General features: G+C 42.9%; 1 protein-coding gene across 1 annotated transcript; it reads right to left on the reverse strand.

Moving 5' to 3' along the window:
• Nucleotides 1-21544: 21544 nt before the first annotated feature.
• On the reverse strand, nucleotides 21545-39349 carry LOC134568842 (uncharacterized). Its single transcript, XM_063427529.1, has 5 exons — nucleotides 38402-39349; nucleotides 35709-35926; nucleotides 27611-27978; nucleotides 23649-23905; nucleotides 21545-21756 (listed from the first exon to the last, which is right to left on the reverse strand). Exons 1-5 carry the CDS (start codon nucleotides 39315-39317, stop codon nucleotides 21578-21580), a joined length of 1938 nt encoding a protein of 645 aa, XP_063283599.1. The 5' UTR covers nucleotides 39318-39349; the 3' UTR covers nucleotides 21545-21577.
• Nucleotides 39350-72089: the final 32740 nt, after the last annotated feature.

Genomic DNA, 72089 nt, shown 5'->3' on the forward strand with positions numbered 1-72089 from the left:
TACCATTACATGCCAAAGTATGTGGTAAAAAATAATTTTGTGCATTTTTTACATATGGATTGCATTTTTGCTGGGCATTTTGTATATTTCATATGTGCCACTAAGTTCAAACCCCCCAAATTATGCTCAGCTAAGTCTTCTGAGTAAAAAGACACCCCCATTGTATGTCTATGGCACTATTTCGTGAAGCTACAATGCCATACAGGAGACCTGTCCTTTTCAGTATTTACAGTAGAATTTTGAGAGACGGATTTAATGAGCCTATGCTTCCAATTGGGGTATTATAATAGTTTGACTGTTCAAAAAAAACCCCACAAAGGCCTACCATTGTAAAAGTAGACACTCCAGGGTATATCATAAGGTGCATATTGTGCCTTAGCATGCCCCCATTTTTTCACCAATATATGCCAAAGTATGTGGTAAAAAATAATTTTGTGCATTTTTTGACATACGGATTGCATTTTTGCTGGGCATTTTGTATATTTCATATGTGCCACTAAGTTCAAACCCCCCAAATTATGCTCAGCTAAGTCTTCTGAGTAAAAAGACACCCCCATTGTATGTCTATGGCACTATTTCGTGAAGCTACAGTGCCATACAGGAGACCTGTCCTTTTCAGTATTTACAGTAGAATTTAGAGTGACGGATTTAATGAGCCTATGCTTCCATTTGGGGTATTATAACAGTTTGACTGTTCAAAAAAAAACCACAAAGGCCTACCATTTGTAAAAGTAGACACTCCAGGGTATATCATAAGGTGCATATTGTGCCTTAGCATGCCCCCATTTTTTCACCAATATATGCCAAAGTATGTGGTAAAAAATAAATTTGTGCATTTTTTGACATACGGATTGCATTTTTGCTGGGCATTTTGTATATTTCATATGTGCCACTAAGTTCAAAACCTCCAAATTATGCTCAGCTAAGTCTTCTGAGTAAAAAGACATCCCCAATGAATGTCGTTGGCACTATTTTGTGAAGCTACAGTGGCATATTGGAGACCAAGCCATATCAGTTTTTACAGAACTTTGAATTTTGACGCTGGGCCTATGTGCAATTTCCAAGCATCTTCGCAGGTTTTAAATTCAAACTACCCCACAAAGGCCTACCATTTCTTAAAGTAGACACCCCATGGTATTTCAAAAGGCATATTTTGAACCTTAGCGTGGGATCATTTTTCCGCTTGTACCAGGTGTAGTGGTCATAAGCGTTTTTTCTGCCTTTTTGACACACAAAGTGAGTTTGCACAGTATATTTTGCAAACCTTATGTGTGCTACGACTGTATAATACTTCATATGTTGCTCAGCTATGTCAGCTGAGTACAAAAATACCCCTGTATGTACCTTTGCCAGGTATATGTGGACATCAGAGGGGCACATTTGGGACATAGTCATTCCATTTTTTTTCAAACTTTAAATTTTTACGCTGTGCCCATGTCCCATTTTAGAGTATTTTACCAGGCTATATAATTCAAACTACCCCACAAAGGCATACCATTTCTTAAAGAAGACATCCCAGGGTATTTCAAAAGGCATATTTTGAACCTTAGTGTGGGATCATTTTTCCGCTAGCTTGTGCCAGGTGTAGTGGTAATAAGCGTTTTTTCTGCCTTTTTGACACACAAAGTGAGTTTGCACAGTATATTTTGCAAACCTTATGTGTACCACCACTCTATAATACTTTATAACTTTATATGTTGCTCAGCTATGTCGGCTGAGTACAAAAATACCCCCGTATGTACCTTTGCCAGGTATATGTGGACATCGGAGGGGCACATTTGGGACACAGCCATTCCATTTTTTTTTCAAACTTTAAATTTTTACGCTGTGCCCATGTCCCATTTTAGAGTATTTTACGAGGCTATATAATCCAAATACCCCATAAAGCCATACAATTTCTTAAAGAAGACATCCCAGGGTATTTCAAAAGGCATATTTTGAACCTTAGCGTGGGATCATTTTTCCGCTAGCTTGTACCAGGTGTAGTGGTAATGAGCGTTATTAAATTACTTTTTTAACTTTTTAAAACTTTTTTTACTTTTTAAAACTATTTTTTAAACTTTTGTTTTGCTTATTAATTTTTTTAAAGTTTCCTAAACTTTCGTAAAACTTTTTTTTACAGATTTAACATTTTTCTAAGCTTTTTCTTTTACCGTTAACCCCTAACTAGCAGTAAGCAGCACTAACAGTAAACTCCCCATTTTCCCATAACTCCCACCCACCCCAGCTAGCAAATTATTTAATTATACAATATTTAAATTAGTTAATTAAATAAATTTAACCCCTGAGGGTTAACAAATAAATAAAAGTTAATCGTCAGGGGTTAAAAAAAAATTAGATCACAGTATAATACTGTGATCTGTATTTTGATCACTGTAGGCAGTGATAGACTGGCAGGGAAGGGGTTAATTTTTATTTGGACTGGGTAAAGGGTTTATTTTTTTTAATTTTTTACTTAAACGTTATTAAAACTTTTTTTAACTTAATTTTTTAACTTTTTAAAGCTTATTTTAAAACTTTTTTTAACGTTAACCCCTAGTTAGCCTAACACTAATTCCCCCAATTCCCCACTAACTTCCACCCTCCCCAGCTAGCTAAATTTATAATTTTAAAATATTTAAATTAATTAATAAAATAAATTTAACCCCTGAGGGTTAAAAAAAATAAGAATTAACCCTCAGGGGTTAAAAAAAAAATCAGATCATATTAAAATGTAATCCCTGCCAATTGATCACTGTAGTCAGTGATCAATTGGCAGGGAAGGGGTTAATTTTTTATTAATATGGGTAAAGGGGGGTGGGATTTTAATTTAACTTTTTTTTTTTACACACCAGGGGGCAGGATCACTGAAGATCCGTCTCCCTGCACTTCACACTGAACCCGGAAGTGCAGGGAGGCGGAGGTGAGTATACAGAGCACATGTGCCCGCTCTGACATGCTGTCAGAGCGGGCACATGTGCTGGGACAGCCCGATCCGGTGCTCCCGGTCTGCCTCTAATACAGAGGCAGACCGGAGCACCATTAACCCCACGATCGCCGCTATTGCGGCGATCTGGGGTTAATTTTACCGCGTGACGGACGAGGTCCGTCATCCGTCGTTAAGGGTATCCCCTGGATGACGGACCTCGTCCGTCACCCGTCCTGAAGGGGTTAAAGCAGCACCTGGAGCTTCACCTAGCGCTGGATTAAGGTAAGTAAAACTTCTAGGAAACCTGTTTGAGTAGAGATCGGGAAAAGGAATACTTAAAGAATAACGCCCAATAAGGCATTATTAATTGTTTTAAAAGAAAATCATTCATAAGGGTTGGAGTGACTGTTTAAGATGACAAAGCAATGTGTCTAGAAGCATTGCATGTTTGGCAGTGTACTCAAGTGGATTAAATGAATACTCAAGTAGATTAAATGAATTACACTAATTAATTTAATTTAGGTGGAAAGGTCATGGCATAGATTGATGGATGGATTGGCTACGAAAACTAGTAGATAAAACCAGTGTTAAAATTATTTAACGTAACCTTAAAAGAGCAAATATAAAAGCTGACAAAGGATCATGGGGATTGTAGTTCCACAATAGCTGGAAGGCTAATAATTGGTCACCCTGACCTAGACAATTGCCCAACTATAGAATGGAGGATAATGCTTCTTCTATATAGGGAATGTGTCAAACGTTTTGAAAGAAAACACACTGCTTTGTTAAAGGGTTATACATTTTCCAGGTCAATCTTTCTTTAAATTCCATCTCTCTCAGGGGATTTGTCTACACAGGACGAGTAAAAACCTAATCGAATCGCACTAATTATGATATTAGTAAGCAGACATGAGTACACATTCCAATCATGCCCTTCCTTGGATGTATGTTTCAATACAATAAAATGTACAAATATTATGACGCCAATTCCCATGTAGAAACACAAAAGCCTTTCAACCAGTGTAAGATCTGGAACAATAGTGCTGTGTTTCGGGAATTACCAACTACAGCAAAACCTGCAGCTATTCTGTTTAACCTTCCAATGCCCAGGCAACGCATATCGGTTCAGACCCACATGTTAAAGAGGCGAGTTCGGCCATGAATTGGCATGCAAGTCAAATGTGTATGTATGGAAGGTTGACTGCCAATCATGCTGGACGGAGCCATGATGAGTTCCATAACAGTGCCCTTTGCATGCTCTTTGTGCCCCTAGCGTAGTGTGAGTGCTTCTAATGATGCTACTATTTCTAGGGCCAGTTATCTAGAGTCCCAAAAAGCATGGATGGTGGGGGAGGAACTCAAAACTGTGACTATAGCCAAGTTGGAGAATTTTTCCAAATCGGCTACATAGCTATAAGTCGGATTTCTCAAAATAAAGATCTAATTCGAGGGAAAGTAAATAGGAATTCTGTTACTGTTGTAATTTCCGTCTGCTGTGCTTGTCCCAGTCAGTGCTCTCCTGGAGCTCAGTCTGAAAGTGCATTGGCAAAACTAATGAAGAAAGGGCCCTAGTGCAAGTAATGTATTCGGCCTCCTAAACAGCAAGGGAGGCCACAGGCTAGCTGGCATGTATTCACATATACAAATACACTGCCACATAGACAAGTGCACAGTGTCACACAGACAGATATGTATACACTGCCACACACAGGCACAGGTACGCACACCATGTTATACACACAGATATGCACACATTTCTATGAACACACAGATACGAACACAGAGATACGCACACACAGACACCAAGAGATGCAAACATATACATACAAACTGTCACACACAAATACACACACACACAGACACATAACGCAACTGGAAAGAGAATGTGGTATTCTGGCATGCATGCGCACAGTATTACAAGCAGTTTAACAAAATTACTACTCAAGGCTGTGCATGTATAGATTGCTGCAAAAGTTATCTCACATCGGCAAACGAGCTCTGGGACCTTGCTCCTCCCAAACTCTTTTAATGATGTTTAAAAATGCTTTGCCAACATTATGGCTTCATGAGTATTATCAGAGATTGTAACGGAGCTCCCTGTACCCCTGGCTGGGTACCTCAGCCAAGGACCGCTTCCTAGTTGGAACAGGGGACAAACCGCAACACTTCTGCCACCACCATGGCTTGACTGGGTTCCTGGAACCACTCCCTCCTGGAGACTAATTGTGAATTCACTCTAGACACCCCCAGGCACTGGACAACACTAAGTCCTGGAAGTTCAAATCTTTACAAGGACTTTCCCCATTGAATCCTCCACACTGGAACAGTGAGTAAATAGTAGCCCTTTCCCCTCCCAGCAACCAGACGACACATAGTTTTGGGAGTACAAGCTGGAATACGTTTATTGGCAGCCACTACTGGCCTTATACGTAGGTCCCCATGCAAGGGGCACTCCCCCCTAGACCTGAGAGTTGACTACAGTAAAAACATACACACAACTACAGGTCCAGGACACTCCCATACAAAACAAGATCATCTCTCCCCTGTGCCTGGGAGATAATTGAGTCAGGAACTGTACAAAACTCAATTTTATAACAAGACACGGAGGCTCATATTGCATATCCCTTTCTTTACTGTTCACAAATAGCAGCAAAGGAAACAAACAGAATGAAAAAAGAATGAACATGTGATAACATAGGCCCCTCCCCACTCAGGTCCCAGTATAACAGGCAGCACTTCCCTTCCATTTCCCTCTTTCTTTGCTGCTCTGACACAAAGATAAGTACATGCCATATTTTCTCCTCATATTCTCTTAATATACTGATTTGTTCATTGATATTTTTCTCTTATTTACTTGTATTTATTTATCCACTTATTTATTCGGTTATTTATTTAGTCTTTTATTTCTAAAGTTAGTATTTGTCTCTTTGTACACTAGCCTCAGGGCCCAGACCTCCCCTGCTTATGTAGTCTTGTCTCCTGTCTGTTTCTTCTGCTCGGGCGCCTTTCTGCGCACTCTCTCCTTCTTGTTTGGTAGTTTTACCGCGTATCTCGCGGGTGCCGCGAATCCCGCGAGATTCCCGGCGGCCATTTTCTGACATCCTGTCCCTACCTCTTAGTGTGTCACTGGTCTGGGCCCTGGTGAGAGCGTTTTTTCCTTGCTACTTGCTTAGCTGTTTGGGTGACTAACCCATACATCCTTTAATTTTCCTATTACTCCTGCTAGTTTCCCATCATGCCTAAACCCAGACTATCTGCTGGGTCCGCTCACTCTGGGGAGTCGGATACCCCACTAATCAGAACTGAGGCCCCTGTCACCTCAGATATCTCGCCTTCTATGGCGGATGGAAATACCCACCCCGGTGGGCCACAGTTTCTAGCGCTACAGCGCTCAGTAACAGACGCCATTATGGCAGCTATGGGGTCTATGTCCTCCACCCTCTCCCACACCATTTCACAGGCCCTCTTGCCCCGTCCTTCAGACGAGCAACTCTCGGGCCCCTTGACACCCCAGGGAGAGGTGTCTAAAGAGGGTTTCAAAAAGGCTGCCCGTAAGTCCAAACATTCCTCTGCCTCCAGAAACACCATGACTGGCGTACCTTCGGTCGCCCCAGAAAGCGTGTCCCATCCACGCAAAAGAGCCTTTCCGCGCCAGGCAGAACGGGCGCGGCTATGGAAATGTGCCAGAGCACAGATTGAGAGCGTCACCGACTCAGAAATCGGGTCAAATGAGGAGGCTATGAACGAGTCGGATACCGACTCTGATGCGGATTCCGCCGATGGCGCTCTTGACCTCCTTTCCTCTGCTCAGGCAGAGATGCCCGGAGGCGAGACAGGGACCAGGAACCAGTTCCTCACTAAAATGGGCTGGAATCCCTGTAAAGGACTGGAGTCCGCTTTGAAGTCCTGCCAGGACAAGCACCTGGACATATTCGGACCTTTGGCCAAATTATTTGACTTGGCGGAAGACGCCAGAGCGGAGAACCGCATGGTCGACCCTGAAGACCTTAGAGGTTGGGTCCAGAGAGCAATTTGTATTGCTGGGAGCGTAAATACCTCCCTATCTATAGAAAGGCGTAAAGCCATATTATTCAAAATTGAGCCCAAACTGGCCAACCTCGCCCTTACGGAAGCGGGCAAAGACGCCCAAGGACTCCTCTTCGGAGATTCCTTCATTAAAGATTTAGGGCGCTTTGTGGGAGCATTCACGGCTCTAGACAAGGCCCAAGCCTCCATGAGGCGAGTATTCCAGGGGCGGGTCTCTACCAGGGCCGGCAGACTCAGGAGCCGTCTGTCCGGCCGCAGCTACCCCCAATCCCGTGGCACGGGAAGAGGCTCCTTTCAACACCATAACCAATACCAAGAGACCTCCCGCCCCATGTTTTTTCCATCCCGCGGACGTCAATGGCGATCCAGAGGCCTTCGGGGTAACCCAAGCTCAAGACGACCATACGGTGAGTTGCCTCATACCACACATTTCTTCTCCGGGTTACATAGGGGGCAGACTCCAACATTTTTTCCCAGCCTGGTCACAAATCACTTCAGATCCCTGGGTACTGACCTCTATTCGGGGTTTCAATATAGAACTCACCTGCCACCCCATACACATTCCCCCTCCTCGACCAATCCGCTTTTTCCTCCAGGATCGCGGTCGGATTGACGAAGAACTTTCAACCCTCCGGTTCAAAGGGGCTATCGAACTAGCACCCCCCAACCCTGCGGGCGTAATAAGCAATATCTTCCTAGTGGAAAAGAAAGGCGGCCAATTGAGGCCAGTCATAAATTTGCGCCCCCTCAATGCCGTAGTCAGGTACCGCCATTTCAAGATGGAGGGTATTCACCTGCTAAGGGATCTCCTCCTCCACGGAGACTGGCTAGCAAAACTAGACCTAAAAGACGCGTACCTGACAGTGCCAACAGCGGAGGCCTCTCGGGACCTCCTACGCTTTTACTGGCGGCACGAAACATGGCGGTTCACCTGCCTGCCCTTTGGCCTATCCTCAGCCCCGTGGTGTTTCACAAAGCTTCTACGGCCTGTTATGGCCTGGCTACGCAGTCGAGGAGTTCGGCTAATCGTCTACCTAGACGATATCCTCCTCATGGCTCAGGAGCGTTCCACCCTCCTCACACATCTACGGCTAGCCATAAACCTCCTGTCACGTTTAGGTTTCATAATCAACTGGGAGAAGTCATGCCTGACCCCCGCCACCCGCTTGGAATTCCTAGGATTCCAAGTGGATTCGGGGGAAGCAACGCTGAGCCTCCCGGTATCCAAAATTCGATCCATCCGCAAAGAGTTACGCAGGGCCCTTATCCGGCCCCAGCTCACCTTACGCCAACTGGCACGCCTCATAGGCCTGCTGGCCTCCTCAATCCAGGCCGTCTTCCCAGGCCCACTCCATTACCGAGCGCTACAGCGCCTAAAGATCGCTCACCTAAGAGCCGGGGCATCCTACGCGGATCTGGTATCTCTGGACAACGAGACGAAAGACGAGTTGCGATGGTGGATTCTCAACCTGTCTGCATGGAATGGCAAAGCCATCTTCGGCTCAATGCCAGAATTCACGATCGACTCGGATGCGAGTCTACACGGTTGGGGAGCCCACTGCGAGGGAATCTCAACTGGGGGCCGGTGGTCGGAGTCCGAATCCCGACTACACATCAATGCCCTGGAACTTCTGGCAAGCTCCTTCGCCATCCGCAGCTTCGCCAAGGACCGTGCCCTATCATGTATTCGGCTCCGCATGGACAATGTTTCGGCGGTGAGATATGTCAACCACCTGGGTGGTACACAGTCGGCGGTCCTGGCCAGATTGGCGAAAGACTTTTGGGAATTCTGCCTGGAACGGAACCTGATGGTCTACGCGGAGTACCTACCTGGTCTGCACAACGTCCAGGCGGACTGGGGTTCACGTTATCTCTCAGACACCAGCGACTGGAGATTAGCCAGGAAGGTGTTCTCCAATATATCATATCTCTGGGGACCATTTACCATAGACCTTTTCGCCTCCCGGCTCAATGCCCAACTCCCACGCTTCTTCAGCTGGAGGCCGGACCCAATGGCGGAGGCAGTGGATGCCTTCCTACAAGATTGGAAGGGAGGCCTCCTCTATGCCTTCCCCCCGTTTTCCATGATCCCTCGCTCACTCCTGCAGGCCCGCAAACACCGGGCGGAACTAGTCATGGTCACCCCATTCTGGGAAACGCAGTCTTGGTTTCCCCAAATGCTCGAGATGGCGTTGGACTACCCTCGACTCCTGCCGGGACACCACGACCTGCTGCGAGACCCGACGGGACGCTATCATCCCCTCCGGATAGAGGGCTCTCTCCCACTTCTGGCATGGCGAATCTCCGGGGACCCTGGGAAATCCAAGGAGTTTCGGACGCAACTAGACACTTATTGGCAGCAGCATGGGCTCCCGGCACTAGACGGGCATATGGGTCAGCTTGGCGAGCTTGGGCTGGCTGGTGCATGGCTCGGAACGAGGATCCCGTTTCGGCCCCTGTAACAACGATCCTGCAGTTCCTGACTTCTCTCTTCGAAGCCGGTAAGGCTTACAGGACTATTAACCTTTACCGTTCCGCTATCTCAGCGATTCACCAAGGTTTCGAGGGCCGCCCCGCGGGACAACACCCACTAGTGTGCCGACTCGTCAAGGGTTCTAGATTTTCAAGGCCACCCAGGCCCCGCTACTCCACGACCTGGGATGTTTCCGTTGTATTGGCTTTCCTCTCATCCTGGCCCGCTAACGCAGGACTCTCCCTCAAACAGCTGTCCGCCAAATTGGTTTGCCTGCTCTGTCTCATCTCATGCAAGAGAGTCTCGGATGTCAGTGCACTGGACGTCGATGCCAAGTCATACACCCCGGACGGGGTAACTTTTAACATCAGCAGGCGCACTAAGACTTCCATCAAAGCGGTATCATACCCTAGTTTCCCTGCCTCTCCTTCACTATGCCCAGTGACCTGCCTTCGCGAATATGAATCTCACACCGAACCTCACTGCTCTACTGTCTCTCCTCAGTTGTTCTTATCTTTCCATCCTCCTTTTCATCCAGTTTCCAGCACTACCTTGTCACGCTGGGTGAAAGGGCTGCTGGCCCAAGCGGGCATTGATACTACAGTATTTGGCGCCCATTCAGTACGGGGGGCATCAGCCTCTTCTATGATGTCGGCGGGCGCCCGCCTAGAAGACATTATGAGAACAGCTGATTGGTCTAGGGAGTCTACCTTCCGAGAATTCTACTTTCGGCCGGCCCCACACACATTCGCTGTGGTAATGGATCAGCTTTCAACTTGCAATATGAGCCTCCGTGTCTTGTTATAAAATTGCATGATTTTGCTATTACATGACGAAAAGTCATGATTTTATTAAAGACACGGAGGCGAGTATTGTCCCACCCTTTTTTGTTGTTCTTACACGCTGGTAAGTATATATCTCCCCACCCAAATTACTCATACCACGACACGCCGCATAGTATGGTTTGATACGGTAAGTGGGGCCGTCCTTAGACTTTGTTGTTTTCAATAATACTGGATATATTAATATTAATTGTTTTGTGGGACTGTACATACGGGGGTCTTTGTTCTCACTGGTGTAACCTTGTAACTAGTTGCAAGTATCGACTTTAACCTGTTGGCTCCTGTCCTTTATATCTTCACAGCTTAATCCGGCAAGACATCTAGCAATGGTCCGGTTTATTGGTCTCCTCCCGCTGTTCTCCATCGGTCCTATGGATTCTACGGTCACACTTCCCAGTTTTTGATGTTCTACCTTCTTCGGTTTTATGCTATTACCTTGGGACTTTATTCTCACACTACTCTAGTTATGGACATTGTTCTTTGGTCGCATCTGCAGAAAGAGGGAAATGGAAGGGAAGTGCTGCCTGTTATACTGGGACCTGAGTGGGGAGGGGCCTATGTTATCACATGTTCATTCTTTTTTCATTCTGTTTGTTTCCTTTGCTGCTATTTGTGAACAGTAAAGAAAGGGATATGCAATACTCGCCTCCGTGTCTTTAATAAAATCATGACTTTTCGTCATGTAATAGCAAAATCATGCAATTATCTCCAGGCACAAAAAACACACATTTCCCAAACACCCCAAAAGTACCTTAAAAAGACTTAAAAGTCCCCCCTAAAGTTACATTGCCCCAATCTGGCTTGACCAACATATCAAAAAATCATCCAGATCAGTTCAGGGGGGTTCAGGATTTTCCTGAAAGTCTTAATTTGACCTGCCCAAAACAGTTCCATAGAATCAGGGCTAGCGGTCAGTCTAGTTTGGAAGTTTAAAAACGAACAAACTACCAAACATAGTCAATATTCTTACCCTGGAGTTTGTTCCCCTTGTTCGTGGGAACATTTCCACCGAACAGTGTCATTCTAAGTGTTGTAGAACCGAACGCAGGTGATGCTGGAAGACCTGCGGTGTTCGGTAGTTTCTTTTTCCGTTTTCAGTTCCATGAACTCGACGACCAAATATCGCTGCCTGCGTTCATGCGAACAATATGGGCGCCACCTCGTGGTCGTCCATAGGACGAACACTTAGAACACTTTGGTGGAAATTGCTACAAAGTAGCAATTATGCTTAACAAGCTCCAGGGTGGTTTCCGGTTCGTGCGGCTGTTCGGTTCCCCAACCATACAGTTCAATTACATGAACGGAGACTTTTCAGTGTACATTACAGGGTCCATAGTCTTTGGGCAGGAGGCTGGCAAGCAGGCTCCTCCAGGAGCTTGTGGCAAACTTACGCGGAAAGGAGAGTTTGTCACACAGATGTACTCCACAACATCTGGTGTGCTGAAGGTTGCTTACCCCTGCTACAAGGTAACTGAAAGTTTGAGTGCTTCCTGTACAGTGAAAGCAATCGCAAGTAAGCCACTGCTGGTTTATAGTATATTAACTGCTTATCTACAGAGAATTACCCATATCAATTGAAAATAGCTGTTGTCTTGGAAAAATAATTATGCTGTATTACTGTGTATGCGGACAGTAGATAGTTACTCTAAGTGCCTAGTGATCAATTTGTATTTTCAGCCTGCTATTTGAATAAGTAAAGGATTTTAAAATACGTATGAAATTTCACTACCTTCTATGACTCCCAACAGTCCTGGGTTCGGAGAGGCAGTCCCAATTCGGGGTCCTGTCCCACCATCATGAGGTTGTTCCCTGGTGTCCAGCATCTGGGTATGCCAGGGAATTGTCCTTAGCAAATACAGCACAAGTGTTGTTGGATGTGCTGTGTGAATTCAGGGCATCCAACCCATGCTCAGTTAATTCATAATATTAATTATTTAGGCCTAATTTAACATGTAAAGTAATGCTTTAATACATTGGCATTTTTCTCACCATAATAGTGTAAGTTGAACACTAGATTGCATGGGTTATCTCTGTTTAAGGACTGGGGTGTGGTGGGAATTTTCACGTAAATCCTACAATTCCCTCAGCAAGCCATGGAATGCATTGACTAAAATAGCAAAAGCCAGTAGTGACCAGACACAAATACTCAGTATAACAATCATACTCCAAATATTCCGAGTGGATAGAATGGGTCACAATCCATTTCCTGTCCCTAACACTATTTCTGAAATGCATTGTCCAGAATTCCCATATATGTCTTCACCATAGAGAAAGCATGTGAAGAATGTAGTGTTTATAGTATGTAGGCAGCGTCAGGGGAACGACTAAAACATTAGAAAGCTTAGAGCTATTAAGGCCAAGTTAACTCTTTTAATACAGGAACATACTGTAACAAAATTCTCTTAAGAATACACCATCGCCACCTGCTGTACCTGATTGGATAACACTGCTTACTTCTGTGTTCATTTAGAACGAAGGTCGAGGTTTGTGCACTACAACAGGGATAGATAAACCTCGGCACTCCAGATGTTGTGGTCTACGTCTCCCATGATGCTTTGCTATCACTATGGCTATAAGAGCATTACGGGAGATGTAGTCCAAAACATTTTTAAAGAATCTTCAGCAGTAATGTAATAAAACAGCAGTTTGTTTACTAATCGCCTGGGATCAAGCAGAAGTTCCCTTCATATTTTGCTCAAACCCAACTCCTACTTGGAGGTTCTTCTGACATAAGGTCGATTTATATATATATATATTCTATGACCCAGATAATCTGCTAATTCCTCTTCAGATCCTCAAAATCAATAAACACTGAGATTCTAGAGTGTGATTCTATTTCAGTTTCTCCTGGAAGGGATAACCAAAATAATTATTTAAAGGAACACTCTAAATGCCATAATCACGACAGTATGGTGAATTGGTCATAATCACAACAGTCAGTGGCGGACCTACCATGGTCGCAGGGGTCGCGGCTGTGACCGGGCCCCTCACTGCAGGGGGCCTGGCCGCAGCTGCGACCCCTGCGACCTTGGGCCGCCTAGATGCCGCCCCCTCTAGGGGGGCCCAAGAGGTGGCCCGCTGGCCACCTAATGGACCCCCCCAGCAGGCGGCAGAGTTCCTGTGACATGCGGCAAGGGAGCTGTGTTCTCTCTGTTCACTCGCACGCCGCTTGCTGATGCCAGAAGCCGGAATATGACGTCATATTCTGGCTCCCGGCATCAGTAGACAGCCCGCGAGGGAGCAGAGCAGAGAGAACACAGCTCCCTCGCCACGTGTCACAGGAACTCTGCCGCCCGCCGCACTGAAGCCCCACTGGACCCAAGGGACAGGTCCACGCCAGCTCTCCAGGTAGGGAGGAGGTTTGGACATTAATTATTAATAATTTGTATGTGTGTGTCTGTATGTGTGTGTGTGTGTGTGTGTGTATGCAAGTGTATGTGTGTCTGTAAGTGTGTATGTGTGTGTCTGAATGTGAGTGTGTGTGTCTGTAAGTGTATGTGTGTGTCTATATGTGTGTGTATGTGTTTGTCTGTGAGTGTGCGTGTCTAAGTGTGTGTGTGTCTGTCTGTAAGTGTGTGTGTGTAAGTGTATGTGTGTGTCTGTCTGTAAGTGTGTGTGTGTGTAAGTGTATGTGTCTGTAAGTGTATGTCTGTCTCAGTGTGTGCATGTGTCTGTATGTGTGTGTCTGAATGTGTATGTGTCTGTAAGTGTATGTGTGTGTCTGAGTGCGTGTATGTGTTTGTATGTGAGTGTGTGTGTCTGTGAGTTTTTGTCTGTAAGTGTATGTGTGTCTCTGTGTGGGTGTGTGAGTGTGTGTGTCTGTTAGTTTATGAGTGTATGTGTGTGTGTGTCTCTACATGTGACTGTATGCATGTCTGTATGTATGAGTCTCTGTGTGTATGTGTCTGTATGTATGTGTCTGTATGTGTATCTGTGAAATAGTGATGGATATCTATGGGGCTTCTTTCAGATAATTTACATTAAAAAGAGAGAAAATGTTGGATAAATGGGAATGGGAGGACCCTGTGATTATACTGCATTTTTCACTGGAAATATTATTTAAAAAATGAAAAGAGAGTTCTAATTAATTTAATTATTAAGACCATATTTATTCATTTATTTGATAGTATTTCAGCATCTCATACATGATATTTTGCAAACACAAAAAAACACATAACAACAATATTCCGATTTTCATCTGAATGATATCAGCCATTTTCACTTCTTCATGTGTGAATTAATCTCCATTGTTCGATTTACACCTCTCGTGACACAAACATCCCTCAAAGAAATGAAATGGCATTTCAACCAGAAGGTCAAAAATTATCTGTGGTTTTATATTGCATAATCACTGAACCAATAAAGCTTAATGAATAACCCACAATAAAACGCAATGAATTATCTATAATGGTGTCACTCATTAATTATTAGTGCAGTTTAATTATGTACCTCCTAGAACAGATGTGTTTCATTAAAGTTTTAAATGTTCCAATGTATCATTTTGATCATTTAAATCTTTTATGAAAAGAAAATGTAGCAGTTAAGAGAGATGTATTATACAATTTACTGGATTACGCACGTCACTAGTAACTAAGACCCCTTTGTCCCCATCTGTAGGGGGATAAAAAGGTGATGTGGACTAAATACAAATAGTTCAAACACGCAAACAACCAATGGGTCAGAAAAGGCAATGTCAGATTAATTTTGAATTGTATCATGTATCATTTACTTTCTCTGCAACTTTAATATTTTGCTAATTGCTGCCAATGATACCCCTGTAATAATGAGTTCTAGAATAAACCTATACAGGCCTTGGGTGGGGTTTGGTTATTTTTGGGCCTTTTGGATGACAACCGATGCTGTACCCTAAAAAGCTGTGTTTAAAACAAACTCGATAGCAACAAATGACTGTAGAAATGCATGAGGGGACATCATTCCTGTCTGCACACATTTGCATATCCTGCAAAGCATTCTGGGATAATGTTGTAAACATGTCTTGGAACTGCAGTAAGTTTACATTTTGTGTATATATTCCACTTCTCTTTGTATCCTTTATATATTTTATGATGAGCTGGAGTTTTTGATATTTCCATAGAATGGGCCATTTTGGAAAATCTGCCTCTGAAAATCTTCCCAAAAAAACAGGTGTTGTGTCCATAAGTAGAACCCCAGTTAAGCAAGGGGACACCACACTCTCTTGGTCCCCAGGGTGCAAACTGAACCTGAGGAAGGCCAAGCTTTTGGAAAGTAGAATATGGTCTAGACACTCAAGGTATAGCCAAAAAGCAGGCTTATTGGGAGAGTGTACAGGCTATACACTCTTTCACTAAATATAAGCAGAACCCCGTCCGGTATCCCATTTCATTCATGGTGCTGAAAATCTACATTGTGTAATGAGTATTCTTCACATCAAAGTGGAACACACACACATTCACCACACAGGAAAAAACAGGAGCATTGATTAGAATAGTGCTTTAAAACTAAAATACCTTTATTTCAACAACTACAAATTTGTCATGACAAAACAGCAGGGAGCATTGGGTCCGACTGTAATACATTTTGTGTCCTTCAGCACTTCCTCACAGATCTCTTATACTTTACATTAATCATGTTTTGTTTTGTTTTTTTCAAAAACCATTTTTATTGTGAATGCATGGTACAAGAATATAGCACGAGTGGCATTATCATTTATGCTTTTAAGCTGTCATTCGGTCAGTTACATTCACTATTTTATGGTTTTCTCAACATATGCAAAACCGAACAAAACCAAATAAGATTAATCCTGTTTTGTTACTCTGTATGCAATCATGACTACCCCCAAGCCAATGTCCACATAAGATGAGAAAAAGGAGAGTTTTTGCCCCAAACCTAAATTTAGGCCCACCACTAGCCAGGTCACCAATGTCTCATCCAAGAGCATAATGTTCTGTTGCTTTTAAAATATTAGGAGCATTTTTACCAATTTCCTTTGAAGGACAGGAACAAATCTTTATAGTAAAGCTACAAAGATATAAAAATAAACAGACTAACAACAACATTTATGCACTAAATATTTCAATATAACCAAATAAAAAACATGAAATGTCCTTATCTTTTTTTTTTTTTAATTCTTTATTTTTGTAGTGCAAGATAGAACAGTATGCTTACTCAGCCACGATAGCGGTCGTAAGCAGTAACATACAATGATCAAAACATGACATAAGAATATACGGCACAAATTTTTAAGTTTTGTTGAGACAATGCGTAGACAGTAGCTTGATATACCGGGTAACCTATGAGTGTTCCTATCGGTCATGGACAATTTTAAAAAGGTGATAAAACAAGTGTTGACCGTTGCTAGGGTTTAGTTAAGTAGGCAGTAGCTAGGGTGGCTATACATATTAAGCTTTGTTATAGCAATATCCAGTAGTACGGTTTGCGAGCGTATACGTAAATAGAGTAAAGATAATAATAAAATAAAAATAAATTGAGACAGTGTTGCATAAACTTAGTAGGTGCATAAATGTTAATGCCAGAGTACCCCCTGTCGTTTAGTATAGCGATAAGGTAGCTTATTAACATTATTTTGAGAAAACATCTGCTAGAAAAAATTAGTGCGTTAAATAAGCTAAGCATTGTGTGTTCAATCTCGTTACATTTACTAGACATTAGTCGTACGAAGGAATAGGATGTGGGTAGTTCAGGCCTAGAGTGAGAGCCCAGGGGTGAGTGTCATGAAGACTAGTGGGGTCTGGCTGTTCGTGCACAGGCATATGTGTCCATTGTTTGGGGAGCACGATTCACAAAAGCCTATCCTGTTAAAGTAATCCGCACATACATATGCTATTATAGGCAAGAATAATACAAAAACCAAAAAACCCAAGATATAAAAATAAATTAAAAATAACTATATACACATTTAAAGCTGAGCAACTACAATACGCCTATGAGAGGGAAAAGTAATGCAATGGTATGGTGTTAGTGGCCAGTGAGGCCTAGCAGTCCCTCGGGAGCTCTCAGGTGTTGGCTCCAGTCTGTGCAGCGCTGGTGGATCCACCCGGAACGAAGGGCTTAGAGGTAGCCGGATTCCATCTATGCGGCTTGTGAGTAGTGTGGTGTCGCTTCATGGCGTCTGCCGGTAAGCCCAAGGCATGGAGGTGGGTCTCCGCCTCACGTAGGTCCGCTATGAGGTATGTGGCTTCTCCGTGGTACACTTGCAGTTTGTGCGGTGAGCGCCATCTGTATCTGAAGTCACGTTCACGGAGCAAGGCGGTAAAAGGCCTCAGGGTAGAGCGCCAGGCCATAGTCCCCTTAGAGAAGTCTGAGTAAAATGTCAACGACATGTCCTCGAAGCTGAGCGATGCGGTGCCCCTGTTTGCAGCCATGACTGCTTCCTTGTCTTGTCGTTTCTGGAATCGTATTATCAGATCCCTGGTTGCTGCTGGTGGGGCCGTCGGTGGTTTAGGGAGCCTAAACACGCCGTCAAGGCCTACTCCTTTGGCCTGTTTTGGCGGCAGTATCGTGTTTAACAGGCGCCGCACTAGGTGGGGGAGCTCAGAGTCCGGGACTGAGTCAGCAATGCCCCTTACCTTAAGGTTCTGTGCACGTCGTGAGTCCTCCATAGCAGCCATGGCCTGCTCCATTTTCTCGTGTTTCTGTTGCAGTAGGGCTATCTCCTGTTGGAGTGTGACCATTTGCCCTGTGTGCGTGTTGAAGGTTTGCTCCGCAGTTTCCATGCGGTCTGTGAGGCCTTGTATGTCTCTCCGCATGCCTGCCACGTCCTCCTGGATATTCTGGCGAAGCTCCGCCAGCAGCTCTCTCATTTCGGATTTTGTGACCGGGGCTGTGTCAAGTGGCTTGGCTGGCTTCGGGTTGGGCTTCTCCGGTGCCTGTGTCACGGGCTGGTATAGCTCCTCCGACTCAGAGAGCAAGTCGTCGGAGTCCTCGATGCCCTCCATGTAGGCGGCCATGTCCGGTTCGTGTGCGCCATGCGCTCGCCGCCACAGGTCTCCTATGCTGGCGACGGTCGGGGTGGGTCGGGCTTGGGCTTCTTACTTTTCCTGCCCATGTCTGCTCGAAATGTCCTTATCTTATAGCTGTTAGCATGCACTGTATGTATCTGTAAAAACAAACAAATACCAAGGGAGCATATATCAAGCAGCAAGCTGTATTATACAAGGAGACAGATGGTAAGTACAACCTATGTGTTGGATTTTCACTATATTTTGTAGAGCTCACATTCCCTAGCTCACACAGCTTCAATTGATTGGAATGACAGATTTCAAAGAAGCTTTATTGGAGGAATGTGTGCTCTAATTGCAGGTGAACAAGTATTTTGGAATGTGTGCTAACCATTGAGGTCAGGACACACACACAATTTGCCTGGAGGAAAGTACCCAGCATGCCCCCTTCCAGCAGACATGTTAACTGGAGAAAAATCCCAGGTCCATTGTTTCTCGGTTCTTCTTCTAAACATATTCTTAGCACTTCTACATTCCTCTCTTACCATAAAGCACATCTGTTTCTTTTAGGCTGCAAAGGATTCCAGTTTCCAGAGGAATTCTGATTTTTTTTCCCCCTTCCCAACTACCAGCCCATTTTAAAAATAAATCTAATTACCGTTTATTGTAGTTAAGAAGATATCAGTGATTTATTTGTTTTTTTTGTATTTTTTTTACCATATATTATTTTCCGCTTATCCCTTCACTATCAAGTTATTAGTAATTAATGTCAGCGTCAGAATACATTTATATTTAAGTCATTTTTTTAAAATAAATAGCACATTAATAATGAAACAACATATTTTTTATTCTTGTTTAATGGGGATTTAGAATATCCATAGCATGTGTAATTCCTTCAGTTTGTATTATTATTAAATATTACGGTATTAAAATGTGAGGAGTGTGCCTGGATTGGGGTTTGGGTGCATTCTTTTGACTCCCGTGTATACTCATTATTGGAAATGAAGGGTTAATGACCAATAATTCTGTAGCAGGGTTATTTACTACAGTGAGTCACCAGAGTAGCCGAAATAAATAGTTTTGACTATTTTGAGCTTACATTCGAACTTCACCTTAAATACACTTTGATTTTTTACTTTAGTGGATTGCCCTGTAAGCATTTATTACAATCCAATATGATTGTATTCTGATATTGAAAAACCTATTCATGTAGCTTTAGCAGGGACCTCACAGAGGGGCCGACGGGAGAGATATTAAGAATTCTATTCTAATAATGAAATGGATTCTCAATTATTTTAGCGGGTGGGATGTAAATCTAATCATTCTAATTGAGTGTATTTATATAGAAGTCTCTGGAATAGAGTAGATGAATGAAATGCAATTTTATTATTGTGAAAAGGGCAATTTGCAGAAGTAATGCCATTACAGTAGAATATCTAATTTCTTAGTCCACTTGTTCTATTCCATGTGTTTTAATTGCAGAATAACAAATATAGCAAGGCACACATAACTATACAGTCATTTTTTTAATACATTTATTTGCTAGATGATATGTACAACGGCTGAAAAATAGCTAGTGATGGAGAATGTAAAGAAGCCGTGTACACGTTTATTCAGAGATTACTGGAGAAAAAAGACTACTGAACTCATCACTACTGAACGCACATTGGATTGTGTCACTTATCAATCACATGGTAGAGGTTAATTTTGCATTAATATAGTTATACTATAGGGTAAATGGGGGCACAGAGAGCGTTTTCATGAGGCCTATATTTATATTCACTGTCAAAAATGAGAAATCCCACCTTAGAAAAATGTTTTGGGGGAGTAAGTTCAAAGTAGGTAAGGTGTTCATAAAAATAGACTTCCTTATAGTCATATTGTAAATTGATACCTAAATTTTCATTTCAAGATTGTAAATCTAGCATTATTGTTTTATAAATTGCTGGGGCATGAACAAAGATTCAAAACAATGATTCTTGCAGTCTCTCTTTGGCTGCCCTTCTCAAACAAGCTTTTTGTGAGAACATATGTCAGTCAACGAACTTTGCACTCTCTCTGACTGTTTGTGTTGGTGTGAGTGGTGTTCAATCTTGACACTACAAATGTCAGCTTACATTTTTTTCTAAATGTCTTCAGGTTGACCTATCCTGATTTAACCTATCGAATTGCTGGCAAATCTGCTTCTACAATGTGTGAGTTTAATTGCATTGCTTCCTTGTGGCATATGTTTTGTTATGAACACATTTGGTGTCTCTTAAATAATTCCCAGATGATCCATTAGAGGGCAGTAAAGTTTAGCTGAATGTTCCAATATTTTATTACATATTTCCTTCATGAAATAACCAAAACATGTTCTTCTCTATGATATTTGAAGGAGAATAAACTGCAAAATGTACTATCCTTCCTAGACAGTATTCCTGTAAAGGATATTTCTTAGCAGGATTATTCACTAAAGTATTGACAGGAATTCAAAGTAAATTCAAAAAGAATTTCACATTTTAGACCAAAATAGCCGAATTGGAAAGGTTCTCCAAGACAGCCATATTATTAGTTTTGCTATTCTGGCCTATTATTTAAAAATTCACTTTCAAATTACTTTTAATTCTGCAAAACCACGCATTAGTGAATAACCCTGAGAGAGAATAATAATTTATTAAGTTATGATTATTAAACTTGTGCCCAGTGAGATATTTTGTGTCGGCCGAAGCAATTCTTTTCAGAATATGAAATTCTGAAAATACTTGCTTTGGCTGAATCAAAATTTCTCACTGGGCACAGTGAGGCACAAGTTTGTGAACACCACAAGTCTGACTGAGTTATCCACTAACTGTGGACTAAGTGTCCAGGCTGTAAAAGCTAGAAATTGTTCACACCCGTTATTTCACAGGCCTCATTACCATGGGATGGGGTTATTCTAGCTATTTGGCAGCAAGGACCGCCCAGTCGCGAGTGTTAGATATTTAGTAGACATGCCCCTACAAGCCATTGATGCTTATCCAGCGATTGAGGAAACACACTCTGCATTAGCAGGTAATAATAAATGTTAGCTATCACAGCTGTATGGGTTGTCTCAGGTGAGTGAATAATCTAGCATTATTTAACACACAAAGCACAGCTATGTGGGGGTTTAACCCCTTAAGGACCAAACTTCTGGAATAAAAGGGAATCATGACATGTCACACATGTCATGTGTCCTTAAGGGGTTTAAAGGGCCTAGCTAAAACTTTAAATAAGCTTTATATGTATTCCAAAGTTTGAAAAATATAATAATTAGAAATAAAACCACAAATCAGTTTCTCAAGGAAATTTAATGAGACGATAATGTCAAAGGTGTCCGATGCTTTTTGATCAAAATATCCACATGTCAGTTGATGCTGTTCCGCAGCAGAGTATATTCTCGGACTTTGTAGTAACGTCTTTGAAGTATTAGGATGGCAGCTGACAGTATCCCTACAGTGCACAGTAGGCCCATCAACACAGTGGAAGGGAATGTGTAAAGATCCCGTTTATCTGAGAGAATTTCTGCATGTGGGATGTTATCTCCTGCAAATGGAAACGTTTACGTCACAATGGGGCATTTTTTACAAATGTCTACAAGTACATTCAATTAGACATGAAATAACACTTTGCAAACTGCAGCCTTGATTTAATATGTTTCCAAAATGATTCAATACTGTTAGAAAAACTATCCAAATTATTATATTTTTAAACCAAAATTCCCATAGACTTTATTGGTGACTTCTGCGGATAAATTACTTGGAAAGTTTTATAAACAGAGTTGAATAATTTGGGAAGCTTATTTAATCAAGGCTTGTGTGCTGTGTGTATTTCTGTATAAAATAGCTCTATATCAATAAAAAACATAATAGGAATTGTCTATATCACATATATTCACTACAATGAAATTTAATGTTAAGGGCATTGTGGATGAGTGTGTCACAGTTCCACACCAGCAAATCTCACAATAATTTGTGTTATGTGTGAATGTATCCCAGAGCTCCACAGCAGTAAAAGTTAGAGAAATGTGCAGTGTGTATGCTGGTATCAGAAAGCTCCACAACAATAAAGCTTACTGTAATGTGCATTATGTAGGAATGTATCACAGAGCTGCACGCACGGTTATATTACAGTATTTTGCCATGTGTATGAGTTTCACAGACTTTCACAGCAATAAAACTCATCTGGTTTGTGGTGTGTAATAAAACTTATAGTAATGAACAGTGTGAATTTCACAGATATTCTCAACAATACAACTCACAGTAGTATATGTAGTGTATATCAATAAGAAGATCAGTGTATCCCAATCACACAGACCGAGGTGTACAAACATTTGTTGTAGTTCAAGGACACATCACTGGGAGTATTATTGCTGTGGAAGTTGAACTCTGCTATACACTCAGACACACCAACAATATGAAACTCCAAGAAAAAGGGACATCAGAATAGAAAAGAGAGACAGAGGGATTTATGCCGAAAATAGATAGGGACTGTCCATCCTAAATAGGGACAGTTATGAGGTATGTATATCACAGAGCTCCCCAGCAACAATTCATACAGCAATGTGCAAGGTGTTATGTGACTTGTATATAATTGTACCATAAAACCTCCAGAGCAACAAAACCGTGTAGGGTATATGAAAAAGTATCCCAGAGCTGCACAACAGTAAAATTCATAGTAATGTGTAGTATGTATGAGAGAGTATCCCAGACCAAAGCTCGCTTCACAAAAACAGAAATCAATTGAAACAATTTAAATGGTAACTCCATGGCTGCATCTATTCTATTACCTGAACAACATATTTAAAGAACCACACTATAGCATTAGGAAAACAAACTCATAGTGTTTTAGTGCGTGATTAGTTTTAGGTCCTCACCCCATTGGCTAGAATAAACAAAAAAAAAGGTTTTTGCTTACCTTCATAGCAGTGCCAAGACTACCTAGACGCTGCCGCAAACCTCCTCTCGCGATGTCATTCGTATTTCTCTTTGATGGTCAATCCAATGCTTCTCATTGAGCATGCGCACGTGTGGATAGCACATCCATATGCTTCTCATCACACAGCATTGTATTTAATGCTTTACTATGAGCTGCTTTGGACTCATGACCAAGTTGTTCCTGTGGAAGCACCACTATTGGCTATCTAGAAGACAGCCACTCGATGTGTGTTTAGTTTTGTGATGGAAACCTTGTAGTTTCTACAAAAATTGCTGCGTCTTACATTCCAGTGCACAAGACACTAAATTTTTTATGTAATTTTGTCAAGTTTAGTATTGTACTATAGAGACACTATGAGTGGTTGTTTATTTGTCGTCAGCTAGATAACCCCAACCAGGCAGCATGCACTGTGTGTAAAAATGTGGGCACTAATCAGCTATATCTCCACCCAAAAAGGAATGTACGTATGTATAAATTGAAATCAGGGATATCCAGAATACCTTGTTTAAATGTGATTGGCCCTTGTGATAACATGGCTGAACCCAGCTGGACATTGTCGTTGCGTACACTTCGTCTATGCCTGTGACTAGCACAGAATTGAGAGCAGCGGTTCGGAGAAGTACTATTATGACAGATGATGACATTACAGGCCAGGTACACCTCCGAGGAATCGTCAAACTTAAACATGTGTATGCGGAAATGCTTCTCTCTCTGATCCAAATCCGAATATTGATGCACAGTAGAGTCCACAGGACACCTGGATATAAAATATTAAATAATAGGTTGAGTTCAAATTTTATAATAAAACATTTACATGTATCAATATCATGTACAGAAGGCCACACTGCTGGTTCATTGCTAAAGGGAATGCAAATTACATTTGGAGTTAAATGCTTAAAGGGACATTCTAAGCATCATAAATCTTATTTGCTGTAAAAAAAATCAAAAGCTAGAATGTGGAGGTAGAGTGTATGATTATAGAAGAATAGAAAAGCATACATTTAAAAGTGGAAAGTGTAAGAACAGGGTTCTTGCATCATAACCACTATAAACTGTAGCATTTATTGTATCAGAATGGATTCAAAGATCCATTATAACGTCTTCTCTTCTTTTATTAGTAATCAGTATATTATGATAATCCAGTTACCATTCGAGTATCTTTTGGTCCGTGTTGTGGATAATATTGACTGGATTTCTACCTGCCCCTGATATTGTTAAATGAGTGTTCTTTAATTCTGTCTCAAATAGTTTGGCTTAAAGGTAATGAAAAAGCTAAAGGGTATTCAGCTCTAAGCAATAACTGGAACAGTCAAAACGGCAGCTAAATCACCGGAGCCGGGGTCCCTCGTTCCGTCTACAAACAGATGAACGTACAAGGAGTGGTCCAGCGCCTAAAGTGTCCTTAAAATATGTATATATATATATATATATATAAATAAAAGTGGGCGGAGCCAAACCACAGACCTGAATGGCCGCATGCAACTGAAGCTCCGGACCAAACAACTACACTAAACCCTCTAACAAGGCACAAAACCCTTACAAAGTGCACCCACCAGCACAGCTAACGAGGAGTGAAGAGATGGGCTGAAAAACTAAAAAGGCCAAGCCCGACAAGCCCTGGCTGAGCGCACTATTGGGGACCTATGGCGGCAGGCCTGCAACAATACAGGCACAAACATGGCTGACTATGCTGACGACTACTCCGAACTATCGGACGATTTCCCAAGCGAGGCTGAACTACACCGCTCACCCATCTTGACAGCTCCTCTCAAGACTCATCCTCAGGCAGACACATCTCCCATGACCACAGCAGTGACGAAAGAACTGCTAGCGGGGCTTCAACTCACCATACAAGCCCAGATCTGTGGAGATTTGCAAGTCCTGACAGGCCGCCTGAATACGCTGGAAGCAGACTCCCGCTGAAACACACAAGACACAGCGCGGCTACGCAAAGCTGTGCAAGATCTGCAACAACTGACTCACACAACAGCCTAGCAGTTCGCAGAACTGGAAGATCAGATGAGAAGCCTGAACCTCAAAATCAGGGGCATCGGTGAGGAGATACCGGAGAGGGAGGTGCCGCACTTCATATGATACTTGATGTTCCAGGAGGGATAAGGCAAATGATTTAGGTAAACTTGAAAAATGGTCAGAGATGTGGCAACTAACATTTAGTGTGGATAAGTGAAAAATAATGCATCTTGGACGTAAAAACCCAAGGGCAGAGTACAGAATATTTGACACAGTCCTAAGTACTTGGTTGTATAGGGAGATGTATTAGCAGTAGAAAGAGGGAAGTGCTCATGGCATTGTACAGAACACTGGTGAGACCTCACTTGGAGTATTGTACGCAGTATTGGAGACTATATCTTCAGAAGGATATTGATACTTTAGAGAGAGTTCAGAGAAGGGCTACTAAACTGGTTCATGGATTGCAGGATAAAACTTACCAGGAAAGGTTAAAGGATCTTAACATGTATAGCTTGGAGGAAAGACGAGACAGGGGGAATATGATAGAAACATTTAAATACATAAAGGGAATCAACACAATAAAGGAGGAGACCATATTTAAAAGAAGAAAAACTACCACAACAAGAGGACATAGTCTTAAATTAGAGGGGCAGAGGTTTAAAAATAATATCAGGAAGTATTATTAGTAGATGGATGCATGGAATAACCTTCCAGCTGAAATGGTAGAGGTTAACACAGTAAAGGAGTTTAAGCATGCGTGGGATAGGCATAAGGCTATCCTAACTATAAGATAAGGCCAGGGACTAATGAAAGTATTTAGAAAATTGGGCAGACTAGATGGGCCGAATGGTTCTTATCTGTTGTCACATTCTATGTTTCTATATGGCGCCTGCTGACAGCTTACCCTCAAAACAGGCCAAAGAGATAGCCCTAGGGGGGGTGTTCCACCTCCCACACCCAGCTAAAGCCCCAGCTACAGCATCGATAGACCTCCTGGTGCGCTTCCTGAGCCACGGTGACAGGTCAGCGGTCCTCCAAGCGACAAGAACCAAGACGCCATATGTGTTTAAGGATCGACAGCTCTCATTCTATGTGGATCTATCGGGGCCGACTCTGGCCTGGCGCCGCACAATGAAACCCTTCACGGCTCTCCGTCGCCTACATAGAATCCCCTACCTTTTGATCCACCATGGAGACACTTCACATAAGGTCCACGACATGCAAGGGGCCAGAGATCTCCTGGGGCTACAACAGGACACCCTATCCATCGAGGGACTAACCCACCCAGTGGCACAGCCAACAACGAGTAACCCACTGACAGCGACACCGTTCACCCCACCTACGGACTGGAGTGGGAACATCTACAACGACCGGCACCAGGGGTGCTTCGGGATTCAAAGCCACGTGAGGCTTACCCCTCAACCCCTCTGGTTCCACAGGCAAGCCATTTCTGGCAACCGGGACTCTTCTTTCTCCACTATCCTTGTTCGCAAGTAGTTAGAATGTCCCTCCCCCCCCTCTCCCCGGGGTAATGGGTTTACTTCAAAACGGGAGCATGCTATTTAACAGCCCACACACCAGACATCATGCTCCCTCCCTTGCTACCCTAGCTTGGTAACAGGACCATATCAACACCAATATGTTAGTAGCTCAATCAGCCTAAAAGCCTATAGCGAAGCCGGACCCACCGGCTATAAGACCATAGCACCAGGCTTCCGAATTAACGCTGACTCCTACTACCCAAAATAAAATTCCCTCAGCTCATGGCCCATGGCCACTATAAGCAAATCCACATGTCTGTTATACAATATTGCAAAAGTTTGATGATATGCATTTGTTGCCTTTCTTTATTATCTCTTCGTTACAATTTGACTTTTTATGCTGAAACCATGACCTGAGTCAAAAATAAAGAATTTAAAATATATATATATATATATACATATAAAAAAAGCAGGGAGAATAAAAAAAAAGGAAAACGTATAGTGTAGTATGTCACTGTCCAAATAAATTGGTCATGTGTGATACAAGAGGCAACTGCAGTTATTAAACAGATGAAAGTCATGCCACCAAAAATGTCCAATTCTCAGACTAGAATAAAGGCAGTAATATGGTAACACATATTGTCTATTGCACAATAGATCAAACGTACTGACGTAAAAAGCATTTAAGTCAGAAGCCAGAGGCACGCAGTTCTATGATAATACCTCATGGGAAAGATACGATCGCATAAAATCATATACTTTATTCCAAGGTTATTAGAGGAGTTTAGTGGGTTTTATGGATGGCTATGATTTAGCGAATGGGACAGTATATTTATAATAAGAAGTATATCTGATTTCTGTGACATAGTTGCGTGTCAATGTGAACTGCCAATTTCATACAATTGCACCGAACAGAATGTTGTTTGCTTCTGTTAAAATGTGAGTAATAACCTTACAAATGATTTCAAAAAAGCTGTACAATGAGAAACTCAGGTCACTTTATGCATTACCCATGTCGAATGAGATGATAGTTTTGTGCATTGTTCTCCAGTGATGGAGCAGATCTGCAGTCTTCTACCAATATTTGTAGGTCCTCATCTTCTGATTCCACCTTAAACCCCACATAGAGTTTGCCATTTAGTTCAATCTCATAGGGATATGATAAAATTGGATCATCAAATTCCTCACTTTGGTAAAGTTTCAATGAAATATTGTAATGACCTTCAGCAACCACATCAGTGACTTTAGGATGGAAGCTAAACCCCAGTGTTTCATTGGTCTCCATTCCACATATGACAGGGACTTCGATACGATGGATGCTGGTATCTGGGATTGTTCCATAGACGGTGTTTACATATAATGTTTTCCCATCTTCATTCTGTAGAAACAAAAGCAACAAACATTTGCAGTTACACGTCAAGTGCTGTCATGTGTTTTAAGTAGAAAAACAGATATAACCAATAATCATTGGAAATAATTACCACAGCCATACTGAACTCTGCAATACTAAATATTTACTAAACATAAATTAACCTATTGTAAATTATATTATTTCTCTTTTCTAGAGGATGATTCTAATGACTTTTTGTTTTGTTCTAAGACCTATCGGGTTTTTATTTTTTCCCTAATTATTATTGCAGAGAAAATAATTCTGTCTTGTTTCTAACCTAGGCATGATAATCCCTAAGCAACAATGGTGTCAGAAATGACTGCATAGTTTAACACGCGATTTGCATGATTATTGACCATACTAATATATTATAATGCTAGTGCACCCGTAAGTGGTCATTGTTGGTAATTTCATATAAATATTCATTTATAGGTGATATCATTATATTGTACTGGATACTTATTCTTTGGTTATTAGTACTTGCCCAAATTCGCCCATAGGAGATAAGGACATTGGTCTTCTTATAAAAGATTGAATCCAGAAGAAAGGTGTTGGGGTGCGGGAATTGTAAATCAATTAAATTGCTTCTTGACACAGCTAATAACAAAATGTGTCAAGAATTTTATACAATTAAACTATGTTTTAGGGGCATAACTGGGAACCTCTGGAGCAAGAATTAAAGAGAGATATCCTTGTTGCCCATCCACGCTGCTCTTTGTAGCTCCTCCCAAAGCAATACACCTATGTGAAATGCATGTGAGGCTGTGTGCGATTATGCGGGGGGGGGGGGGGGGGGGGGCTAAGTGTGATATGCATGTAGTTGCATGTATGTGATTCTGTGTGGCTGGCCGAGTGTGATTGTGTGTGGTGTTGTCTGAGAGAGAAATACAGAATGAAGGAATGCCAGAGAGACCTCAAGGAGGAGAGCCAGAGAGGGAGGGAGAGAGATAGAGAGATACAAACAGAAAAAAGAAGCGGTAAAGGAGAGAGATATGGAGGGAATGAGGAAGAGAGGCACAGAGACAAGGTGAGACACAGAGGGACAGGGAAGGGGAAACAGCCTCTATGTGTGCAGGGAGTAGTTAGATACAATATTTCATAAGTATTACATAATTTTTATAGAACTTACACCACTTAATAAAACAATGAAAAACACATATAATTTGTTTAGCCCCTTTTCATGTAATGCTTCATTTTCTTTTCTTTTTTTTTTTTTTATTCTTTATTTATGTTGTGCAGGTGGGTACAAGATATCAACATACGCCACAACAGCGTATTGCAAGATTAACACACGTTAGGTAGTGGCATCAAAATTTGCACATTTTTTATAATTTTAACCAGCTTAGACGATTATGTTGTTAGAGTAAAAGTAAATAAAACAAGTGAGAACACTTAATGCATAACAGTTGTAGATTAGACATTACGTGACATATAAGGCTGCACTTTTTTATAATAAACTAGATAATGCTTATGATCGACTAAGATTATATTAATAGGAGAGGTGGTTGCTATCTGGTCACGTCTGACTGCTATTCAAGACATGAGCTAAGTAATTAAATGATTTTTTAAAGTTATATAAAGTGCTTATCTATGATTAGCTTTGTAGTAACCACTGGGTATTTACGTTTATAGAATGTAGAAATAGATTATTTTTATACATGAATAATTCCTAGGCATGGTATTTGCTGGTTATAAACAGTAGGTAACATGCTAAATTATCATATACTCTGCATTAGTTTGCTAGTCGACTGCAAGTTATTACATTGAAAAGGTATGTAGCATAGGTGGGCCACAAGCCTAAACTAAAACAAAACATGTACACTTTTATGCCGTTAAAGCGCTGGTCAGCATTCTGTAGTCAAAGTCCCTGGTCGGTGACCTGTCTTGGCCAGCAGCTATCTCACAGAGTCAGAGAGTCAGCCGATTCCCTGGATGGGCATCTGTAGTACATACGTGTATAGTCCATTATGGTTGGACTTTGCTCTCCGGGTAAGTCCCTTGGGCTTTGCCCAGTTGTTAGACAGTGGTGCGGCATTCCTCTGTTCGCGGTGGATGTCGCAGGAAGCCTGGCCGAGATTGGAGTTGGCGGCTCGGACAGAGCAAGGTAAGTCCATCCCCCTGCCCCGGGCCAGTAGCAGGGCCGACATCTTAGGTCCACGGACCTGGCTTTCATGAGGGGCCAGAGCTCTCTCCCTTTGGGAGTGGCGGGGGGTGCAGGTGGTCGGCCGCTGAGTGCGACGACGAGCCCTCCACCAGTGTGGGCGATGTCTCGGGGTTGCGCCCAGCTTTGCCTTCAGCCTGGGTGGGCCATAAGTGGACAGGACAGGCTTTTGTGAGATCGCTGGGCCCAAGGGGGTCTTCTGTGTCATCCGGCTCTCACCTCTCCGGTCCACCCCCAGTGGTTGTGCCGTTTTGATCGTGCGGCTATGTTTCAGGGCTTCCCTGCGCTGTGGTGGTGCGGGTGGGCATAGTTTGCTTCGTAGTTGCCGCCAGAATTCCCGAAAGTGTTTGTCCAGTCGGGCGAGTTTGTCCCTGGAATGTGGGAGCTATGCCTTCTCCACCATGTTGACTTGGTCACGTGTCTGCAGGACTGCTCTTACGGCTTGTCCTCTTGGTTGCGTGTGGGTCACTTCTCCCAGCGGGGACCGGAATGAAGTGTCCGACCTGGTAGGCTTGTGACTTGTTTGCAGTGCTGATTTACAAGCTTCCGCCTGTCAGGGATCTTACCTGGAGTGGGAGTCCGGCAGGCAGAGTTAAGGCACCCTTTGCAATTCGGCACAGACCGAGGGGACTCAGGACAGAAATCCCCAAGGCTGTGACACAGTGCACTGGGGCTGAAATAACCAGTGCTTCCTGGAACGCAGTACAGACAAGGGAAATCCAGAAGAGTAGTCGGTAACAGAATCAGAAGTCAGGGCTGGCGGCAATCAGGCAAAAACAGTAGACGAGCAGGGGATCAAAACCAGGAGTCAGATGAACAGCAGTGAAACCAAACGGAACAGGAAACACGATCTGACAACGAGAACCAGACTTGCGGGGTTTAAATAGGAAGACTCAGCCAATGATCATGGAACCAGGAACAGGTGTGCGAATCCCAGGCAAACAGGCTCAGACTACAGGATACCAAGAACATCTAGAAACAGTCAAAGATGCGTGGAGCCCAATGTAAGGATCCTGACTGGGATGCAGGAAACTCAGGTTCGATCCCAGCCAGACCCAAATACACAATATTGTGCAAAGCACAATGATGATCCTGACATTACCCCCCCTTCAAAGACGCCGTAGGCGAGAAGAGGAAGGCAAGCACGACCCAGGAGGTTACTTCTTGGTTTTAGTAGTACTTGTAGGAGTGGAGGTCATAGCTATTAGAGCCTTCTCAAAATCTTGCAAGTCCTCCTTCCGGACTAGAGTCCCATTAGAGGCATAGGTACAGCCAGCAGGAGGGACTTCCTTGACAGGACTTGTAGTGGTTGTGGTGCTTGCCTTCTTAGAAGCAGACTCATTAGTGGAAATAGAGATCTCAGGTTCTTTCGTAACTGATTCCAGCACAACCTCAGGGGCAACAACTGTAGAAGGCTGAGGATTGGTCAAAGTGGTCAAGCAAGGACAGGCAGCATGTTGGCAGACAGGTCTCATAGGATATGCCGGAGTAGTGCCCAGACGGAGAACCTGAGGCCTAGAAGGACGAATGGGACAAAAAGAGATTAAATGCCCCATCTCCCCACAATAATAGCACAGTCCATGCGCCACCCTTCTTGCCCTTTCTTGAGATGACTGACGGAACCTAACCAGTCCAATCTCCATGGGTTCCTCCGTCTCCCTGCCAGATGTATAGGATGTTTCAGGCGTTTCAGGAGACTTGGGAGTGGTAGGGTTAGTTGTAACATCAGTCCGAGTAAAAGGAGTGGTGTAATCCATTTCCAGTCCGGGTTGCAATATATGTGAAGCAACAGTAGGTGTTCTATGTACATAGGATTTTTGTGTCTTGTTGCATTGTAACCCCAGGGACCGAATAAAGGACTCCCAGGAATCCAGGACTGGGCTTTTGGTGAGTAACAATTGGTGGGCCCAAATCTTAAGGTGCCCCGACAATAAGGTAATTGCTGTCCTCACTTTAATGACATCTGTGGCATAGGTGAGTGGTCTCAAGGAGAACAGGACCTCGCAGTCAACCTTGAAGGTATCAAACTTAGACCGGATCCCAGAAAATTTCTCAGGTAGAGCAACCAGCGGTTCAGATAGTCCAGAGTCATATGTTACTCTCCCTTTAAGGGAAGCCAGCTCCTGCTGTAAGCCCTGCAAAGCCTGGGTGAGCTGGGAAACTTGCTGGGTCAAGGCTGCAACGGTAATCCTCAACTCTGCAGACTCCATTTGGTCAGATCGTACTGTCAGGGATCTTACCTGGAGTGGGAGTCCGGCAGGCAGAGTTAAGGCACCCTTTGCAATTCGGCACAGACCGAGGGGACTCAGGACAGAAATCCCCAAGGCTGTGACACAGTGCACTGGGGCTGAAATAACCAGTGCTTTCTGGAACGCAGTACAGACAAGGGAAATCCAGAAGAGTAGTCGGTAACAGAATCAGAAGTCAGGGCTGGCGGCAATCAGGCAAAAACAGTAGACGAGCAGGGGATCAAAACCAGGAGTCAGATGAACAGCAGTGAAACCAAACGGAACAGGAAACACGATCTGACAACGAGAACCAGACTTGCGGGGTTTAAATAGGAAGACTTAGCCAATGATCATGGAACCAGGAACAGGTGTGCGAATCCCAGGCAAACAGGCTCAGACTACAGGATACCAAGAACATCTAGAAACAGTCAAAGATGCGTGGAGCCCAATGTAAGGATCCTGACTGGGATGCAGGAAACTCAGGTTCGATCCCAGCCAGACCCAAATACACAATATTGTGCAAAGCACAATGATGATCCTGACACCGCCATGTTGGAGGCCCCCACCCCTGCATTGCTTGAAGAGCTCGCAGGCTTAGTCGGAGGGTGCCGGGCGTGGGGTTCCCCATCTGGCAGGGACTGGGATGGCCCCCACCGGTCCATCGGGGGGGGGGGGGGGAGAGAGGGTTCCAAGTGTACTAGTGGCTGTGTGCGATTGGCGGGAAAGCGGACGCCTTTCTCCGCCGCCTCCCACGGTAGGCCCCATTCTGCCAATGCGGTGCCCGGTTATCACAGGTGCCAGTTTCGGTGTCTCAGGGTTCAGGGCGGTCTCCCCAGTCTAATGGGCCCACTTGCAGGAGGGTGAGAGCACTTTAGCCCGTTTAATCCTCCGTTTTTGTGCCTGTATAACAGGAGCTATTGCAGAGCACGTCTTCTCTGCTCACTGGTCAGGCTCCGCCAGGCTCCCCCTTCATTTTCTTTTTAATGTGTTTTAAAGATAAAGCAGTTAACATGACAATCATAATTTTATTTTGAGAACTCTGTGATAATATAATGCCTCCTGTAGACATCAGCGAATATACTCTCAATGTTCTAAATAGGTAGTATATTATTAGTAACTACTGGATATAGTGTAATAGTTTAATACAGTTGCAAGAAAAAGTACCCTTTGGAATGATATGGATTTCTGCACAAATTGGTCATAAAATGTGATCTGATCATCATCTAAGTCACAACAATAGACAATCACAGTCTGCTTAAACTAATAACACACAAAGAATGAAATGTTGCCATGTTTTTATTGAACACACCATGTAAACATTCACAGTGCAGGTGGAAAAAGTATGTGAACCCCTAGACTAATGACATCTCCAAGAGCTAATTGGAGTGAGATGTCAGCCAACTGGAGTCCAATCAATGAGATGAGATTGGAGGTGTTGGTTACAGCTGCCCTGCCCTATAAAACACACACACCAGTTCTGGGTTTGCTTTTCACAAGAAGCATTGCCTGATGTGAATGATGCCTCGCACAAAAGATCTCTCAGAAGACCTACGATTAAGAATTGTTAACTTGCATAAAGCTGGAAAGGATTATAAAAGTATCTCCAAAAGCCTTGCTGTTCATCAGTCCACGGTAAGACAAATTGTCTATAAATGGAGAAAGTTCAGCACTGCTGCTACTCTCCCTAGGACTGGCTGTCCTGTAAAGATGACTGCAAGAGCACAGCGCAGACTGCTCAATGAGGTGAAGAAGAATCCTAGAGTGTCAGCTAAAGACTTACAAAAGTCACTGGCAAATGCTAACATCCCTGTTAGCGAATCTACAATACGTAAAACACTAAACAAGAATGGATTTCATGGGAGGATACCACAGAGGAAGCCACTGCTGTCCAAACAAAACATTGCTGCATGTTTACAGTTTGCACAAGAGCACCTGGATGTTCCACAGCAGTACTGGCAAAATATTCTGTGGACAGATGAAACCAAAGTTGAGTTGTTTGGAAGAAACACACAACACTATGTGTGGCGAAAAAGAGGCACAGCACACCAACATTAAAACCTCATCCCAACTGTGAAGTATGGTGGTGGGGGCATCATGGTTTGGGGTTGCTTTGCTGCGTCAGGGCCTGGACGGATTGCTATCATCGAAGGAAAAATGAATTCACAAGTTTATCAAAACATTTTGCAGGAGAACTTAATGCCATTTGTCTACCAGCTGAAGCTCAACAGAAGATGGGTGTTGCAACAGGACAATGACCCAAAGAAGTAAATCAACAACAGAATGGCTTAAACAGAGGTAAATACACCTTCTGAAGTGGCCCAGTCAGAGTCCTGACCTCAACACGATTGAGATGCTGTGGCATGACCTCAAGAAAGCGATTCACACCAGACATCCCAAGAATATTGCTGAACTGAAACAGTTCTGTAAAGAGGAATGGTCAAGAATTACTCCTGACCGTTGTGCACGTCTGATCTGCAACTACAGGAAACGTTTGGTTGAAGTTATTGCTGCCAAAGGAGGTTCAACCAGTTATTAAATCCAAGGGTTCACATACTTTTTACACCTGCACTGTGAATGTTTACATGGTGTGTTCAATAAAAACATGGCAACATTTCACTTTGTGTGTTATTAGTTTAACCCTTTAAGGACCAAACTTCTGGAATAAAAGGGAATCATGACATGTCACACATGTCATGTGTCCTTAAGGGGTTAAGCAGACTGTGACTGTCTATTGTTGTGACTTAGATGATGATCAGATCACATTTTATGACCAATTTGTGCAGAAATCCATATCATTCCAAATGGTTCACATACTTTTTCTTTCAACTGTATAGTAAATAGTAGAGAACCAAAGGTGTCACTTGAATAGAAAGTGACCACAAGGTTAAGCTACCAATCCACTCCAATAAGATCTTAATAATAAAGAGCAAAAGAACTTTATTAGCAACTCTAAAAAGTACTAGGACAAATTAAACAGTGTAGCCTGATATGAGGGGGAACAGCCCTGAGTGAGATGCTCAATAATAGATAGTTAATAATAAAGCATACCACACTAGTTCCAAACGGGGATGGATTGGCAGTACGAGAACCAACTGAAGAGATATTTTTTTGTGTGGGTTAGGTACGGGATGAGGGTGTTACACTAAACCCCTATCCTTGACCGCTCCCCTTCTTTTCTAATAGTTTAATATGTATTTATTTATTCATTTATTAAACTGCGCAATTAAAAGAAAACCATAACAGTGTATTTTTGTAAATATGTGAAGATTTCTAAAGTAATGAATATGTTGTTTAAAATAAAAGGTCAATTTTAATAAATCAAATCTTACTAGAACTTTAGATCCACATCGGTTAAACGGTATTTTAATGACAGCAAAGCTTCCATCCTTTTCAGCCTTACATGAAGGATCTTCAAGGTGAATGTCATCAGCAGAAAGGTCGGCATCAACTAGCAAACCCATATGTAACTGATACACAGCTCCGTCAGAGAGACATGTAAGGGCTTCCGAATCTCCTGGCTCCTTGGTTGGTTGTGGTGACGGCGGATCTGATCATATATATAAGGTTAGATGACAGAAAAAAAACATCTAATTTTTTGGGGCACTTACAGGTAAAATGGATAACAAAAAATGGTGTCATATAATTTGCAATATTGGTAAAATTGGTGAAACACTAATATAGTAAGCTAAACTGAATTAGTACTGCTGTTCATGGGGTAACATTTTGTTGATCCAAGAATGAATCTGATTGCCAGTCAGGAAAAATTATTGTGTGACAAAATTGGAAAGCATATCAAACTGTTTATTTTTGCTTTTTTGGAAAAGCAACATAAACAAAAATCTGTAGAAGGTTTAACTAGATGAACCCGAATATTTTATCAACATGTAATTATGTAAAGAAAATCAAAAACATAAACATTGTCAAAATTTTGACTTTGCTCGGGTGATAGAAGAATTCACTTGCTCTTTTGAAGTCAGTTTGTCAGCCAAAAAAAACTGAATTATGCATGTCTCAAATGATGACCTTGTACACTTCTGTTAATGAACAGGTCACCACAGAGCACTTTGTGTTGGCCCAGTATACATTTGTATGGGCTCATTATATCCAAGGGCACTGAGTAACAACTCATAAAAAAATATTTGTTTAGGTGAGGTCTAAATGTTTTCTTTCTTAATAAAGATTTTTTGGATAATTAAATTCTTGTCTGGCTTGGAGTATTTATACATTGTGCTAAGAGATCATATTTTACTTACGGTATTTTAATTTATAGCCTGATGTACATTCTATAAGCTCTTCAATTCCTTTAATGTTTTAGGTTATGCTATATCTACTGGAAGGCTATTCCATGTATCTACAATGTTTCCTGTAAAATGTTTTTTTACATACACTTTTAGTCGTTCGTCCTTCAACTCTCCCATTTAAAAAAAAAAACACATTATATTAAGCCAACACTAGTTATATGTGAAACATTTTTTCTAGATTACTGCAGCAGAAAACCTTTAGGCCTCATACCCCCAACTTTTCTGGATTTGGTAGTAAAGTTAAACTTTTGGTACCTTGTCCTGCCTTCCTAGGTTTGTTTTCTGGTGTCCTACTTCAGGGGAGATCAAAAAAAGTCCCCAATAAGAGCACTTCCCAATATACACCTTGTGAGGTTGTCATTAAGCATGATATGAACCTGTCTTTTCTGCCCATAAAAAGCGTTTTAAAAAACGCACTGCGCGTGTGGATCCTTTAAGGTGAATGGCTAGCACACTCACATGTCAGCCTGGCCACGTTGACATGTCTCCAATTTTGGAAGGCATGCCACCCTGCCACTGTTCCAGACCCTACATCCATGCCAATACCTGCCCTGCTTCCATACCTCCCAATATTTCACAAGGTTTAAAAATAAAGATTGTCTGTAGCCAGCAAATTCCCTCAATCAGGATGAGAAAAATGCGAAGAGAGACTGCAGTGAAATATCAATTTGCTGAACTTAATTGCCAGACTTTTTCTGGAAGGTAAATACTCTTTTCTGCAAAGATGAATGGCAACTTTTGTGTAATAGCTCAAGAGAACAAGGTTTAATTCTCTGCTATGGGCTATTTTGTATGATTGCTGCTGTCAATGCTGCACATCGCATAAAAAAACCAACCAGTTACCGTAAGTTACATAGCTGTAAGAAAAAGGAAGTTAAGCATTTCCTGATAAAGTAAGTAATCACTTTGTTACACTAAAATTAGCTGGAAATTACACACATTATGAAATGGGGAAAAACAAACAAATTAACACATGGCTAGAATTTGATATAGATTTGTTGTTTTCGAAGGGCTAAAATTTGGTAGATAAGAAGCTATAGAGCAGCGGTGCCCAAAAGGTAGATCCCCATTTGTTTTGGAACTACAACTCCCATGATGCTTTGCATGCCTTTAGAAGGCCTGTAGAAGGACAAAGCATCATGGAAACTGTAGTTTTAAAACTTCTGGGGAACTACCTTTTGTGCACCCTTGCTATAGAGGTTTTTTTGTTTGTATTGTAATTCACATACTGTTTTTTGGTGTCTAGTTTTCTACACATTTTAATGTCACTTTAAAGGGGAACTGCCACTTTCCCGAATTTTCTTTTATTTAAGAAATAAATATTTGCGAGGTGTGAAAAATAACATTAAATATAGAAATGCACACTTTTTTACCCTGCAACTTGGCAGCTTCACCTTCTCACCCCCTGCAGTCAGCACAGAGACAGTATACAGAGGCAAGGAGAGATTGCATTTGTGATATTTGTCCTGACTTCGCCTTGTCTGGACTGGATTGAGATGTCATTTGATAACATTTTAATACAAACTTAAAAGAAAATGGAGCATCTCGTGAAAAAAAACGGGCAACACAAGTTATGGGTGATTTTCAAAGTTTTATTCAATGGTATAAATTGCAGACAAGTGACAGTTCCCCTTTAAAGATTACTAGCATTGAGAACACATACAGATGACAGATAGTTTTTCAGTTCGCCTATTTCCCAGTTAAAGCAAAAGTTTAATTACCTGGATATCTTGATTCTTGGCCAACTGTATATCCATAAGAAATGTAGGTTTCAATTCCATAAACGTAAATCACAAATTCTAGCGACTCATGGTAAATTTCATGTTGTCCACTTAATTTACCCAGTGAGACTTCCCAGCCTTTAATTCCATGTAACTCTGTCATCGAGACGTTCTGAAAGCTCATAGGTTGGTGATCAAGATAGAAGTCAGACAAGGAAGGTGCCTGGGATACTATCAAGAGGAAGTTGTAATATTTATCCTGTGTAACAAATTTATAGTATTTCCTAGCTAAAAAGAGTGGTGGAACGGTTAAAAAAAATGGGTCATAGTCTGTGACCAGTCCAGGTATGCTTTCTTGTAAGAGATAGGAAATCATTATGGGTTCAGAAGAATTCACAATTATTCTGTCTGCCAATTTTAGTCGAACATGGGACCCTTGCTGTAGATTATACTGGGTGGTTTTCCGAGGGTCCTCAACGGTCACTGTGGTATTTGGATTTGCCGAAATTATATCGATGATATCTCGAGTGTGATCCAACAAAGGGAACACAGCAAAGAACCGACCCCAGTTTTCCACCGGGTATAGTTGTTCAACTAGAACATCGCAGAGCGAATTAATTCCAGTGAAGCACTTGTTGCCACTAATAACCGCAACTGGTACGGAAGATACAATTCTGGTGCCTGTTAGATCTGTGGAACTTTGGAACTGAATGACTTGTTGGTAGTTGAGAACTACTGAGAAAGTGTCAGAGTTTCCATAATACAACCCATTATACTGTAGAGATCCAGAGACAGTGATCTCCACAATAACATTCTCATATCTTCCATTAGCAATGGCAAATTGATTGGCGTGCCCTGCTCCAGAGGTAAATATATAATATTCTGTTCCTAAGTCCTCTTCTGGAAGACAGGTCATGGCATCAGCAGTGCCAGATGATTTATAAAACCCAAAAACCGAGATATCTTCGTCCGATGTCACCAACACTGCTTTGGAAGATACTTGCTTCTCATAAATCATGTACTGATAATCGAGGGTCACCAGAGAGCTGCTGTCCCTTTCAATAAACACTGTCTTCTGGAAGCTTGGGTTCAGTACAGATACAGAAGCTATAGCTGGCTTGTCATATGTCACAAGATAGAGTTGAAATGTAGATGCTGTCCTATCTACATTGTCCAGAAACGCTGTTACAAAGCTTCTTTGGGCCTGGACTATTATATAATGAATGATAAATAGATTAACATAATTGAATGATGTTACCAATACCATGACATCATTTACATGACATTTACTTTTCACCTATTTAAATAAACACATCCGATCCTAAACATATCCAACACGTCCTTTTAACCCACTCCACCTACTGCCAGAGTAACTATGAGGGCAACCCCAAAAAGGTTCCATGGGCATTACATGTCCATATTTTTGTTAAATTTAGGTGAAAACCATCAAGGAGATGAAAACTGGATCAGGATACCAAATACTGAATAATTATTTAACAAAGCTAAGAAACCCAGAAATTAGTCAATCTAAAGCACCTTAAATTTAATATTTACACAATTATGAATCACAGCACAACGCAAATGAATGGTAAAAAAAACAAAACAAGTTAAGAGTTACCCAGGTTTTTGTTTTCTCCCTGATCTCCCTGAAGTAAAACCATGTTGTCTCTAATCTTGAAATCCATGTGTTTTTAGATGTTCAACAATCCTATCCTTTAACATGGTTTCCATCACTTTCCCCACTACTGAAGTAAGGCTTACTGGCTTATAGTTGCCCGACTCCTCCCTATTACCTTTCTTGTGAATGGGCACAACATTCGCCAACTTCCAATCTTCTGGGACTACTCCTGTTATCAATTATTGGTTAAATAAATATGTTAATGGTTTTGCTAGTACACCACTAAGCTCTTTTAATAGCTTTGGGTGTATTCCATCAGGTCCCATTGACTTATTTGTCTTTACTTTTGACAGTTGAAATAGAACCTCTTCCTCTGTAAACTCACGTGTAATAAATTACTCATTTATCCTTTTTCTTAACTGAGGTCCCTTTCCTTCATTTTCATCTGTAAATACCGAACAAAAATATTCATTGAGGCAGTCAGCTAGACATTTATCCTCTTCTACATACCTTCCTTCTTTTGTTTTTAATCTAACTAATCCTTGTTTTACTTTTCTTTTCTCGTTTATGTATCTAAAAAAAGTTTTGTCCCCCTTTTTTATTGACTGTGCTATTTTCTCTTCTGTGTGTGATTTGGAAGCTCTTATAACTTGCTTAGCCTCTTTCTGCCTAATCTTATAGATCATTCTGTCTTCCTCACTCTGGGTTTTTTTATAATTACTAAATGCTAACTTTTTGTTTTTTACTATTTTGGCCACATCTGCGGAGTACCACAGTGGCTTCTTGATTTTTTTGCTTTTACTGACAAGCCTAATGCAATTTTCTGTTGCCTTCAGTAGTGCAACTTTTAAATAATCCCATTTCTCTTGGACTCCATTTAAATTGCTCCAGTCTGATAATGACTCCTTTACACATATTCTAATTTTAGAAAAGTCTGTTTTTCTAAAGTCTAAAGTCTAGAAACAATATATTGAAAGATTAAAAATTATACAGCCAAGAGATATTCTGCTTTGGTCCATAGAGGAAGGTGATGGAGGGCTGTTACTGTTTCTCCTTGTTGTAGAGTGAACCTGGTTACCCTCTTTTGATCCATGACTACTACCAGCATTGTCAGCCACCAATATGAGAGCAGCCATTGGAGATATCGGATTTCTATATTGATTTTCTCACCAAACATCCTGACCTTGTGTACACTAGAATCATTGTATTAATGTCCTCATTCAGGAATTTCATGATGTCCTTGGCATGCGTCTATGTATGTTATGTTCTTTCTACGCTAACTCCTCTTTTCATGATTTATGAAATGTACGTAACTTTTCATTGAGGTGTCTTGTTATCAACATTTATGTCACTATACTCATCATGTTTCCCTCTGTGTATGTGTATTCCACAGTAACTATCTCAATTTTTTTGCCTTTATACACTTAACTTCACTGTCAATGTTGTGGCTTTTTTATGATCTAACCTAAACATCTAAATCATAGTTTTGTATAAACCACCTTTACTGTCCACTTAATGGCATGGTATTATCTATCCTCAACATCAGATCACTTACTTTGTCCCATCCATGCCATTGCAGCCACGAATAGCCAATCCTCACCTTTTGCTCCATTACTTAGTACAGGCTATCTTCACTATCTATTTGTATATTTCAATTATCATCATCCACGTTCTGATTAATTCTGTTTGTTGTTCTTTTTTATTATTCATATATCCTAGGGGAGGGCTCTAATTATGTTTTTTTTTTGCATTACATAAGTGAAGTTGCTAGGGTTAGGTTTTAGGGGTCGAATCACCATTTGGTTACACGGTTACTGTTTTGTCTGTAAATTAAGGCTAATGGAGGCTATAAAACAGGAGGGACATGTGCATAAGTAAGCTTGTTTTGTGTCTCCTTAAAGGGACAGTAATATAGAAGGAAATGCTTAAATAAATGACACGTCAACAGCAATTTCTAAAGAATAAAAAATAATCCAAGCACGTGTAGGCATTCTACCATATGTAATTTATTCTGTGGATCTTGCACTGTGGTTAAACCATATGAACATAAATTATAGGTTTCAAACTTAATAAACATGACATGGTTAAGCGCCAGGGTACTCAAGGCTAGTGACAATGACTGCACTCATAAGTAAGCTGTATGGGCATAATGAGAGATATTGTATTTGCTGCATACAGTGATAAGAAACGAAAGGTCGAGTCTCGTCTGAGAGAATAAGAACATATCAGATACTATCGCTGCACAGTGTGTCTAAGGTTAAGCAGTGTCCTTTTTAGTTCAAGGGAACTGTTCCCATGCTTGCTTTCGTAGGACCTTTGGGATGCTGGTCCTCCATCTGTCATCCCAGGGTTAAATCTGATGCTCCAGCGTAGCGTTCTGTGGCACCGTGGGCACTCAAAGTCCAGTCCACCGGACCCCCCACCAAAAGTCTATGCACCAACTGTATCCTGCACCTCCCCAGCACCACATATGCTTCCATGAAGCACTTGGACGCACGTGTCTCACCCAGCGCCGGCCTCACACTTAAAACTGGGGTACTGGAGGGTCTGTGTTCCTCAGTCCTACAGGACTCACAGCGCCAGGGACAATCTTCTCTGGGCCCCCTACAAAACCAGATGCAGGGTCCTTTACTGCTCCAGGGGGTAGGCCGCCCGGGGGATACTTCCGCAGGTCAGCAGCTGTCCGGGTCCTCTGAGCTGCATTTGAGAGCCTCTCAATGGAGGTGAATAGTCTCCTCCGTGCCAGCATTTATGTCTGTCTGTTCATATCTTCTGGTGGGCTGTTCTTTGGGAAGCCTTTGCCAGTGCAGGTGATCGGCTTGGGAACAGTGCGGGGACTCCCGTCGCCATGAGGGCCATCACCATGAGGCCGGGATAACCCCCACCAGCCATGAGGGGTGGGGGGGGGTGGGGGGAGCAGGGCCGCGTTGCCGAAAAAGCACTGCTCCTGCGGTGTCAGTCTCTCACTTGGGGTACCCACTATAGGGCTCTCTCACGCCACCGGCCCCACTCAAATGCTGCATGCGTCCAGGCTCCCAGCCGTGAGTAGGCCGGGGATGTCAGCACCTGCTCACCCGGCGTGCATTGGTGACTTGCGGGTATCATTCTGGAGCTGGGGTTATGCTCTTCTCAGTGACTGCAGAGAAGTCATCTTTGGAATGGTCTGCACCCACTTTTTGTGCCACTTTCACGTGCTCGAGTCCGGAGCTAAAGCTCATGGCTGCCAGTTGGTTCGACGGCCTGGCCCGGCCCTTGCAGCCAGCAATTTGTATATCTGACAATGAATTCATCACAATTCACAGTTTTTTTAATAAACTCATTTGCTACATCTGCAATTTCCAAACTAATATTTTGTGCTAAAATTTCCATTTCCATTATCAGTTCCCCAGAGTACCCAATTTAGAGAATAACCACACTTTACAAAGGAGAAGAATCTAACAGGAGTATTCACTAAAGTGTGATTTGCCAAGAATTCAAAGTGAATTCAAAGCGAATTCAAAAATTAGGGCTGTAATAATACATTTCAAATGTTCTAGTATTTCTTTGAAGTTGTGCTACAATTTGCAAACTCCATTTTGCTAACAAGAAACTCAATTTGAAGAAGTTTGGCCTGTCACATATGCTATGCTGAATCACAATATGTGGCAAGAGTCAGATAATAATTGTTGGCCTGGTTCCAGCTGATTTTAGTTAATTTTCAGATCTACTTTGTGACGTAAATGGGGGATCTTTTATATCTAAGACCATCCTCAATGCGGATAATTACCGGTAGATAAATTCTGCATATTTAGCAGGTACTGATTTCTGGTTTTATTAATATGAATTTCATAATATTCAAATAAATAAATAAAAAGATAAACCCAAAGGAGATTAACATTTGCTTGCAGTACAGGAGACTGGATTCCCACCACAAGGGCAAAATAGCAAAAAAAAGGACTAATGGAAATGTTATAATCTTACTATTTTGGCATAAATGTACTTTGAATTCTCAGCAATTCTCACTTTTAGTGAATAACCTTGTTAATTCAAGAGACAGAACCCACATCACCTAAATGATCTGTTCTTCAATACTATTATGCTTACCTCGGCAATTTCAGAGGTGAGTGATCTAGCTCCCAAAGGCGTTTTTTAGGATATTTTATCTTTAAAGTCAGTCTGTTTAGAATGTAATAGAACATTTGTTGAAGGTTATTCACTAAAGGTTGAATGATGTTGAGTGTTATTTTTGACTCTAACCTCTCCTTCACCCCTCATGTCCAATCTATCGCCAAATCCTGTCGCTTCCATCTCAAAAAACATAGCTCGCATCCGCCTCTATTTAACCCCGGATGCAGCTAAGGTTCTGGTCCATGCTGTTGTTCTTTCTCACCTTGACTACTGCAATCCCCTTCTCAGTGGTCTTACGTGTTCCCAGATTGCACTGCTGCAATCGATAATGAATACGGCGGGGAGGCTCATTTTCCAGTCCACTCGCACCTCCCACGCCTCCCCGATCTGTCATTCCCTGCATTGGCTTCCAGTTAAATATAGGGCTCAATTTAAGATTCTGATGCTTGCTTACAAGACCCTACATAATGCTGCTCCAACCTACCTATCCTCCCTAATACACAAGTATGCCCATCGAGGCCCCTACGCTCTGCCAAAGACCTACGTCTATCCTCTGTCCGTACTCCCATCTCTGATGCGTGCCTTCAAGATTTCTCCAGGGCTGCATCTCTTCTGTGGAACGCCCTTCCCTTCTCCATAAGACTTTCACCCAGTCTCCACTCATCCAAAAAATCATTGAAAACTCACTTCTTCAAGAAAGCCTTTCATTTAAACTGTTAGTGGGTTTTTATCCCCCACCTGTAACCTTCAAAAATTACCTACTAAGCCCTCAGTGAATACTTTTCTAACAACCTACTTCATACACCTACTTTTACCCTTTGTGTCACTATACCCCACTCACTCTAGCATGTCAGCATATTGAGCAGGGCTCTCAACCCCTCTGTCCCTGTACGTCCAGTTGTCTGGTTACAATTACATGTCTGTTAGTCCACCCATTGTACAGCGCTACGGAATCTGATGGCGCTATATAAATAATAAAATAATAATAATAATAAATTATACATTTAACATTTTAGGCAAAAAACAACAAAAAACAACTAAATGGAAAACTTCTTCAATTCAGCAATGTTTTAAGTTGGCTATTTTGTCCAAAAATGTTACATTCACGTTGAATTCCTGACAGTACACACATTAGAGAATTAACCCAGCAGTACTATTTAAATAAATAACTGTGAACACAACCTATATTGTAACAGTCAATATACATGAATACTACATATAAATAAAAGTACATTACATTTTGATTCTAATCAAATGCATCGTATATGCTCCCTTAACTCATTTTAGAATCCCATAGTATTTTTAACAGAGATGATTATTACCAGTCGCCAGGACTCCGATAAGAAGCAGACAGAATATTAATGTTCTCATTGTATCTCCTTGGAGAATATATGTTATGCCCGTTGTTATTGAATAAGTTGGTCTGGGAACCTTATATATGCCATATTATCTTATTTCCTTTTTGGAATCATTTTAATGTCAGTGATTGATTTGACTCTTGTAGCTTATACCTATTAACTGTGTAACCATTAAATAAATAAAACGTTAATGTGATGACGATAAGGGTGTTCTTGGGAAAGATGCAGGTGCAGAACAGGTGACCATTTACAGTAGCAGTTTCCAGATAGAACTCAACATCCCATTGTATCACTGACTGCGGCAATATGTTGTTTTAAAGTGGAAAAGCAAGTGACAGTTTAGCTTTTGTTCACTGCAGTAAATGATAGTATATAGGGCTATAGTGCAAGGGGGTTAGGGCTGTAGAGGGTAAAGGGTGTAGTGTAGAGTGAGATAATGTCATGGGAGTCTTACCCCAACACACAGGAAAGTGAAAACCCACAAGAGTGGATCCAAAAGACGTATTACCGAGCCTTACAATGGCCGGATTTCATTTATTAAAACAGCAAGAAACAAGGTCAAGGTAAGCCCAGGTCAGGAATACAGAAATACACAGAGTATATACGAAGCCGATTCAGGATACCAGAAATCACAAGTCAAAATACAAAGCCGAGGTCAGGATACCAGAAATCACAAGTCAAATACGAGCCAAGGTCAATAACAGGAATACAACAAGAGAGACTTATATATAGCACTAACATGTATCAGAACAGAAACCATGATAGGGCAATGAGTAAAAGTTAGAACAGGCCTTAAATAGGTCCAGAAGAGTTCCCATTGATCCATGTAATCTCTGCGATCACAAACAGCATGGGGTCGCCTAGATGACGCAGTCTCTTTAAGGGCATGATGTCATGGGAATAATTTTATCAAGGAGCTGCAGTTCAGCCCGTGAACCAGCAGAGGGAGCCGTTTGCAGGACCAAAGACGAGCATACCATTCAGGCCGCGCGGCGGAGCGTTCTGGCCTCGCGACTCGAAGACTACAGCAGTGAGGCCCGAGGAGAGTAGTGTAGAAGGGGATAAGGCCTGAAGTGTAGGGAGTGGGCAGGGTCTTTAGTTTAGAGGTATATGGGGTGCCTGGTCAGCTATAATGAAGTGGGGGGGCAAGAACTGTAGAGTATGGGGTTAGGGGTTGTAGATGTTTGTGGGTATGATAAAAAAAAACAAAAAAACTTATTAAAAATATAAATTTTAATCCTCCTTCCCTCTTGCTTACCTTAAAGGACCACTCTAGGCACCCAGACCACTTCAGCTTAATGAAGTGGTTTGGGTGCCAGGTCCCTCTAGGATTAACCCTTTTTTTTTATAAACATAGCAGTTTCAGAGAAACTGCTATGTTTATAATAGGGTTAATCCAGCCTCCAAATCCTCTAGTGGCTGTCTCACTGACAGCCGCTAGAGGCGCTTGCGTGATTCTCACTGTGAAAATCACAGTGAGAGCACGCAAGCGTCCATAGGAAAGCATTGTAAATGCTTTCCTATGAGACCGGCTGAATGTGCGCGCAGCTCTTGCCGCGCATGCGCATTCAGCCGAAAGGGAGGATCGGAGGTGGAGAGGAGGAGGAGAGCTCCCCGCCCCGCGCTGGTATAAAGGTAAGTTTTAACCCTTTCCTCATCCCAGAGCCCGGCGGGAGGGGGTCCCTGAGGGTGGGGGCACCCTCAGGGCACTATAGTGCCAGGAAAACGTATGAAAACGATAAATTTGAACCCTAGTGGGCCAGAGATAGCCGCAGCTGATGCCATACCCTGCATGGTGCAGGCTGTGTTCCCTGGTCAGACACTGGTGAAGAATCAAAGCATTGCCATGGTAACCAGTGGCAACACTCTGATCCACTCCAGGGAGCGATAAACACTCCCACAATACAAGCTACCAGCCCCCCCCCCCCCCACCCCCCCATTGCATCCTATCAGTCTGTTGGCATCAGATACAAGTTGTCTCTAAAGGCCGACGGGGTGCCCCATTAGACAGGCACCCGGTGGAGTCTCTACCTGGCAGCCTTATTTTGAGGAAGCAGCTGTCAGCATCTGTCTTCAAAGGGAAAGATTTTTACATCTGTCGAAAGTGTGCCCTGTGCTCTGACAACAGACGTAAAATATGTACAGAATTGACATTAGGCAGTCAAGAACAGAGTTCTGGTCTGCCTAAGTCATGTGTGCTGGGAGTGTAACTAGCTCCCAGCACAAAATTTAAAATAGGTCTAGATGTACACTGCACATCCAGACTCCTACCACCATGACCAGTTCAAATCCCTTAAGTGGTTATGGTGGATGGAGTAACCCTTTAATTTTGATCATTCAGGATACCAAATTAGTACACTGTTTAGCAGATAGCTCCATTAAGTATGGCAATCAATATCAACTGAAACAGGTGAAAGTTAACAAATAAACAAGTGAAAGATCAAAATTTAAGGGTGTCATTAGCCAGCTCTGAACAAGAATTCTGGGTGGCTTTTTCTGTGCAAATTTGGTGTCTGACACCACCACACACAGCTTGCTGGAGCTAGACAGCCAATAAAGGCTTATAACCCGCCCCACCTAGCTTTGCTTGTGGGATCTTATGTGTCACCTAGAGTTGGCTCTGCAAGCCACTTACCTTTTTCCGCTTGGTGAATGGGAGCCTCTCAGGTTTATGCGAATTGCTGGGAATTCCAAGTAAATTTGAAATTTAATTTTAGGATACAGTGGTTGAGTTGGAAACATTTAACTAACTGGTCAGCCAAGTTTTCCAATCTGGCAAATTTGGGCTAAAATCACTAGGAATTCTTAACAGTTCACACTTGTCAGGTTCACAGTGAGTTACCCTGATTGTGTAATGAGTGCATGTGTCAGAGAGTGCTCATGTGATAAGGTGAATACATGGTGGTAGACTACCTGATCTGTGACTCAGAAGATTTATATTTGAAAGTTATTAATTATGAGACTGGGTGGTTAGAGTATGTAATTAAGAGAGTAAATAAGGGATACATTATTTATCTCTCTTTAACCTGAAAAACTTGAAAGATAATTTGGGTAAATTACATTGATATAGCTTGGCAATTGAAAAGCTAGACACTCTGTGTGAGAATAAATTATCCAGGAGTCATGTGATGATGAAACAAATATAATTGGTCCTTGAAGTGACACTCCACTGCCCAAATACAAAATCAATAAAAATCACTGTTTAGTAGATATACCCCAAATGCAAACTTGCAAGCATTTAATTATGCATTTTTTTTAATTGGGGGTAAATCTAAAAATAGCTTGCAAACCCTCCCCTCTGACCCAGCCCAGACTTTCAGTCTCTGTCCAATCACAGACTTCCCAATGCATCTCAATGAGAAGTCTTTGCAAGGCAGGTGCTCTGAGCAATTTCTGCCTCTTGAGTTTGGCTCCACTGAACTAAACAACCAGGAAGTAGCATGACCTGTTGTCAGCTTGAAAGCCAAGGGGTTGTATACATTTTAATTAATAAAAGTGTAAATTTCTATTGAAATCTGCACTTTTTGCAAAATCAAAGAAAGGACAAACTCTTCACACTTAAAGCTTTTCAACAAGCTAAGGTGCTTTAGTGGTCTTGAGTGTCCCTTAATGAGTTAAACACAGCAAACTTTATTTAAAGTTCAGTTGTAAGCAAAGTTGTTTGTGTATATCTGACCTTACCATGTGTCTGTGACATCATCAATACTATGTATTATTTGGGTGATGTTACTCAATTTCATTCAGAGAGAAAGGTCACTGACTTAGATGTGCTTTATATGCTGTGGAGTACTTTATATTGTTATCTTAGTATCTTAACTGATAAATTAGTATTAGTATATCAACTAAGAGTATCTCAATACTTGCTGTTTGAGGAAATTACAACACATTGAATTTTATGCTTGGAACTACAATATAGCAGAGACTATGTCAAATCTAGTCTAAAATTAGCCATCCAAAATGTGCAAGCTATTAAAAAGATTGCTGCTTGCAAAATCTTCTATGATATACATGACGAAGGAGGAGCTTGATGCGTATATAAAAAAGATAGAGAAGGACAGTGAGGAGAAGATCTCCTAAAGGATATGAAACGTGTGAAACTAGATTTGGTGGATCACATGAAAAAAAAAAAACAGCTCTCCAGGAGAGAGAGGATGAAATGAAAAATGTAATGAGCACCAAAGAAGCAGAGTATCAGAAAAAAAATGGAAACAGCTCTTGAAAAATGTTACCAGAAAGAGGAAGAGGTGTGGATGGCCTTGCAGAAGTATAAAGAAAGAACTTAAAGCATTTACAAACAGAGTTTTACGTCTGGACAGCTCCCAAGTTACAGAGAAGGAGCTGGCCCCTGAAAACAATATCTCACAGGTCAAGGAAGAAAATGGGTTGGATACGGAGGATAAGACAGATTGTACTCTCTGTCACTTGAAGAGAGTTTTAATAGTTTCAGAACACACAATTTTGTGTCTAAAAATAGCGCTGAACAAGAAAGCAGTAGAAGTGTCCACGCTCATTGATGAAGTAAAGCAACTGAGGTCAAACCTTGAGGAAAAAATAGATGATAAATTCATGGATCTAAAAACCTTCCTTAATGGCATTGAATGAGGGAAGGCAGTCCTGGAAAAATGGCCCAACATAAAGAAAACAGATATAGAAGTAGATACTGAAGATGACTATTTTGCTGTGCAGTCAGAGACAGGAGAGGTTCAGGAAATGGTGGATGACCTAATGGGAGAGAAGGTAAAAGAGCTTGCACTGACCAAGGAGGAACAAGAAAATGCTGCTGAAGCTGTTCACTCCATGTTTCCAGCACAGAGAAGATGTATAGATGGAGGCAATGATGATGGGCGTTTAGCTACACAGCAGGAAAACAACCAATCAATTCCCAATATGCTGGTTGTTCTGAAACAAGAGAAAGAAGGAGAACAGGTCATGATGGCCTGGAGGAAAACCTCCTTTGAAGCTGCTCACTCCATTAGTCCAACTCAACCACCAGATATAAACCAACCTATATACCAACATATCACCTTCTTGTCAAACAACAGCAGAAACAGTGATTTGTGAAAGGCTGAATTTAGTGTTAACACACGTCTGTATCTGAAGATAACAACATTATGAGCAATTGCTCACTAGAGAGGATCAAAGTTTTTTTCTAAAACAAATATTTATAAAATGTTTACGCATTAAAAACATACAATATTCAATATTTTTTTTAGACTTTTTAAATTTTATTTACAGAAGTATGTGCGGATCTAATTCACTGCTCGTAAGAGCTTCTTCAGCCAATATAAAAATTCGGATCAATGGTCCGGCAATATTCAAGAGTTTATCTTGTGCCGGTTTGAAACCTTGTTCAATACCTTTGCGTGGTCTTGCGTGGTCCGATTTAGTTAGGAATGTGACCAATAGAGGATCGAATTCAGGAGTTAAGGCCACTTTACCCGGTATGGTGGGCCGGGGACATTCAGCTCGTAATTTGGTTCTAATTGCTTTTTCTAATGGCTTGCGGAGCCACGTCTTGCAGAAAATGCTGATATGTTCTGGTGGCTCCCACTCGGCAGAGCGTGGGTGCCGAATAACACGTGAGTAAAAAAGGGTTTGCCAGATGCATCCAGAAGTGTGTCGGTAGACTGGTCTGGAGTCTTTATTTTGTCAGAATCATTTTTTGATTCTGCATAATATTAGTCCAGAACCTGGAGATTCTGGTGCAAAGTAGAACCCTCTAGAGGGTCTAAATTTTGTAACACAGGTGGTGTTAAAGATTATTTGACAGATTTAGGTAGTGCTTTACCTTTGCCCGCTGACTCACTGTCCCCTTTCCAAGGGCGCCTGTGCAGGGCTTCCTCATGATCTGACATATGAGAATTGTCTGAATCAGAATCTGCACAAGCAGGAGGTTGTGAGACGCTTAAAGGTTGTTCATGGTAGGCTGCTGTAGCCTCAGGAATAGAATCCACTATAGCGGAGTAGAGTCAAGCACGAAGCTCAGCGGAGATTGTAGGGTCTGATTGTTCAGACATTCTATAATAAATGTATGAAAATAACTATGTACAAGCTATAAAACAAAGTAGTATATATTTGAAAATAAGATCAGATATATAAAATGACTGGGTTCACCAGTAGCAAATGGGGTTCACCCAGTAATCTGTATCTATGCATATTGGGGTTCACCCATATATTGGTGGGGTTACCACACAATGAATAATAAGTGGGGGTCACCCAACGTAAATAAAGTGGGGTTAACCACTTAGAAATATTAGGGATTTTGGGTCAGCCACAACGCTTATACAGCATAGGTGGGGATCACCCATAAATATTGGTATAATAAAGTGGATTGAACAGTCAAATTGATGCAGTGGGGGACACCCACAAAATATATCCCTGGTTAGGGAGTTTAGATATACATATAGACAGGGGGTCACCCAATTGTAAGGCTCAAACAAATAAAAATAAATAAAAATACAGGGGTCACCTGTGTGAATTAAATTATAAATCAATTTAATATGTGGTGGTCAGCCACAGAATTGTACAGTGTTCATTTGGCAGAAATCTGCAATAAAGAAAATATATAGCACTAAGAATACATAGTAATGGATTGGAGTAGAGGAAATACACTATTAAATCTGAAATAAAAACTTACCTGATCGCTAGACAAGGAGCAGGCAGAGCTTGCAGCCGTCCTGTAGTATTCTGCACTTTACGAATGGCAAAAAGGCAGGAAAGTGCAGCGCGAGCGTAAGATGGCCACCGCAAACGAAAAGGGTGGGAAAAGCCGTACGAATGGGCCGGTTGGACTTCTGACAGCCTAATGTGATGGCTGCAGGGGTTAGGCCAGGAATTAATGTAAAAATACCTCAGCTGACTAGCGTGGCCGGCGGCAGTGGAGCTCCAGAGGGGGAGCAGGCTAGCACGGCGGCAGTGGAGCTCCAGAGGGGGAGCAGGCTAGCACGGCGGCAGTGGAGCTCCAGAGGGGGAGCAGGCACAATATGTAGAGTGTTAGAGCACGTCAGAGGATAGGGGAGCAGTATAAAACTGCCAAACACTAAAAGTGGATAGACAATAATTTAACAAGTACTTATAGGTAGTTAGTTGAAGGTGTATAAGGAAAAAACAAATATAATATAATAAAATATAAGATGACAAATATATCATATATGAATAAAAGTCAAAATGTAGGAGACTATAATTAGAATAGACTCACGTGGGAGACAAGCGGCAAAGAAAGAGGAGTTAGGAGGAGCCTGATTATAAAACATACTACTGTCATGCTCTCTGATTGGTTTATTTTTATTTATCTATTGTTAACTGTTTCTTTGCTGCTGGAGGTCTCAGTAAAGAAAGATAAGCAAATATGAAGCCTCCGGTCTTGCCATAAAATTCTGTGCCCTGCTTTCACTGACCCACGGAGGGCCAACTGGGACGTTGCCATGGACCCACTATGAAATGAAACCCATTTCTGTACTCGGGACCTAGCTGAGGCTTATAAGGTCTCCAGCCTTTCTGAGTTTTACTGTTTTGTTTTTATTAAAGGGTAACAATTACATCACAAGGGAACGTATGCCAGGATTAATGGGAATATTACTAGGAAGATTATGTTCATGTATTGTATAGCGGCTTATAGAAACTTAAAGGGATTCCAGAGTCACCAAAACAACTTTATTTTAATGAAGCAGTTTTTGTTTGTAGATCATATGCCTGCAGTCTCACTGCTCAATTTTCTGACATTAAAGAGCAAAATCACTTAATTTATGCAGACCTAGTTACACTTCCCTGCATGTGATTTGCACAGGCTTCTTAAATACTTCCTGCAAAGTGAGATCTAATGTTTACACTTCCTTTATTGTACAGTCTGTTAAATTAAGAATTGTTAGACCTTGTCTTCTGTATGCGATTTAAAGTTCAACTTACAGAGCAGCAGATAAAAACATTTAAAGTAAGTCAACATCTTATTAAAAAAAAATTTTTTTTTCCATTCAGGCTGTGTCAGTTACAGTCAGGGAGGTGTGGCTAGGGCAGCATAAACAGAAACAAAAGTGATTTAACTCCTAAATGGCAGAGAATTGAGACGTGAAATAGCAAGGGCATGATCTATACACAAAAAATGTCCCTTTAAAAGTAATTGGAGCCAAAAAAAGTTTGGCTTATAGCTTTCACTTACTGATGGCATTACTTTCAGTGAAATGAGAGAACAGGAGAACCCTCTTACAGGTGGTTCTCCTGCTTTCCATCACAGCAACTGCAGTCCATAAATAATTATTCCCCAGCAAGTGTCTCTTACAGTCAGGGCCGGCGTGTCCATAAGGCGGCACAGGTGGCCGCCTTAGGGCACACCGGCTCTGGGGGCGCAAGATTTCAGTGACCGGCAGGAGGGAAGCTCTCCCTCCTGCCAGGCCACCTTCTGGACCCCCGGCGCGGCGTGCGGCAGTGATGTGATCAGACGCGGCGAGGGAGCTCTAATCTCCACGCTCTGCTCCCTCGCGGACTGTCTGTGTGTCTGTGTGTGAGTGTCTGTGTGTCTGTGTCTGTGTGTCTGTGAGTGAGTGTATGTGTGTCTGTGAGTGACTGTCTGTGTCTGTGAGTGACTGTCTGTGTGTCTGTGAGTGAGTGTATGTGTGACTGTGTGTCTGTGAGTGACTGTCTGTGAGTGAGTGTGTGTGTGTGTGAGTGTATGTGTGTCTGTGTGTGAGTGTATGTGTGTCTGTGAGTGACTGTCTGTGTCTGTGAGTGACTGTCTGTGTGTCTGTGAGTGAGTGTATGTGTGACTGTGTGTCTGTGAGTGACTGTCTGTGAGTGAGTGTGTGTGTGTGTGAGTGTATGTGTGTCTGTGTGTGAGTGAGTGTGTGTGTGTCTGTGAGTGATTGTATGAGTGTGTGTGTCTGTGAGTGATTGTATGAGTGTTGCATGTGAGTGTATGAGTGTGTCAGTGTATGTGTGTGTCTGTCAGTGTGTGTTTGTGAGTGTCTGTCAAATCAGTGAGAGTACCTTTGTCATTGAGTCTGTGTGTGACTATCAGTGTGTCTGTCAATGAGTGTCAATCAGTGTGTGTGTGTCAATGAATGAGTGTGTGTCAGATCAATGAGTCTGTGTGTTTGTCATTGAGTGTGTGTGACTGTCAGTGTGTATACACCACTGAGTGTAGCGTGGCGGAGCGCAGTACAGGAGCTTCTGTTTACTGTACCCGGCCAGACTGACCGGAGGTGCTCACTGCCAGTCCGGCCAGGTACAGAAAATTGAAGCTCCTGTAGGTGATATCCTCCGCTTGGCAACGCTAAAAGAGAGGTAGGAGGCACACCAGGAAGGGGAGTGCCACCACTAAGAGGGTGGGGGGGGTGCACCAAGGGATAGGGGGGGGGGGGAGAAACACCAAGGGACAGGGAAAAGAGGGAGGAGGTTAGAAGAACACTAAGGGACAGGGAAGGGAGGGGACCACTAATGGACGGGGAGAGGGGCTGGTTAAGAAGCACATAGGTGAAGATGTTATTTCGGGGAGGGGAGGGGCCGAAAAATACATCTTCGCCTATGTACCCAAAAATCCCTGCACCGGCTCTGCTTACAGCTTGCTAGAGAAATGTAGTAACAAAGTGTTGCATTTTAGTCCGTTCAGACATGGATGCATTGGCTTTGAAGTCAGTAGAGGAGGCATCGCATGCAAGAGCAGGTTTTACATTAGTGCAATCCCACAGGTCATACATGATGGTTTTGATGAAAAGGAGGTAAGTATTAAACATCTCCTTAAGTAATTAAACAACTAACTAATCACTATGATGAATAATGTATTACATACTATATGATATCAAAACTGTCAGGTTCACTTTACCTAGAAATCGAATTACTCCCACCAGTGGGTAGAGTGCATTTTGGACAAAGATCTCAGGTAATTACGTAATGTTGGTTATGTTATTGTTTTCATTGTCCTCCGTCACTAGTATGTTACTAGAAACTAGAACTAATAAACACACAAAAGCCAAATTCCGGAAACGTTTGCTCTATCTCAGACAGCTTTTTGTAATTTCTCAATAATGAGAGCTGATTGAGTCTTAATCAATCACATTCTGTGTTGCTGGCTAATCTACATAATCAAACAGCTGCTAAGTTTCAGTACCAAGCAGAACTGGCACCAATATCAAAGCTCATAAGATTAGACATTAACTATGAGGTCCTGAGAATACAGTATTTTTCTGCTAATATTAAATAGCAGTGGAAGTTTGGAACTCTTCAGCTATGGAATCAGCAAAGCATTGTGACTTTTACGCACCATGCACCTCGCTCTATGACTTTATGTGATCTTCTGCTTCGTGACTGAGTTGCTACTGTTACTAAATGCTTCCACTTTCTAATAATCCCACTTACAGTTAAAAGTGGAATATCTAACAGGGATGAAATTTCACAAATTGACTTATTGCAAAGGATGTATCCCATCACAGTGCCATTCTTGTATTCACTGAGCTCTTCAGAACAACCTATTTTTTCACAAATGTTTGTTAATGCAGATGCATGGCTAGGTGCTTGATTTCATGTAATGTGTCTGGTTGAAACACCCGAATTCAGTGATTAAAAGGTGTGTCCCAATACTCTTGTCCATACATTGAATTTAATTATAGTGACTGGGTATCCATTGATGCCTAGTCACTACAAAGGCCTCATCTCATGACCACACCCTGTAAAATAATAGGTGTGGGGACATGGACCTTAACCTTGTCCTGAATTTTTTATTAAATAATGGGGGTGGACATATCACTGCTTATGTCAGGATCCATGCATAATTACATGATTTTCCTATTCCATGAGGGAAAATCATGAATATATAATAAAAGCCATGGAAGCAAATACTGTGCATGTAACTCTTTCATTACTCCCACAACAACAAAGAAATAAAGATACAAATATTAATGAATACAATGCCCCACATACCCCCTCCCATCATGACATCAGCCCTATAAAACCACAAAACATGTCTACACACCTTTTTTTTTTTTTTTAAACAGGCAGAACAAACTACAACAGCAAAAAAACAGTGACGAGGAACAATAGGACCAAGCTAATGAGGACCAGGGAGAATCTTCTACAGAACCTGTAGATTCCACCTCTCACGGCAAAAATAAGTTGTCAGGAAACAGGTAGAATGGATGCAAACAGCCACCAAGAAGAACAGAAAGGATGGTCTTGATAAAGGTGTCTCAAACTAAAACGTGAAGAACAAGGAAGTAAACATTAATGAGGGAGCCGTGATAGAATCAGGCGCAAACTACAGGGCCACACATGATATCCAACACAACCAAGCGGGAGCACATAACTCAGCCTAAAGCAGAAGCTCAAGCAACTGACCTAACAGAGAGCCGTACACTCAGGATGCAGATCTACACAGTAGCATTTCAAAAGATATGCAACAGAGCATGTAGTACTACCACCTAAGCAACAACTCCCCCCAGCAAACATACCTGACAACAACACCTCAAGAACAGGAAGGAATGGTAGTGAAATAATGAGTAATAGAGAGACTCTGCATGAGGGCAGGACAATATTTGCCTCCGTGTCTTTCATAACATATTAATTTAAAATTTCATGGACCATCATGGACTAGCAAATACATGTAATTTTATTCCAAGACATAGAAGCTCATATTTTGCAAGTTTAAAGCTAAGCAACTACGGACGATAAAACATGACAGACCTGCCTAACATAGAATTTGCAAAACGTCGATTTTCTGAACCAATTCACTGAGCGCATGACTAAACGGCCTTCAACCGAAAACATCTTGGATGCCGGGTCTCCCCTGGTGGAGTGAGCACAGATGAAAAGTCACATCTATCTGGGACAAGATCCACTTTACTCATCATGCATGGTTGGGGCAGAGAGAGACTGGTAACAACTTAGAGGAACAACTGGAAACCAGGTGGCTGACGCAGAGAAGAGGTCCGTCTTTCGCACTCTTGAAGACATGCCACCGTGCACAAAGAAGGTTTAGTGGGAAATACTGGGCGGGTGACTTGGTACATCTGAAGATCATGAAAGTTACACCATCTGGAGTAAAGAAGCAAGTAACCATGTGAAGGGTACAGATCTCTGAAACTCTCTTGCAGGAGACCAGGCAAAAAAAGGTCACCAACTTAGTGGAAAGCTGACAAAGGCAAAAATATGCGTTTGAGGGCCAAGAATTAAGTAGTGACAATACTAAGTTGACATCCCACAGACAAGAATACTTAGGACACGGTAGCCTTGTCCAGCTGGCTCCCTTGAACAAGCAACACACCAGAGGATTTTTACATGCTGTCAGACCTCTAAACCCAAGATGGGTCGATGAGATAGCGAAAGATACATATTGATAGTCTGATATGCACAGCCATCGTCAAAAACAGACGAAAGAAAATCCAGGGAGGACTAGAGTTGAACTAGAGAGGAATTAGAGTTCCTAGAGTTCATGAACACGCCAGAAATCATCGAGTTAAATATGAAATTCCTGTGGGATCCCAACGTCCCTTGTGATCATCCATGAGATCAAGTGTCCACAGAGAATTAGGAGTAGCACACTAACATACACAGAGACAAAGTAAGGTAAGGGGGGAATAGCAAGCACTGACTAACCTAATATCAGTGTAAAAATGTCCAAAGCAAATAATCACCAGGGCAGGAGTTTCACGGAGGATGCAACAAAACGGCATCAGAAAACAGATGCCAGCAAGAACAGGACAACCGTCTACAACTAGTCCCAACTAGACTGAACACCAATGGTTAGATAGACAGCTGGAATCATAATAGTTAATCAGCCAGGTATGTGAATGTGAATATCGTGCAAAAGTTCATTTATTTCAGTAATGCACCGTAAAAGGGGAACTAATATATGAGATAGACGCATTACATGAAAAGCAAGATAGTTCAAGCCGTGATTGTGCGATGATTACATTGGTCGCAAACCTTTTTACTCAGTGTATTCAGAGCTGTAATGTTGAATAACATGAATCGCAAATGATTTTGTCAACTTTGTAATGTTCGTTCCGTTGGCGTTGTTAAATGACCTAATAGTTTGAACCATTTCATAAACACTCCTCAAACAACTGCGTACATATTCCACAAGAGGGCAACATAGTACATCAAATGTGTGCTTTCAGCTGCCAACTCCATTTTAGAATGATTTCTGCCCACAGCAGTTTTATAACACAAATATTCCTGAACTTGAACTTTGAACCTTCCAAGAACAGAAAGGGCTAAGATAGAAATCTAGATATCTAAAGGGAGATTGCCTTGGCAGCCCGTCAATTCTGGTTTCCAAGGCAACAAAAAAAAGGCAAACATTAAAAGAAGATTCAGTAGTGAGATTTAGTACCACTGCTAGGAGAAAGAAAACCTCAATAAGGAAGTTATCGGAAATTTGTCATTTCATGGTACTCATTAAAATGCTTTACTGCCTATTGAAAACCACCTCTCCCCTTTAGATTTTACCCATAAAAACCTATGGGTCATTTCATTACTAATGAAATTAAAGTAATTGTAACCTCCCCAAGTCATTGATAACTTGCATTACAGTCCTTAAAATATTTGGTTATTTAAAATGTTAGGAGGTATGCATGTGCAAGTTGGCGGCGAGTGTATACACAGGGGAGTAGGTAAGTGGTACTTACTGAAGAGGAGGTTTGTAATTCATTTAACTATGGGATTGGGTTTATTCTCTCATTAGACAGACTGGGGTATTATTTGTGCCAGAAAGCTCTGGAGTAATGTCTTCTGTTTCATGTTCATTTTGTATTATGGTGAAGAAGTCAAAGAAAATAACTAGAACATTTTTTAGATCATCGTTCGAGGAATATTATTTTAATTTACACTATTTTAGAATATTAATAAATGATGTCGGACAAAATAGCGTTAGAATAAGATTATTCGACTGCAACTGTAGATTGCAAGATTTGGTTTCTAGTTTGGATTTATTTGCATTCATATGCACCTTATAAAATATTAATGACATTTATTTTTAAATAAGTGGTCAAATATGAACTTATAGATTCCCATCTTTAGACGTGGCCCACTTGCTTTCTCAAACCTGTGCTCCTACTGCCTCATCTTTGATACCTGCCTACAATACCCTTAACATTTATCTGCCCTCACAGGTCTACAAACTTATCAGTCAAAGAAAGTTGACAGCTGTATAGCGATAATGATATGTAGATGTTACAACCCATTTTGGAACTACCACTTAGTCTTTTAGTGTCATGGTAGTATACTGCATTTGTCTAAGGAGCTTTGGTTGGATAAGGTTCTAAAAATGGAGCACCCAGGTAGATCTGTTCAGTGGTTTCCAAAAATATAAATTCGCCCCATAATTGTCCTTATGCATAACCCTCAGTCCTTCTTTCGTATTTTGGCACGAACTGCAGAATCTTCTTTTGCCCTCTTATAGAAACTATGTGCTAGCCTTATATAGTATTATGTGTTTCTATTACCAACAATGGCTGTCAGTAAACGACAGGAAACCAAAGTCATCATGGTATCAAATTGCCAGAAGGGGAAGAACACATTCCAGTTTTTCGCCCATATTAATGGCAAAATATTAGTTCGGATTCTAATTTATTAGTCTTCATCCGCCATCCATATGGAATGAATCAGACAATATAATAGGGCTTTGTAACTGGAAACGAATGACAAAAGAAAAAAAGTAAATATGATCTTTTGGGATTTATAAGACCAGGCCGTGGGTTTTACTTAGAACTCTGTGGCTTTTAGCAGAATTACCAGTAATTTTCCAAAGATCAAAAACGTGTTAAGGGGGAAACCTTTCCTTAATAAATCCCAGAAATCTTTCTCATAAATTTCAAAATCTAACGCCAGGAAAGACACCAAACAGAAAAGTATTTTATACTATCCATAAAGTGAAAAAAAAAAGTAAGATATATTATATTAGAAAAAAATCTAATGTTATTTAATCCCTGGAATATCGTATGTAAATGATTTCAGCTCAATATCCAGCCTTGTACAAGCTGCAACAATTGGCCCATGAAGAGCTAGAGCAGTTGTACACACTCTCGACAGCCATTGTTCCCTCTCAGGACTTTTTTTTCTGAGCTGTCTAACAATACAGTAAAGAAAGTGTATTTGAAATTGACATAAGCACACTAATACTCAGATTACTTTCCAGTCTTGTGACTATATAAAAGTTGATGGGATTGGTCCCACCAAGCGCTCGATGGTAGTGCAGATACCCCCTAAATGTAGTAGTCGCTTTCAGAACTTTTTTTTTTGTACTATCCAACACTGAAACATTCATGAAAATGTGTATAACAACAACGTCATGGAGTTTGTATTAGAAAAAAAGGGTACTCTGTGCAAATCACATGGTGAGGTTTAATACAATATTCTCTTTCTTAACTTTTTTCTATACTGGACTTTAACAAAAGTAAATTACTCATAGAGAACACCGTCCAAATCTCTATTAATGCAAATTGATAATTTGCAGAGGTTAAGTCAAAAGGTATAAGACAAAAATCTTATATACTCATGTTTCCACAAACCCTTATATAATAACAGAGAAAATGACAGATATAAACACATGTCTCACACAGGGCCGGCACGTTCATAAGGTGGCACAAGCGGCCGCCTTAGGGCGCACCATCCCATGGGGCGCTAGGTTAGAGTGACCAGCAGGAGGTGGTGCACAGCCTAGTACCTGGCCGGACTGAAAGGAAGTGCTCACTGAGAGAACACTTCCTGTCAGTCTGGCCTGGTACAAGAAACTGAAGCTCCTGTACCACGGTCGTCTCCACTCTGCCACACTACCAGAAATATAGGAGACACACCGGGGACCAAGGGGGGGGAGAGGGGCACAAAGGGATGTGGATGGGGGAAGGAACACTACGGGTTGGGGAGGGGGGAAAGAACACTATGGGACAGGGGAGGAGAACACTATGGGGGAGAACACTATGGAACAGGGAAGGAGGGGAGAACACTATGGGACAGGGGGGGAAGAACACTGTTGGGGAGGAGGTAAAGAACACCTTAGGGGAGAAAGAACACTATGGGACAGGGGAGGGGGAGAACACTATGGGCAGGGGAGGATGGAAAGAACACTATGGGAAAGGGGAGGGGGGAGAACACTATGGGACAGGGGAGGATGGAAAGAACACTATGGTGGAGAACACTATGAGACAGGGCAGGGAGGGAAGAAGAACACTAGAGTTGGTAAGAGACAAATTATGACATGAGATACCTCAAAAAGGGGGATACAACATGCAATAGGGGGAAAAGAGACACAAAAAAGGGGAAAGATAAACAAAGGATGGAGAAAAGAGGGGTAAAGGGGAAGTTAAGAGACACTCGGGCCTGCACAGTTGCATTTTTGGGGGAGGGGCAAACGATACGTCTTTTCCTGTGATAGCCAAAAATCCTTGCATGAGCCCTGACCCAAACACTCATTAAGCATTTGCAAGGTGGAGAAGGTAAATGGTATTTTGTAATAATCTCACCATATGAGTTGCACTCTAGTTATTTATAAAGATGGCAGCCACCATAGGCACTTCCTGCAGCTTCAGGGAGTTTGACTCCATGAAACAACGCTGGACATCCTCACATTTGCTTTAGATAGGGATGTCCAGCGTCTTGAAAAACCCCATAGGAAAGTAAAGATTCATTGCTTTCCTGTGGGAAAGGCCTATTGAGCGCACCGCAGGAGGAAGGAAGGGGACAGAGGGACACTATAGAAATAGGAATACAGCTGTGTATTCTTAACACTATAGGGTTCAGGGCCGGACTGGCCCACCGGGACACCGGGAAATTTCCCGGTGGGCCGGCACACTAGGTGGCCGGTGCGCGGCCGACTAGTGTGCTCCAGCCCGGGCTGCAATTACAGGGTGACCGGCAGGAGGGGATGCGCTCCCCTCCTGCCGGTCACAGAATGTAGCGTGGCCGAGCAGGCAGACCGGGTAGGGGCAGTGGCGTACATACCAGGGTCACCAGGGGGCAAGGCCGCCACTGTGACCCGGTAAGTACGCACTGGGCCAGCCTCTTCTTCTGGGGGGCCCAGGATCCGGCCACCTCCGGGCCCCCCGAGGCTGGCCCTGCTTACACCCGGCGGGCAGTGTGGCTGGCCGGTGCGTGAGGGAGCACTCTCCCCTGAGTGCTTCCTCTTCAGCTCCCTCGCGCACCGTACTGATACCGGAGCCGGAAGATGACGTCCTCCGGTATCAGTACGCGGCGCGCGAGGGAGCTGAAGAGGAAGCACTCAGGGGAGAGTGCTCCCTCGCGCGCGCGCCAGCCTGCCTGCCCCCCGGGTGACCGGCCCCCCAGGAGCCCAGCAGCACCACTGGACCCCAGGGAATCCCCTCAGCACTCCAAAAGGTAAGGAGGCTGGGGGGATTAAATAAAAAAAATGTGTTAGTGTGTGTGTGTTAGTGTTACTGTGAGTGTTAGTGTGTGTTAGTGTTACTGTGAGTGTTAGTGTTACTGTGAGTGTTAGTGTGTGTGTTTGTGTGTGTTAGTGTTACTGTGAGTGTTAGTGTGTGTGTGTTAGTGTTACTGTGTGTGTTACTGTTACTGTGAGTGTTAGTGTGTGTGTGTGTGTTAGTGTTACTGTGTGTGTTACTGTTACTGTGAGTGTTAGTGTGTGTGTTACTGTGTGTGTTAGTGTTACTGTGAGTGTTACTGTGAGTGTTAGTGTGTGTGTTAGTGTGAGTGTCAGTGAGTGTGTGTCTGCTAGTGAGTGTCAGTGAGTGTGTTACTGTGTGTGTCTGTTACTGAGTGTGTTTGTGTTAGTGAGTCTGTTTGATGTCTGTTAGTGAGTGTGTGTTTGTCAGTGAGAGTGTATGTTTTGTAAGTGAGTGTGTATGTCTGTCTGTTGCTGAGTGTGCCTCTGTCAATAAATGTGTGTGTCTGTTCGTGAGAGTGTGTGTGTGTCTTCAGCACTTACCTTTCTCCAGCGCCGGACTCCCTTGGCGCAGGGGATCCCTCCGCCGCTCAGCTCCGAATGCGCATGCACGGCAAGAGCCGTGCGCGCATTCAAACCGCCCATAGGAAAGCATTACTCAATGCTTTCCTATGGACGTTCAGTGTCTTAGAATCGCGGAAGCTCCTCTAGCGGCTGTCAGTGAGACAGCCGCTAGAGGCTGGATTAACCCTCAGTGAAACATAGCAGTTTCTCTGAAACTGCTATGCTTTTAGCTGCAGGGTTAAAACTAGAGGGACCTGACACCCAGACCACTTCATTGAGCTGATGTGATCTGGGTGTCTGTAGTGGTCCTTTAAGTGTGTGTGCATCTGCATGCACTGGTGTACATACGGCGGTCGCAGGGGTCGCAAACCTGCAACCCCTGCGACCAGGTGCCCGCCGCCATGTGTTGCGGCCCCGGCCTGCGCAGAGTAAGCGTGCGGGGGGGGCCCACGGATCAATTCTCGCACCGGGGCCCCATAGGTCATGTGTACGCCACTGGGTAGGGGAGCTTCTGTTCCCCTACCCGGTCTGACAGGAACCTCCCGCGAGACGGCAGGTTGGAGCGTTGCCGTGCGTTACCATGGCAATGCTCCGACCTGCCTGCTGTTCTCGCGGGAGAAGAGCGAAGTCAGCCTGCAGCCAGAGGAGGCTGAACAGCACGCGCCACCACTGGACCACCAGGGATTGAAAAGTTCCCCCTCTCCCCTGGGCCCTGACCAAAGGTAAAGGGGGAGGGGATTAAAAAAAGTTTTTTTTTTTTTTTTTTTTATATAAATATATCAATGCTATAACCCCCCCATACACACACTACACTCCTCCCCCCACCAACAGCACCCCTCCACACACACAGAACCCCCCCACACACAGAACCCCCCCCCACACACACAGAACCCCCCCACACACACACAGAACCCCCCACACACAGAACCCCTTCACACCTTCACACACACAGAACCCCCCCACACACACACAGAACCCCCCACACACAGAACCCCTTCACACCTTCACACACACAGAACCCCCACCACACACAGAACCCCCCCACTCACACAGACCCCCCCACACACACACAGAACCCCCCACACACACAGAACCCCTTCACACACACAGAACCCCCCCCACACACACACAGAACCCCCCCACTCACACAGACCCCCCCACACACACAGAACCCCCCCACACACACAGAACCCCTTCACACCTTCACACACACAGAACCCCCCACACACACACAGAACCCCCCACTCACACAGAACCCCCCCCACACACACACAGAACCCCTTCACACACACAGAACCCCCCCACACACACAGAACCCCCCCCCCACACACACAGAACCCCTTCACACCTTCACACACACAGAACCCCTTCACACCTTCACACACACAGAACCTCCCCCATACACAGAACCCCTTCACACCTTCACACACACAGAATCCCTTCACACACACAGAACCCCTTCACACCTTCACACACACAGAACCCCTTCTCACCTTCACACACACAGAACCCCTTCACACACACAGAACCCCTTCACACACACAGAACCCCTTCACGCACACAGAACCCCTCCACACATAAACAGCACCCCTCCACATACACATAACCCCTTCACGCACACAGAACTCCTTCACGCACACAGAACCCCTCCACACATAAACAGCACCCCTCCACGCACACAGAACCCCCGCACACACAGAATCCCTCCACACACACAGAACCCCCCCATACACAGAACCCCTTCACACACACAGAACCCCTCCACGCACACAGAACCCCTCCATGCACACAGAACCCCTTCACGCACACAGAACCCCTACACGCACACAGAACCCCTCCACACACACAGAACCCCTCCACACATAAACAGCACCCTCCACATACACAGAACCCCTTCACGCACACAGAACTCCTTCACGCACACAGAACCCCTCCACACATAAAAAGCACCCCTCCACACACACAGCACCCCTTCACGCACACAGCACCCCTTCACGCACACAGAACCCCCTTAACGCACAAACGATTTCTTTCATGTTTGAGTGATAGTTTTCAGTTTTTTTCCCGCTTCCATATCTGCGCACTATGCTGGCGCGATGCATTACGGGGCTGGTATGGAATTTTTTTCCAGGGCTGCTTTTCATTCCCAGTCCGGCCCTGATAGGGTTACTTTAAATTTTATACTATTTTGTACCATATTTTCTTTCTAAAGCAGGGAAGAGTAAAAAATAAAAGATGCTCATCTTGTCTTTTCATATCATTTCAAAGAAAGATTATGGGACAGAAAAACAAAGATGGTTATTGTTGGCAGCGGCTCCTATTATCTTTTATCTTTTCTCAATCCAGTACAGCAGGTTGGATGAGACAAATGAAAACGACAGGGATGTGCAGGGAAAACAAGTGGTCCTGTCACAACATATTTCAAATGAGAGATGCAGGAGAGACCAAAATGCAAGTCTCCAGCAGTCCCATGATGCCCCACATATAAATATATCTAACAATCTATACATATTTCAAGTTGTATATGTAACGACTGATGGCTATTTTAATCAATGGTTTCATACAGACCATTTCCAATGGGATAGCATTAGATTGGCTGAGATTGTCAAGACTGATGATCTGAGCCAAGGAGGTGGATCTTCAGCATGGAGACTGTCACGATGCAGGGTGTAAGGTAGGTAAACTTACCTTTTTTAAACCTGCCAACAGGGGGGAGAGATGGCACTTATGAATAGATGAATACTATAGTGTTAGGAATACATATTAGTATTCCTGACGCTATAATGGTCCTTTAAGTTTGAAATTCCCTTTGAAATCTAACACAGGGAGCATTAAGATTTTACTATGCAAAAATTATCAAATCTTATTTGGGCACCTTGTTTTTACAATGTTTATTTGTACAATTGCTGGCTACACAGTTTTTTTTTATTGTGACTGAAGCTAAGCTATAAATAAACAACAATTGTGGTTAGAATAGGTGAATTGTTAAAAGAGATAATTGTACAGCTGTGTTGAATCTACAAAACCTCACTTTCTTGCTCAGTTGTTTAATAAAACTTAGGTAGCACAAGACTTTCCATGGGACAAGACTCCTATTCTTTTTTTTTCAGTCTATATAAGACACAGGTCTGGTCATATCTTTAGGCAATCTGTAATGTGTATAGCAAATCTTCTGGGGAGTCTGATGTGGTTAATCATAAAGGTATGACCTAATTAAAGGAAATGTGTGTTTTTTTGTTTTTGTTTTTAATGTCAACAGTTATATTTCAGTTTCAAAACGCATTTAATTATTTTATTGCCATAAGCATTTCACCAACGTTCTCTCAAATCAGAAATCCCAATATCTATAGTTTGTGATCTGGGTACAGTGTCCCCAGTGCACTTAGTGCTGCAATGTTAAATATTGCAGTTCCAGAGAAAGTGCAATGTTTACATTCCAGCACTAAGTCTGCCTCTGATTTGGTAACTGACACTGGATGAGGACCGCTCTGCATGAGGACCTCCAGCATCAGTTTTCCCCCCATAGGAAAGCATTGATTTAATGATTTCCTATGGGGAGGTCCAATGCGCGTACAGTATTTGCCTCGTATGCACATTAGCGCCGCTCAGTGTGGGATGTAGGAGGAAATGGAGCCGCGACCCAGTGCCGACATTGGTGCTCGAATCATTTAAGTAAATAAAGGGTTTTTAACCCTTTGTTGACCTCGGTGGGGTTCCTGGCACTTATAGTATCCTTTTAAAATTCATGGGGATTTTTGTAGATAAATCACTTTCAAAGTTTTCTAACAGTATTGAATCATTTGGAAAGCTTATTAAATCGAGGTCTTTGTATCGTTTCACGAGACTGCCCAACAGGGCCGCCACCAGATATTTTGGGGCCCCTAACTCAGCTCAGGGTCTGGACCCCCTGGGGCTCGCCTTCAATACCGCCCACAGGGTCCACCTCCAAATCCCGCCCACAGGAATACACACACACAGACACAAAAACACACACTGATACAAAAGGACATAGACACACACACACAAAGATACATACTAACAGACACACATACTGAAACAGAAATACACGCATTTAGGCATACGTACTGACACACACATACTGAGACATACACACATATACAGACACACAGGCATACATAGTGCCAGATAGACACATACTAACATACATACAGACACACATGCATGAGGACTTACACATGCATACACCGACATTACATACATACACATAGACATACATTCATTCATACTGGCATACATACATATATACAGACATACTGACATACACAGACATTCTGACATACATACAGACATTCTGACATACATACAGACATACTGACCTACACAGACATTCTGACATACACACAGACATTCTGACATACATACAGACATTCTGACATACACACAGACATACTAACATACACACAGACATACTGACATACATACAGACATACTGACATACAGACATTCTGACACACACACAGACATACTGACATACACACAGACATTCTGACATACACACAGACATACTGACATACACAGACATTCTGACATACATACAGACATACTGACATACATACAGACATACTGACATACATACAGACATTCTGACATACACACAGGCATTCTGACATACATACAGACATACTGACATACACACAGACATACTGACATACTCACATACAGACATTCTGGCATACACACAGACATACTGACATACACACAGACATTCTGACATACATACAGACATACTGACCTACACAGACATTCTGACATACACAGACATTCTGACATACACACAGACATTCTGACATGCATACAGACATTCTGACATACACACAGACATACTAACATACACACAGACATACTGACATACATACAGACATACTGACATACAGACATACTGACATACACACAGACATACTGACATACAGACATACTGACATACACACAGACATTCTGACATACACACAGACATTCTGACATACACACAGACATACTGACATACACAGACATTCTGACATACATACAGACATACTGACATACATACAGACATACTGACATACACAGACATTCTGACATACATACAAACATTTTGACATACATACAGACATACTGACATACATACAGACATTCTGACATACACACAGACATTCTGACATACATACAGACATTCTGACACTTTAAGATACAGGGCCCATCGAGTGGCCCTAAGTGAGTGGGCCACCCGATGGGCCCCATTAGCGTGTGCTACACCGTGCCCAAATATAGGCAACCAAATTAGGGCACTGTTTATTATATGTCTTCCCTAATTTTGTACCTTTAGTATTATGAAGGTTAACCATCCGCACCAACGACTATATAGATATAGAAGCAAGAATGTGAATTAGTCACAAATGTCAATCGGCACAAATCAAGTAATGCATTTTAGTGAAATAAAAAGAAATAGTTGCAAATTCATCTTTGATCAAAACGACTTTGTTTTCTGTGTGAAGTCATTTTTTTACACCTCCAAGGGAGACATAAACAGATGTGTAGAGCGTGGGAAAAGAAATCTGTGTTGACTCTGGCAGATGATAACATTCATTATGTGTTTTATGAAAGATGGAAGCGGTTGGTTCTTCTAGAATAATAATAAACAGATCTACGCCTTTCTATATAATTACCACCACTCACTGGTTAGGTATTGTGTTACTCTAACAAATGAACAGAAAAGGCTTGAATACAAGGAACTGCAAGAAGCACCTATTAGCTTTCAGTTATCAAGTACAAACATATTAAAAGAACACTTCAAGTGCTATAACCAATCACTACAGCCCGCTGCAGGTGAAGCCGGATGTCTCAATAGAAGAACACACGTTCGATCTACGACTGTTCGGCTGATGCTCTCAGCCAGCGAGCGTTGTCCTGCATGGTTCTGCTTAGCTCTGTAAACCTAACCTTATTGTACTGCAGGACAAGACTGTAGTGGTTATGGTACTTGGAGTGTTCCTTTAACCTGAGATATTACAAGTGGCTGGGGGTACTTTTTCCCCATACACAGAGGCACCTAATATATTGAGTTCCTAAAGCTGAGCAGTTGCACAAATGCATGAGTAACATGTGAAATGCCAAGTGTTGGTTAGAAAGACACCTCCCTGGACTGACAAGGAAGGGGGGACATGACTGCGGCTAGGATAAGGAGTCTTAAAGGAAGAGCAGATGGGAGGGGGATATATGGATACATAGTTGCAGCTCTTGGAAGTGCAGGGATCCTGACTTTCAGATTTTCAGATTTGCATCTGTCTTTCTTTGCTGACCCCTTTACAAAAAAAAAAAAAAAAAAAAAAAAAAATATTATAGACATTATTCTTAAAAAGTTTTATACTTACCTGTTCCTGAATTTTGAGAGTGATGGATGTTTCCCAGGAATCGTTGGTGGCCCTGTTGCAGGCTTACCGGGCTGCACATGGTGCAGGCTCGTTAGCAGAGGTGTTGGCCGGCATGGATGGCGTCCCCGGTGAAGAGGCTCGACCTGTGGAAGGTGGGCGGCGGGCCAGGCGTTCAAGGCCGCCGTCGCGACTGTCTCCCAGCCCGGTGAGAGGAGGTCGTGAAGGCCGAAGAAGCCGGCGAGCTGGAGTGGCTGGTAATGTGGAGCCGAGCCTGGTGTCGTCCCCCCGAGCGATCCGGTCCCAGGTGAGAGCTGCGGCTGCGTCCGGCAGCCATTTCCAAGATGGCGATTCGGCGGGAAGATCCAGGAGCCCTCCACCTTCTCTTCCGGCGCGGCCGGAAGTGACGTCACGACGCCGGTCGCGCACGGCCGGCGCGCCGGATATGACGACAGCAGCCGGCGACGGGCAAAACCCGGAAGTGGGTGCCCGCGCCGGAAATAGGACGCCGGGCGCCCGGAGACCACAAGCGCCGGCGGAAGAAGGCAGCAATAGGGGTGCTGTGAGCCAGACAGCAGCCCCAAGGAGATGGGAGTCCCCAGGACCGGCCGGTTCATGGGGTGCCGCGGATCAGGCAGCAGCCCCAAGGTTGCAGTACTGCCAGGATGCCGGCGGTCGGGAGGCCGTGTCGGCTGCAGCCCCTCTGGGAGCTGGGAGGCTCCAGGGGGAGTCCAGTGAGGAGGAGGAGTCTGAGGAGGAGCGAGAAGGTGATGGAGGACGGCCCCTGCGCCTCCCCTCATTTGGTGAGTCAGCATGCGCAGGCGCCTGGGGTGCTGCAGGGGGTTCAGGTCAGGATAGCGAGGTGTTGCGCCTGCTGAGTATGTTAGTGGAGGGGCAAGCCAGGGGTACTGGTCTAGGGGCTCAGGGTCCCGGTAGTGCGGATAGTTTGAGGGGTCATGGGGTTGGGGTTGGTTCCTTTCTCCCAGGGTGTGAACTGGCTCCCCTAGGTTTACATGTGCCAGCGGAGGTGCAAGAGAAGATTATTCGTGGTGAGTATGTGGATCTCCTTTCTCTCGTTCCGCCAGACAAGGAGTCCGTGGACAGACCGCGACGTGGCGAACAATTGGAGGGAGAAAAGGGTAAGGCTATCCCGCGTACGTTCGGTAATTGGCTGCAAGGATTTAATATCTTTGCCAGCGTACTAGTGCGCCGTTTCCCTGAGAGGGCCCCCTCTTTATTTGGTTATTTGGACTTAATTTGGGGCGCCTACAAGGTTTATGGAGGGCAATGCTGGTTCAAATACGACCAGCAATTCCGCCAGAAGATGGCGGCGTGTCCGGGTATGGGTTTTGGGGTGCAGGACGGCAGCCTGTGGCTGCTACTTATGACCCCGTGTAGACCCTCTCCCTTTTCGGGGGCGGCCGGCGTCCCCACGGGTACGTCGGCAGGTCAGAGGAAGGGAGTCTGTTGGCTCTTCAACGAGAGCCACTGTAAGTGGTTTAGCTCCTGCAGATTCCGGCACGAGTGTGCCCACTGTGGGGGAGCCCACCCGGCTCTCCGTTGTTTCAAGAAGGGCAGACCATCTGCCTCCAAGGGCTCTGGTAGGGACGACGTTCCTCGCAGAGAGGACTCCAGTGAGCGTGGAAAAGATGCGTCCATGGCTCGTCCAGTATCCTAAGAGGGACGTTGCTAGCCTCTTGTTCGACGGTTTCACAACGGGTTTCTGGATTCCCTTTGTGCTGTCGGACGAGGGCCAGTTCGCGAACAATCTTCGGTCCACGCGGGGAAAAGAGGTTTTGTTACAGGAAAAGTTGGAGGCGGAGATTCAACGGGGCCGCATGGCCGGCCCCTTTGATTCCCCCCCATTCCACAACCTGAGGGTGTCTCCGCTGGGTCTGGTACCCAAAAAGGATCCGGGAGTTTTTCGATTGATTCACCATCTCTCGTACCCTTCGGGGTCGTCGGTCAATGATGACATTGACAGGGATGCGTGCAGGGTACGTTATGCGTCCTTCGACTCGGCATTGCTCCTCCTGCGGCGGGCCGGTCGTGGGGCGTTATTAGCAAAATCGGACATTGAATCGGCCTTTCGTTTGTTGCCGGTTCATCCGGATTGCTTTCACTTGTTGGGGTGTTTCGCTAACGGTTGCTTCTATTATGATATGTGTATGCCCATGGGCTGCGCTATCTCTTGTTATCATTTCGAACTGTTTTCTTCTTTTTTGGAGTGGGTCACGTCCAGAGTTGCGGGTTTGTGTTCGTTGACACATTACCTGGATGATTTTTTGTTTGTTGGTCCGTCGGGTTCCCAGGATTGTACAGCGTTGCTTCAGGC

Source organism: Pelobates fuscus, chromosome 7, assembly GCF_036172605.1.
Source record: "Pelobates fuscus isolate aPelFus1 chromosome 7, aPelFus1.pri, whole genome shotgun sequence".
NCBI classification, from domain to species: domain Eukaryota; kingdom Metazoa; phylum Chordata; class Amphibia; order Anura; family Pelobatidae; genus Pelobates; species Pelobates fuscus.

What these genes read in the sequence shown, in the direction of transcription:
- LOC134568842 (XM_063427529.1), bottom strand. Translation starts at nt 39,317, where the DNA reads ATGACCTGTCTTCCAGAAGAGGACTTAGGAACAGAATATTATATATTT. An exon ending in GATGTGGATCTAAAGTTCTA is followed by an intron (nt 27,979 to 35,708) that starts GTAAGATTTGAT and finishes TTGTTTCTACAG; the next exon opens with AATGAAGATGGGAAAACATT. An exon ending in TATCATCTCATTCGACATGG is followed by an intron (nt 23,906 to 27,610) that starts GTAATGCATAAA and finishes TTTTATATCCAG; the next exon opens with GTGTCCTGTGGACTCTACTG.